Source organism: Canis lupus, chromosome X (assembly GCF_011100685.1).
Source record: "Canis lupus familiaris isolate Mischka breed German Shepherd chromosome X, alternate assembly UU_Cfam_GSD_1.0, whole genome shotgun sequence".
NCBI lineage: Eukaryota > Metazoa > Chordata > Mammalia > Carnivora > Canidae > Canis > Canis lupus.
Genome location: NC_049260.1, coordinates 34,578,259 through 34,634,759, shown reverse-complemented (window position 1 = coordinate 34,634,759; position 56,501 = coordinate 34,578,259). Strand labels below are relative to the sequence as shown.

The 56,501-nt window shown below is 50.5% G+C and overlaps 1 long non-coding RNA gene across 1 annotated transcript; it reads left to right on the top strand.

Annotated features, from left to right (window-relative positions):
• Positions 1 to 44,680: 44,680 nt before the first annotated feature.
• LOC119868189 lies at positions 44,681 to 54,938 on the top strand. Its single transcript, XR_005385944.1, has 3 exons — positions 44,681 to 45,010; positions 52,297 to 52,424; positions 52,560 to 54,938. It is a non-coding gene; the product is annotated as an uncharacterized LOC119868189 (long non-coding RNA).
• The last annotated feature ends 1,563 nt before the right edge of the window (positions 54,939 to 56,501 follow it).

The following is a 56,501-nucleotide window of genomic DNA, read 5'->3' as shown; positions in this document are numbered from 1 at the left end:
AAAGAAGGGGACCCTCAGGCTGGCGGAGCCCACACTGGAGGCTCCATGGGTGCAGCAGGACTAGCCCAAGAGCTCCCTCCTTGGTTAGGCCGGGGGCTGAGCCTAGGCTTTCGTTGCTACGCATCTTTCTTCTCTAGGTGATTATCTGTGGGACACACACACACACACACACACACACACAAGCTTGAGAACCACTGCTTTAGAGGGAAGGAAGCTCATTTATTGAACATCAGTGCTCTGCCTGGCATTTCATAGGCGCTCAATGCAGATTTGTTGGAAGGAAGGAAAGTAAGAGGAAGGAAGGTCACTATAGTAGTCCAAAGCCTTGGATCTCAACCCTGACTGACCACACACTGGAATCACCTTGGGGGCTTTAAAAAGTGCTGATGCCTCCATCCCAGCCCCAGAAATTCAGACTTGTTGGGTCCAGAGCGTGGCATGGACATGAGGGTTTCTGGAAGCTCTTGGAGATTCTGGTGTGCGGCCCAGGGTAAGGACCACCGATCTAAAGGGTCTGGCTTCAGCGTCAGAAAGAACAGGCCTCCATTGACTCTTGGAGCTTCCTCGGCTCTATGCCTTTGAGCAGATGGCCAGGGTCTCAGTCTCCCTATCTGCCGAGTGGGCAGAGGTCCCGCCCGGCTCCTGGTGTCTGCTCCCTGGAGGACCGAGTGGAACGGTGTCTGTGAAGCTGGAGCGCAGAGCAAGGTGCTCTGGAACAACGGGTAACAACCCGTGATTCCTGGCAATCCTGTGCTGGAAAACAGCCCATGGAAAGATCTAAAATCACCTTCCCATCCTCCGGGTCTTGAGGTTGGCTGTTTCCTATCCTCGTTAGCTCCAACTCTGTTGCTCGCATGTGGTCGAGGTTCTCGAAATATTGGCGGGTTGACAGAGAACCTGCAAGGAGAGCCCGGCAGAGTTCGGCAGACCCCAGGAGTTTGGTTTTTCCTTTTAAACCTTGCGGAGGAAGGATGGAAAAGAAATTCCAGATGCAGGTTTTATGATGCCCTTAGTGAGTGCTGTGAAAACAGCTGAGCGGTGGAGACTCCCGCTGCCTGCCCTGGGCCATCCCGGGGCACGTATGGTGACAGGGCACCCCAGCCGAGCGCTCTTGACTTGCGGCCACCCCACCCCGCCCGCCCCCCAGCCTTTGATGAGAGACACGGAGCTAGCGAGTGGCTCGCAGGGAAAGAGAACGCTCTTTCCTCAGCCCTGGGGACTTGTTCAGCTGTTCGGCATTTAGCAAAATCTGGCATGCATTCTGCACAGCCCTGCACCCCTTCCCTTCCAGCTCAGCCTCAGCAGCATTTCCCAGTCGAGCTTCAACTGCCACTGACTGCAAACCCTCTCTGGACAGGGGAGCTGCCCCCCGGGGCTCTGGCCACCCAGCCCGGCTTCGGGTGACCTCTACCCATGCTCTGGTCTAGCGATGGGGAGTGAGCTCCCCCCAGCTGGAACCCAAGCTGGCAGGCGCACCAGGGGGCTCTCTGGATCGGGGGTGCTGCTGTGCCTGGGCTCCAATGTTCCGGTGATGATAATGACTACCGTGCTTCGCCTGTAATTACGCAGTCTCTAAGTCCCCGGGGCTGGGATGGTGTATTTGCCTGTGCTGTTTGGGGGTTGATCCTGCTGTCAGCGCTTAGCAAGAATTAACAGTGACGCTCTGCGCACCCCAGTCATAACACTAAATCTGATCTGCATGTTTATGATTCATTAAAAAAAAAAAAACCCACCGTCGCTGAAACCCCTCCAAGCCCATCATTGAAAGAAATTATGCTCAGTTGAAAGAGCGATTTGACGTCACGGAAGACCTACGTGCCTTTTCATGAGCGGCTGGAATTAGAAGCCCGCGCTTCGGTAAGTGTAAACGGGATCCAGACTTGGAAACCTCTGTGCAGCCAGCAACCTGTTTTCCAGGTGCGGGTTGCTCACTTTCCGGATCCTCTGAAGCAGAGTACTTTGAGAACCCATGGCAGGCTCGCTTATCATGTCCTTCTGGGCCACGCCAAGCTCCTTCAAGGCAGGTAGCTTCTGGGAAGGCCAGCCGGTCTTTCTTTTTCTTTTCTGCCTCTTTTCCTCTTCTCCTTCTCCTCCTCCTCCTCCTTCTTCTCTCTCTCACTTGCTTGCTTTTTTTTTTTTTTTTTTTTTTGGATTGTAGGAGAGGCCCACACTTCAAGCGGGAAGGACAACCTGTTCCTATAACACAGCTTCCAGTAATTCTTTGACATGAGGTCAGAAGCCGTGAGGATAGCCTTTCCCTTTGAGGTCCTGGCAGCTCTGTCCTGTGGAGGAGCAGGAGTCTGGGCAGTAGGACTCCCGTTCAAGCCTTACATTGTACCACGGACGCTTGGGCAGTTTGTACTTCCGTATCCACAAAGATGGGTCATAAGAAATTCCACCTCACCCTGTCTCTTAGAGTCAGATAGGGATAAGGAAACAAAGCAAGAGTCAGGGAGGATGTGATCTCTTGGGAGAACTTACTACTGCTGTGTAAAATATGACCTCAAACTTAATGTTATAAAATCACAAACATTTTATTATGCTTGCCGATCTGTGGGTCAGAATTTAGGCTGGGCTCAGCTGGCCGATTCTTTCACTCTTTGTGGAGTCCAGTGATGCATGGGCTGGGTCTAGATGCTTCTATCACGTGTTTGGTGACTTGAAGGGCATGAGCTGTGGCCTGGAGCATCTGTGCATGCCCCTACAGGGCAGCCTTAGGTTGGACTTCCTATGGGTTCCCCTGCAGTGAGTACCTCAAGATACCTAGGTGGGAGGCTTTTTCTGACTTAGCCCAGAAGTCACACAGTATCCCACATGCCATGCTCTATTGATTGAAGCAGTCACAATCCCACTGGGATTCAGTGGGAAGGGAAAAGGAACCCAATTCTTTTTTTAGGGCCTGATTCTTTATGGGGAGAGAATCAGAGGACTTGGAGACTAGGACTTGGCTAGACTTTACAACAGCTCCAGTTTCCACTCTTTTTTTTCTTTTTAAGATTTTATTTATTTATATGAGAGAGAGAGAGAGAAAGAGAGAGAGAGAGAGAATGAATGAGCAGGAGGAGGGGCAGAGGGAGAGGGAGAAGCAGCCTCCCTGCTGAGCAGAGAGCTCAATGCGGGGCTCTATCCCAGGACCCTGGGATCAAGACTTGAGCCAAAGGCAGATGCTTAACCATCTGAACCACCCAGGCACCCCACCAGTTTTCACTCTTACACAACTTTTCATTTAGGGCCTCATATTTTACAGTGTTGTCACTGCCAGTATTTCTTTTGGCTTTTGCAAAAACCTTCTGATGGGGGTAATGTTATCATCCCCATTGTGCTGATAAGGAAACTGAGGTTTGGAGAGATGACCTGATTTGCTCAAGTTTGTAATGGCAAATAAACAATGAAATGAGGGGTGCCTGGCTGGCTCAGTGGGTGAAGTGTGTGACTCTTGATCTCAGCATCACAATTTTGAGCCTCAGTAGAGATTACTTTAAAAAACGGGAAATTAAAAACAAATAAGATGAATTTTATTTGTTATTTTTTAAAATTTTTATTTATTTATGATAGTCACACAGAGAGAGAGAGAGAGAGAGAGGCAGAGACACAGGCAGAGGGAGAAGCAGGCTCCATGCACCGGGAGCCCGACGTGGGATTCGATCCCAGGTCTCCAGGATTGTGCCCTGGGCCAAAGGCAGGAGCTAAACCGCTGCGCCACCCAGGGTTCCCTATTTTGTTATTTTTTATTTTGTTATTTTTTATTGGAGTTCAATTTGCCAACATATAGCATAACACCCAGTGCTCATCCCGCTAAATGCCCCCTCATTGCCCATCACCCAGTCACCCCAACCCCCTGCCCGCTTCCCCTTCCACTACCCCTTGTTCATTTCCCAGAGTTACGTGTCTCATGTTTTGTCACCCTCACTGATATTTTCACTCATTTTCTCTCCTTTCCCTTTATTCCCTTTCACTAATTTTTATATTCCCCAAATGAATGAGACCATATAATGTTTGTCCTTTTCTGATTGACTTATTTCACTCAGCATAATACCCTCCAGTTCCATCCACGTTGAAGCAAATGGCGGGTATTTGTCGTTTCTAATGGCTGAGGAATATTCCATTGTATACATAGACCACATCTTCTTTATCCATTCCAAGATGAACTTTAAAAAAATATTTATTTAAATAAATAAAATAAAATAAAATAAAATAAAATAAAATAAAATAAATTCATGAGAGACACACAGAGAGAGACAGAGACATAGGCAGAGGGGGAGAAGTGGGCTCCCCACTGGGAGCCCGATTAGAGACTTGATCCCAGGACCCTGGGATCATGACCCAAAGGAAGATGTTCAACCACTGAGCCACCCAGACATCCTAACGAGATGAACCTTGAATGCACTTTCCCAGGTAACAAATTTTAAAGAGGTATGTCGTACAGATGAGAAGTACAGAAAGATGTTCTTTAGAAACTGCATCTCTATCTTCCCAAACAAGATTTTTAAACATCTGAGGAGTTGTCTGGGAGATGTGACTTCCTCTAAGACACAGATGGAATTGAACCCGTTCTCTGTGGAGAATCTTCTGGGCTGCTACCTCTTGTCTTCCTCCTCTCACCTTTGAGTCAGAAATCAGTGGCCCAACAATAAAATGTGAATTCATCTAAAATGAAATGTGGAGAATTAAAAAAAAATTGGGGAGAATTGTAGAAGTCAAGCCCAGCAGACGGGCAGCTCACAGGGTAAATATTTGATCAGTGAGTAAAAATTCAAATTTGCACTATTTGCTGAAGATGAAAAGTATATTAGGGAATGAATGTAATGGAGGTTAAGTGGGTCTAGAGAGGGCCTCCTCCAGGAATCCTCCTGCCAGGATTCCGCCTCCAGAAGCCCCCTGCCTCTTGGTGACCCAAGTTATAAGCAAGAGGAGGCTGGGTGCCTCCAACCAAGGCCACCCTCCTGGCAGGAGCATGGGGGACCATGGGGGTAGAGCTGGAGTTGGCTGGATCCGTTCGTGTGCTTGTATGTGCTTGTGTGCACTACACCCTCCCCTTCTGTTGTCCCAGCTCCTATTAGAGTGCACCTTTCTTCCCACTACCAGGTAAGCTGGAAGCTGCTCCTGGCTTTGCCTGTCAACCCCCAGTACTCTCATCTTCTGCCATCATTTGTGTCACCTTGGCTGGGCTTTAGACCTGCTAAACAGAGGGGTTAGGACAAAGGTCAGGAAGGGAAATGAGGGCTAGGGTTTGCCCAGAATGTTTAGCTCCGTTCCCACGTCCCCAGATCTATCCTGTATCTCTTCCAGGCCCTTTGCATTTCATCCGGAGAAAGCAACGATACTTTGGAACAGCCTAGGCCAGTGTGGAAGCTGGCAGGTCTCTGGAGAATGTGTCAGTCACTCCAATAACAAGGCTCAAAAGCAGGGCCGGGGCTCCGGATTCTTGAGAGGCCAAGCTCCATGGCTGAGTGACAGCTGGTTACTGGCAAGCCGTGGAAAGCAGGGGACAGAGCTGGAGGCCGGTGAGGACCACGCTTGCCATGGCTGATGAGCTGAGCCGTGGAAGGCTTGTGGTCCCGGTTGGCTTGTCCTATTTAACGGAGGTTGACTTCCTCCGAGGCTTGTCCTGGGCCGCCCAGTGCCCGGTGGGCGGCACAACGGAGCCTAATGACCAGCCCTGGAGAACCAACGCTAAAGCCCAGACAAGCCGTGGCCTTGGGTCCCCTGCGGTGGCCAGCTGTGAGGCCGCTGGTTACCAGGAGCAGAGCCTGAACGTAGCAGGAAACCGCCGTGAAGGAATAAGACCAGAATTTTCATCCATAGGCCCCGGGAGAAGTGAGCAAATCAAAAACACCCAGCTGGGCTAGAGTCAGACTGGCTTCCAGACACGCATCAGCCTCTGGAGGAACAGTGAGGGGGGCAACGGGCCCAGGGGAAACGAAAGCGATTTATGCATCCAGATGTGTCAGGAGCTTGGAAATTAAGGCAGGGGCGAGGATGCAGCACACACAGAGACCCCTTTGAGGAGGGTCTCTCTGTTCTGGCTGGGGGCTGAGGGGTCCCCCGGACAGCCTCCAGCTGTCGGCTCCTTTGGGGTTGGCCTCAGCCACCTAGAGCACTGTACCCCAAGCCACGCCTTCCTGGGCAGCCTGTATCTGGTGGGGGGTCCGTCCTTATAAAGGCCTGGCCACTCTGGCTGCAGGCCAGACACAGTGCGGGACGCCCCGACACCAGAGCTCTCTCCGTCAGGTTCCTTGAAACTCTGCATTTCAACTTGTCTCCCCACTCTCCCCCCACCCCCAGTCCTGCTTTCCCCTCCTTCCTCTGAGGAATTGATCTCTCCCCAACATCCTGCCCCCTAAACTCCATCTCAGAGTGTTCTCAGGGAGCCCTGTGTGCAACAGAGGGTCACCTCCACCTTTGGGTCATGGATTCCATGCCAGGGACCGTCAAGCCCCCAGATGCCATTCTCTTATAGTCCCTGGGGGGTTTTGTCCCATTTCCTTTAAATTGTTTTGGAAATTCCCTCCACCGATTGTACTTTATCTCTTCTTGCGTTGAGAGATTACCCTGAATGTAATAGAGTTCTTCATTAGGGGCAACCCGCCCCCTCCACCCTGGCCCTCAGTGTGAATTTTATTCTACCCCATTTTATCCGGCCCTCTGCCCTCCCTCTCTCCGCAGACACCCCCAACCCAGGGTCCAGCCCGTGCTCCTGTAAAGGGCTCCTGTGGCCCCTCAGGTCTGCTCTCCTCCCGAGCTCCTTCCTGATGATCGTGGCTCTCTGCCAGGGTCATTCGGAAGGTGTCTCTCCGCACGCAAAAACCTCGTCTCCTGCCAGACACCGGGCCTTTATTATTGGCGTGGGGACAAGCCAAATAGCTTGGCAAGCCACACGCCTGCTCTTAGTCACTGTCTCGTCACTGTGGACATTGTTGCTGCCTTAGTGCCCCCCCTTGGGATCTCAGTCATCATGGTATTCGTTGGCTTCTCCTGCGGGCCTGGAAGGGACCAGCCTGGGAACCCTGGGATGTCACCTCCCATGGGCCCCAGGGAGGTCCAGCTTAAGGCTCAGATCCTTGACTCATCAGCCGGGAACTTCTCTGACCTGCTTGGCAGCCACCTCTCCCCTAACACCAGATGCCTAATTAGTAGCTCAGGATCTCCTCTTCCTCCTTCCTCCTTCCTCCTTTCTCGTCCCCCCCCCCCCCCCCCCGCCTTGGGCCCCACCTTTACCCTTATGGGATGATCCTTGAAATCAGGGGTATATTTTCAGGTATTGCACGGCAAGGGTGTGAGAAGAGATGTTTCCAGACTGTGCCCTTGGTTTCAGCCAGTTCAATTCAACACTCCATCTATTATGCGCGGTGGCAGCGGGTCCCTGTCCCTGGCTGGTGTGAGGCCTGCCAGGGGGCAGCTGGCTAGCAGGGAGTGCCTCTTATGGCCCACCGAGCTGAGGGCACTGCTAAAGGACAGAGCGACCTGTTTTGAGGCTCCCCCTTCATCAGCAAGATAAGAACCTGCTCTGGCAGACCTGAAGGCAAGGGGCAGGCCACCCCTGAGCCAGCTGCACATCCCTGGGGGGCACCCGAGGGGGTTGCTCCCCCCACCCAGGCCTCAGACAGGCTCCCGGGAATCCTCCTCTCGGCTTCATTTACACAAACAATCCAAAAAGCCAACCCAACCCAAATGAAATGCCCACATTTTATTGCTTGCAGTGTTTTAGTTCTAATTTGGCTTCATTTGGAAAAGAGGTTTTACTAAGTGGCATAAATTGAGCCTAACAAATTTTAAAACTAAAACAGCAACACCCTAAATGTTTAAAACTGTAATTGGAGAGAGAGAAAAAGTGAGTCGTCTGGGAGGGGCGGCGCGGGAGGCAGAGGAAGGGGGAGGGGAAGAAATCCAATTTCCGTCCTACTTGGCAGGAGGGTCATTTCCTGCTCCCCCTCCCCTGCACCCCAGCCCTGTCCCCTCCCTCCCTCAGAGAATGCACCCAGAAGCCTCCAGAACTGGTGCCTGTGCCCTGCAAGGTGACTTGTACATGGTAGGCACTTACGAGAGACTGGGTGAGCGAATTCTTTTCCTCCATGTGGCCATGGACAGACGGACAAAGTGGATTCCTTTCAGGGGATCCATTTGCCCCCACAGGGGAGGTCTGCAATTTCTTGGCTGGGGGGTTGGGGGGGGATACAGGGAAGTCCTCCTTGCAGGAGGCTGTTCCAGCCTCCCTGTGGCCTCTCCCCACCGACCTACTAGCCTAGCCCCCTCCCCATCAAGTCAGGATCCTACCAGGGAGGGAAATATCTTGAGACCTCTGGGCCCCTCTGCTGATCTGAGAGAAAGAAGGTACAGGTGGGAGAGGGCAGTGGCCAACCAGGTGGCTCAGTGTCCCACTTTCCCCACTTCTACTGTGAAATATCATCAGGGATGATGGGTAGGTGGGGAGAGCCATCCCTGCGTGCAGTGCATGGCCACATGCATCCCTGCAGAGGTGGCCTTCCTCCGTAGGGGCCTGGCAGGAGGCCCTGCAGGCCAAGCATATGTCTTTAGGGAACCAGTTCCCTGATTTGCCTTTAGTGAGCTGGCTGTCCCCTCAGGAAGGGCAGCATATACATAAATAAGCATAGGTGACCTTGGGAAGTATCCTCAAATGCTGGACAGGAAGAGTAGGGAGGGAGCCAAAGAGGTGGTCTGGGGCTGGGCCACAGTCCCTGGCTATGCTAGCCTGTACCCTCTCCAGGGAACCGTTCAGCACTTAGAGCCTTAGCCCGGTGCCTTAGCCTGTGTTTATAGAATGCTTCAACCAGGAGGCAGCAAGATGGGGGTGGAGTGGGGTGGGGCAAGCCCATTGGCAGGAGACTCCTCCTGCTCATGGCCGGCCTCCATCCTTCGTGGTCGAGGTGAACTTGGCCAAGCCCCTGGGTTGTCCAGTTCTACTTTCTCTAGCTATAAAGTGAGAAGTGATGGCAACCGCAAAACTCTTTAAAGCAGGAATATGCCATGTGCGACGAATCTGCTTTCTTCTTTTTTGCAGCTGATAGGAAAATTCTTTGTCTTAGGACGTTTGTAATACCAAGAATAAGAACATTGCTTAACTTAGTTCCAGGAAATAGGAGATTTAGTAACAGGATACCAAGGTCTCCTATAGAACCCGACTACGGGAAAACTGTTGGGGCCCTGGAGACTGGAGCAGAGCTCCTGGAAATGGGGCTGCGGTCCATTTCTCCCTCAGATGGGGTCTGTGGCTGCTCCTCCCTGCAGGTCTCTGGGTGATTGCTGTGTTCTGTCTCTGTATCCTGGTTCTTCTTGGTTTGTTCGTCTGATTGTACGTGGTTCCATGTGGCCACCCTAAATGGCAGCCTCCAGCTCGGCAAAGTGGTCTAATGGCTCCAGAGTCCACCATTCTCTGATTGATTTTGTGTCTCCGAGTTCGAGATCTCAAAAGAGAACCTAACTGGTTTAGTTCAGGTTATTAATTGGGTCAACCTTAGCTCAGGCAGATTGCCTTGTCCAATCAGCAGTGACCAGGGAGGTTGGGCCACGAGGAATATATCTGGTCCCCTAAGCTACCCCTTAGGCAGAGACCATGGGTAGAAAAATGTGGAGATTTAACCCTAGTCATTCCTAGGACATTCCCTGAGTACCATGTCATATATTTTTTTTTCTGAATATAATGAGTCTTTCTGACTCAGAGCCCTGAAAGCAAGAAAGTGCCCAAGACATAGTTGCTGATTGTTTGAGGGAAGGTTATCTTCTGCTCAGTCTCTGCTGTCTGTGTTTCCTTCCTTTGTCATTAGGCTTCTCATCTGGAGTGTATGGTTTCAAGGAAGGGTGATCACAGGCAGAAAGCTAATCATCTCACCAGTATATAAAAAGTTCCTAGAAGTCAATAAGAAAGCTATCAGTGATCCAATAGGAAATACATACAAAAGATATCAACACACAAGTTACTGAAAAGGAGGTACAAATGGTTTTTAAACACATGAAGTGTTGCTCACTGTCACTCAAAATAGGGAAACACAAATAAAAGTACACCAAGAGGGCAGCCCGGGGGGCTCAGCGGTTTAGCGCCGCCTTCAGCCCACGGTGTGATCCTGGAGACCCGGGATCGAGTCCCATGTCGGGCTCCCTGCATGGAGTCTGCTTCTCCCTCTGCCTGTGTCTCTGCCTCCCTCTCTCCCTCTCTGTGTCTCTTATGAATAAATAAAAATAAAATCTTTTAAAAAATAAATAAAAGTACACCAAGATATTCTTTTTCACCTAGTGGATTGATAAAAATCTAAAAACGTGATAACATACTATGACAGTAGAGCTGTGTATAAACAGGTGTTCTCATGCATTGCTTGCAGGAGGATAAGCTAGTCCAACATTTATGCAGAGAAAATTGGCAATATCCATCAAAATGTCAAATGCCCATACCCTTTGATCCGGCACTTCCTTGTCTGGGAGTTTGTCTTACTTGCACAAATATTCCATAGTGTATCAGTTAGCTAGCGCTGTGTAACAAACCGTTCCAAATTTTAGAGCCTTAAAACCACAGCTCCTTATTATTTCTCACCACTTGATTGGCTGGGTAGTTCTGCTGATTAGACTCTGCTCATCTTGGTTAAGTTCTTTCATGTATCTGTGATCAGCTGGTGAACTGGCTAGGGGATGGCCTGTCCAGGACAGTCTCAGCTGGGCCATTTGCCCCTGCTTCATGCAGGCTCTCAGCCTGTAGCAAGCTAGTCTGAGCTTGTTCTCAGGCTGGCCTGGTCATGTTTTATGTCAATTGCAGAGAAGCAAAAGAGGAAGTGGAAATCTCTATTGCATTTTTAAAGTTTCTGTTTGCATCAAGTCTGCTAAGCGAGTTAGGTGGTGAAGTCCAGATTAAGCGTCAAGGAAGCACACTGTGCCTCTTTAGCAAGAGAAGCAATAGAGTCAAGGGCCAAATGGCAGGGCTACAAGAAGAGGTAAAGGCTTGGAGCCATCAATGCAATCAGTCTTCCGTGTGTGCGTTGACATTTGTGCACGGGTACTTACTGCAGCATTGATTGTGATAGAGACAACCGAAATGGCCATCAGTACGGGATGGGCTAAATAAACTGTGGCATCCACGTGCCGGAATAATCTGCAGCTGAACAAAGGATGAAGAATCCCCCTGTGTACGGTTGGAGAAAATCCTGAAGGTAGATTAAGTGAAAAAAGCCAGGTGCAGGATGGTGTGGATAGTACGTTACCTTTTATGTAAAAAGGGGAGAGAAATAAGAATATATGTATTTGTATTTGCTTGCATTTGCATATATTAGCTCGAGAAAGAGAAACAAGAAATGAATAGTGTGGGGGTGGGGGAGCACTAGGGAGACAGGGGGCAGAGCTGGGTGGAGATGCTGCACTGTATAAATAAAAATAAGTCCCATGCCAATAGGATAATACAGATTCAAAAAAATTAACATAAAATAGCCACACATGTGTAATAGTGATATAAAAAATGAGAGAGGAATAAACAAAGAAAGGGAAAGTCACAGGTCTGCTTGGCTTTTAGAAGCCTAGACAGAAGGCTTTGTGGATCTAAATTAGACCTTGGTACCTAACCTGCTTTGCCCTTTGCAGATCCCTTTTGGGAAACACCCGTGGTCCAAAGGCTGGTGTTTCTACTCCTGGGCTGTGCCGTCCCCGAGGAATGTCAGAACACTCCCCATCCTTGCTTATGACCAGGAGCTGACATTTCTAAAAGATGCCATGTGCATTTTCCAGACACATTTGTGGGTTGATTTGAGCTGGGATATATTCCGTGGCTCTTCAAATGTCAGCATGCTGGTCTGGGGGAATAGGAGCCCATTTCTCTATCAGTGCCCAGAGCCACGTGATAATGGGTTTCCTTCCCTGTGGTACGTCCTCATCAGTAGGCTCTGGAAAAGAAAGAGCCTCTGCAGAGCAGCAGATGCACACCTGAGCCTATGGTGATAGTCAGCCAGACCCCTGCTGGGGCATAACCCAACGTGTCCCTACACTGGGCCCAAAGCAACCTAGGAATGTCACTCAAGCTGTTGGATGCCCTTTCTAGGCTCCTAAGGCACCAAACTGGACAGAGTCACAGTGCCCGTGCCCCAGCATCCCCCTCTGCCTGCCTGTAGGACACAAGAAGGGATGCAGGAGAGGCCGAGTTTGGCAGCACCTGGAGAGATGAAATGACCAATCTGTCCCTGTGCCCGATCTGCAGCAACGAGGAGCCACCAGGCTCACTGTCACCACCAGCACCACCACCACTGCGCCTGCACAAGCCAAGCACCTACACGTGCCAGGCATTGCCCTGAGTACCCCGATTCCTCAGGAAGAGAAGCTAGGGACCGAAGCTTGTTGGCTTGAGGGAGGCCAATCAATAGGGTCTGATGTTTGCTTCATAGTTGAATAAATCTCTTCTGTTGCAAGGACAAAACTCAATTCAAATTAGCCTAAAGGAAAATGGACTTAAAGTTTTGCCATCATATATGTGGAAAGGAATGTCTCATAGATCTCAAGGCAGTCATGTGTCCAGGCTCGGGACACTAGGAACTCAGGAACCTCTTCTCTCCATCTCCTTTCTGCTCGTCAGGATCTCTCTTCTCTCTCATGCAGACTAGTTTCTTCATATATAATGCCTGATGCTTTGGGGACATGATATCTCACAGCTTCGACCACCTAGTCAGAGATTCATTTACTGCTCTCCATTCCAGGTGTAAATGTTCCGGAGAAGGGTCTCACAGGCGCTGCGTGGTCAGGTGTCCAGCTCTGGAAGGGTGCGAGGTCTCAGGGTAGGAGTGGCCCTGCAACCACGTGGAAGACCAGATTTCAGGGACGCCTGGGTGGCTCAGTGGTCGGGTGTCTGCCTTCGGCCCAGGGTGTGATCCCTGGGTCCTGGGATCGAGTCCCACATCAGGCTCCCTGCATGGAGCCTGCTTCTCCCTCTGCCTGTGTCTCTGCCTCTCTCTCTCTCTCTCTCTCTCTCTCTCTGTCTCTCATGAATAAATAAATAAAATCTTTAAAAAACACTAGATTTCAGCTTAAGGAAGCAGGGAGAACCCCCCCACACATACACCGCAAGCCTATAGCAGCAGGACCCTCAGGATCTCCTAGGGAAGGGATGGAGGGGTCAAGACAGGAAGCGATGAGCCTCGGTAGGAGGTGTTTCAGTAATCCAGGCAGAACGTGACAGAGAGAGAGAGAGAGAGAGAGAGAGAGAAGATTCCAGAGACATGGAGGGGATAGAGCAAGGGGAATTTGGTGGATGGGATGTGGGGGAGAGAGAGAGAATGGGGTCCAGGTCTAGGTGGCTTCTAAGGTTTCCAGCATGGGCAGCGGGAGAAATGGCAGTGTCATTCACTGAGAAGGCTTGCTTTGGGTCTTACGTTGGATAACCCTGAAGCAAGATCCTGAGCCCAGGACATATTTGAAAGTGATTCATTAGGACCTGCTTTCAAGGATACCAAACAGGGGTGTGGGGAACTGGGATGAGGAAGGGAAGGGGCCCGAGCCAGGGTGTGTTCCCACACCAAGTCCGATGGAGGGTACCTGAGCTCAGTCCTGTAGAGGCCTTTTGGCGACAGGGCAGGTCACTTCTCAGAGTTGACCCTTGTCTGGGACCAAGGGGGCCACAATGTCTACTGCCTCCCCAGAGCTCCAATTATTAGTTAAGGGCTCATTTCAAATTGCCAGACACTCCTAACTGTGTGCATGGGCAAAGTGGGTCTGGCAGCCTGAGGATAGTCCCCGGCCACAGGACACTGTGTCAGCCTCTGGGCAGGCGCAAAAATGATAAAAGGATTCGAGGGATACGGGGCATGTGTGGTCCCGGATGGTGTCAGAACAGGGGCACCCCCTTGGTCTCTAATTGTGCCTGTGTCCTGGTATTTATGCCAACAAGTGGGCTCCTTTCACCTTTCCCCTTTCTCCCTAAATTTCCACTTGGTATTTGATTCCTATGATCCTGTATTCTTTTTTTTTTTAAATTTTAAAAAAGATTCATTTATTTGTTCATGAGAGACACACAGAGAGAGGCAGAGACATAGGCAGAGGGGAGGCTGGCTCCCTGTGGGGAGTCCGATGTGGGACTCGATCCCAGGACCCCAAGATCACGCCCTGAGCCAAAGACAGACTCTCAATCACTGAGCCACGAGGCGTCCCTGATCCTATATTCTTGTCCGAGGTCATTCCTGTCATCTGTTCGCTCCTTCAGTATATTCCTCGGCCTTTGCGCGCTTGTGCCTTCCGCCCCATCCTGTACACGCACAGCTGTACATCGCCGCAGCTGGTCCCGATGTCTGCTTCATGGCCTTTCTCTGCGGCCAGGCCTTCTCCTCGGGGGCCTCAGCGGCCTCAAGGGCCTCAAGGGCTTCCTCGTTCCACCCCCTGAGGTCCCCAAGGTCAGGCCCCAGGCAGCAGCCCTGGGGAGTTTCAGGACAGTCCCTGGCACCACAGCACCAGTGTTGGTCGCTCCAGTTTGCTGCCCTGTCGCTGAGCAGATCCTGTGGATGAGGATTTTGCTTTCAGCCCTCGGGCCTCTGCCATAGGGGGGATGGCTTTGCTGGAGTCTAGCCCAGTGGCGCCCGGGGGCCAGGAGGGGAGCCTGGGAGCTACTGCTCTGTCCAGTGCCTCTTTTATACCAGCTCCTCGCCCAGTGGGCTTGTGCTGCCCCATCGTACCCCACACCCCCAGGAACGTGGGCTCTTGCCCTGATTTCTGCCATGGAGAGGCAGGACATGATGGCCCCGGGCCTCAGGTGGATGGGTAGACGCAAGAGCCACATTTGGAAAGCTTCTCTTTCCCTTTTTGTTTCATTTCTGCTTCTAGCCACCCCCCATCCGACAGACACTTCAAAGGCACCTTTGGTTATCCTTGGGGTTTCTCATGGCTCTTTGGTTGTCTTCTGGAATATGTGCTGCCCTTTCATTTCTTGGGCATTTCCAGGCTTGGGAGAGGGAGCCACTGGTTCAGAAAAGGCTGCCTCTTGCCTGGCTGGCCTTGGCCTCACACTTAGCCTAGAACCTGGTCCCTTCCAGGCGGCCTGCTCAGGTCTGGCTCCCGCTGAATCCAGTCCAGCCCCATCCTGGCTTTCAGTGGCTTCACAGACCGGGCTTTGGCCTCATGTCTCCTCTCTAGGCATCTGGTCCCCAACTGCCCCTGGTGAGTGGCTTCACCTCTCCTCTCATCATGGTCAGCTCATAGCACCCATTCCCAGTCTGGTTGGCACGGGACCTACACATCTGCTAAAGGCTGCAGCCATTGGATCCGCATCGATGCCCGAGGGGAGGGACAGGCTGCTGGAGTCACTGCTCTGCAGCTCGGAGAAGAGAAGGGTGGGGGTGCCATGACTGGGCACCCACCATTCAGAGCTGTGTCGGAGATCTGGGCTTCTGGAGGATCTCTGTGCTTTGGGAGTCCCAGGGGAGCAGCCGAGAGTGGGCAGGGTGGCAGGTGGGGCCATGCAGGGGGCCTGGAGCAGTGGCTATTTACTATATGGTACGGAAGCATTTCAATATTTTAACAACCAGTACAGCTGTTGCAGCCATGCCTTTCAGCTGAATGCCGGTCCAGGTTGTAGGTGGTGGTGAGCAGCTGGGCTGTCACGCAGACGATAAGAGCAGATGGAGTGGTTATAAACTGCGACAGGAGAAATTTAGGCTAGTCACTGAAGAATCTGTATCACTACTTTTTGCCGAGGAGGGCTTGGCGGAAGTTCTGTCTGAAACTTTGGGGGCGATAAGAGGCGGGTCTTCGGAACAGGCTAGAGGCAGCTTTTTGTGAGGCTGGCCTGGCGTTAGAGGGTTGGCACAAGTGATTTCTTTGGGCCTCCTCCTTCTCCTTTTCAAGCTAAGGTCCCCAGATTATATGCAGTAACGATGAATCAGAAACCTTTTTTGAGCATTTGCTGTATGCCAGGCATGGTGCTATGTCATGGGCTTACCAAGGTGAGTAAGTCAGACTTTCCGCTCTTCTGGAATTCATGTTGGGGTCATGGGGGAGCCTGGGGTAGATGGGACACTTACCCAAAAGATGACCACAGAAGCAGGCAGTAGGTGTGATGTGCTGGATGAATCATAAGAGGAAATGACGTTGAAGCTTGTATGGGGTGCGAGGCTGGCAAGGCTGAGGAGAGACCTTCATTTCAGGTCTGGAACAGGGATGGAACCAGCCTCTGAAAGGGTTTCCTTCACCTCTAGAAACAGTGAGGTGGTACTACTTGGTTCTGATTTTCACCTCCAGATAGCAGGACACATTTCGTCCTTGAAAGCACTCAAATCGGCTCGCCTCGCCAATGTGAAGTCACTGCTTGTTAGCTATGCACAACTGAGATCAGAATCTGTCCTCCTGCCAGCCAGCCAGCCAATACTGAGGCCAAGTGTCTCACAAGCTGCTCTGAAGGGCTGCTCGGGCACCTTCCTTCTAAGATTTCTCCAGCCTGAGGAGGGGGCAGAGGGCTGTGTGGATCTCACCTTCTCCCTCCTATAAAAAACAATGCCTAGGAGACTGGGGATGTCCCTCTGTGAGATCACCATCCCCAGAGAGAAGGCTAGTCTCTCTAGTGGATCTCACAGCGTGCCCTGGTGGGTATCTAGGCCAGTCGTTTCGTCTCTGGGGATGGTGTCTGGGAAGACGTGTTTTGGCCGCAGTCCAGAGCTGGAATGAGTGCTGTGCTCCATGAAATCCTTGGGGGCCTGGGATCCTTCAAGCTCCATGCTTTGCCTTTAGCCCTGTGGTCCAAGATGGCGGCCATGATGGCCACGCTTAAGGATAGGATAGAGGAAGCGACTAAAAAGAAAGGGATGAAAAGGCACGGACCAGCTGTCTTTTAAGGAAAATTCCTGGAAGCTGGAACGTCATGTATTCATTTATGCCCTATTGGCCAGGACTTAGTCACATGACCACACCTCATTGGGAAATGAATCTTTCTCCTGGGCAGTCGGGACTCAGGAGATATTTGGGTTAGCTTGAAAGGATTCTGAAAAATGGCTCAACCTCATCCAAATATTGGGGTACTTCAATGTAAATGCTCTGTAAAGATCTATTAGGAAAAGAAAGCTATAAGTGAAACAGAGCCTTGATTTTAATTTTAGCTATTGAGTGTTTTGGCCCTTCTATGGCTGATCCTTTCAACTCTGAAAGCAAAGCATTTTTACAAATGTTTTTCCTCTCTTGTTCTCTAAGGACTTCTTTTTTTACATCTTTGATTTAAAAAAATCTTGTTGGGCAGCCCCGGTGGCGCAGTGGTTTAGCGCCGCCTGCAGCCCGGGGCGTGATCCTGGAGACCCTGGATCGAGTCCCGTGTCAGGCTCCCTGCATGGAGCCTGCTTCTCCCTCTGCCTCTCTCTCTCTCTGTGTCTCTATGAATGAATAAATAAAATCTTAAAAAAAATAAAAAAATAAAAAAATCTTGTTACTTGCAGCCCAAAGCATTTCTGACTGATACAGGTCCTTTCTTCCATGGCCAAACTCTCTCTCTCTCTCTCTCTCTCTTTTTTAAAAGTAAACCCTAGGGCAGCCCAGGTGGCTCAGCGGTTTAAGCACCGCCTTCTGTCCAGGGCCTGATCCTGGAGACCTGGGATCAAGTCCCACGTCGGGCTCCCTACATGGAGCCTGCTTCTCCCTCTGCCTCTCTCTCTCTCTCTTTCTGTGTCTCGAATGAATAAATTAAATTTTTTTTTTAAAATAAAGTAAACGCTATGCCCAACATGGGGCTCAAACTCATGACCATGAGATCAAGAGTCACATGCTCTACCAACTGAGCCAGTCAGGACCCCTAATGTAGCCAAACTCTTTATGGGGGAGGTCTAAACTGGTTGGGTCCCACCTCTCAGATGCCTCATTCCTCTTAATCTCTTGCCACTAACTTGCTTCTACTATGACCAGGTCATAGTCATTTTATTCTTGTAAATTCTAATGGCTGTTTATATCACCTGTGTCCACTTCGAGCTTAAGCCTTCTTACAGAAACTCTTTTTCCCTTTGGTTTCTAGGATCCTGGATTTCATAGTCTACATTCTATCTTCTGAGTATGACTTCTACATTTTACATAGTGGGATCCTATTCTTTCTTTTGCCCCCTAATTCTAGATATTTTATTCCCCAAAGTTTTCATCTCAGTCCCTTTATGGTTTACCAGCACCATTACTCCTCTACAATTTCTGCTATCATCACCATCTCCTGTCAACTACAAACATGATCATTAGTCTTCCAATCTTCACAATAGCTATATAAAATTAAGTGATATTATTATCTCATGTTGCAGATAAGAACACTGAAGCTCTAAGATTTTCTGTCTTTTGTCCAAGTTCAAAAAGCTAGTAAGTGTCAGAGGTGGAATTTGAATCTTGGTATGTCTGATGTCAAAGCATGGGCTCCCAATATACCATACTTTGTCTTCCTTAAGATGTCACAGGATTTGCTCCTCATGTCTCCTGACAACAATGGGTGTGAAGCCCTTATCACCACAAGCCTAGGTTAATACAACAATCTCCCAGCAAACCTCCTTGAGTATAGGCATCCAGTCCTCACCCCACCTTCATTGGCCCCTGTATACCCATATGTCCAGCATTGGACTGCTGATCTAATTATGCTTAAGTCAACCTTTTTCATGTCCTGTCCTGCTTATATGCCTACAGTGACTCCCTGATATTTCATGGGCCATATTCTGGCTCTCCAAAGCCTTTCTCCTCTGTGCCGCCCACCCATACTCTCCATACCTCCAACTGCCCACAGCTTATCAGCATTCTGAAGCCAAATGTGGAGGTTATCATTAGTGTTTACCAACAGCCGATTCTTCTCTTCTTCCTGGGCATGGGGGAGCTCACACTTCCTAGTCCCTTTGCAGTTAAGCAGAGCTGGTCACCAGTACAGGTAAATAAAATATATGTGGAAGTGATGTATAATATACTTTTACATTGAGGCAATGGGAAGGCCCTGTAGGAACCTCTAGCTCCTCTCAATCCTTGCTTGGTGAATAATGGCAATGTTCCAGATGGTGGAACCTCTATTGGCCTGAGTCCCTGAGTGACTATGTGGAGCAGAGCACCTTTCCTCCTTCATCCATTGCCTTGCAGTGAACCTTGCAAGGATGTGAAATTTATTTGTTGAGCCACTGAGATCTGAAGGTTGTTTGTTACAGCAACATAACATAGCATGTTGGTAGGCTGGGTATGCTGTAGTAACAGTTCTAAAGTCTCAGTACATCACAATACAACAATACAGGTTTGTTTCTTGCTCACGCTACATGTTTTATGTAGGTTGGCAGGGAGAGAGGCTTTTGTCATAGTCATTCAGGTATCCAAGTGGATGGACAGTCCATCTTTTTTATGTATATTTTTAATGTATATTTTTAAATTGGAGTTCGACTTGCCAACATATAATATAACACCCAGTGCTCATCCTGTCAACATCCCATCCCCCTACCCACCTCCCCTTCCACCACCCCTTGTTCATTTCCCAGAGTTAGGAGTCTCTCATGTTCTGTCACCCTCTCTGATTTTTCCCACTCATTTTCTCTCCTCTCTCCTATAATCCCTTTCACTATTTTTTATATTCCCCGTATGAGTCAAACCATATAATGATTGTCCTTCTCCAATTGACTTACTTCACTCAACATAATACCCTCCAGTTCCATCCATGTCAAAGCAAATGGTGGGTATTCATTGTTTCTAATGGCTGAGGAATATTCCATTGTATACATAGACCACAGCTTCTTTATCCATTCATCTTTCAATGGACACCGAGGCTCCTTCCACAGTTTGGCTATTGTGGACATTGCTGCTATAAACATTGGGGGGCAGGTGTCTCGGCTTTTCACTGCATCTGTATCTTTGGGGTGAATCCCCAGCAGTGCAATTGTTGGGTCATAGGGTAGCTCTATTTTTAACTCTTTGAGGAACCTCCACACAGTTTTCCAGAGTGGCTGCACCAGTTCACATTCCCACCAACAGGGCAAGAGGGTTCCCCTTTCTCCACATCCTCTCCAACATGTGTTGTTTCCTGTCTTGTTACTTTTCCCCATTCTCACTGGTGTGAGGTGGTATCTCATTGTGGTTTTGATTTGTATTTCCCTGATGACAAGTGATGCGGAGCATTTTCTCATGTGCTTGTTGGCCATGTCTATGTCTTCTTTGGTGAAATTTCTGTTCATGTCTTTTGCCCATTTCATGATTGGATTGTTTCTTTGCTGTTGAGTTTAATAGGTTCTTTATAGATCTTGGATACTAGCCCTTTATCTGATAGGTCATTTGCAAATATCTTCTCCCATTCTGTAGGTTGTCTTTTAGTTTTGTTGACTGTTTTTTTTTGCTGTGCAGAAGCTTTTTATCTTGATGAAGTCCCAATAGTTCATTTTTGCTTTTGTTTCTCTTGCCTTCATTGATGTATCTTGCAAGAAGTTGCTGTGGACAAGTTCAAAAAGGGGGTTGCCTGTGTTCTCCTTTAGGACTTTGATGGAATCTTGTCTCACATTTAGATCTTTCATCCATTTTGAGTTTATCTTTGTATGTGGTGTAAGAGAATGGTCTAGTTTCATTCTTCTGCACGTGACTGTGCAATTTTCCCAGCACGGTTTATTGAAGACACTGTCCCTTTTCCAGTGGATAGTCGTTCTTGCTTTGTCGAATATTAGTTGAACATAGAGTTGGCCCATTTCTGGGTTCTCTATTCTGTTCCATTGATCTATGTGTCTGTTTTTGTGCCAGTACCACACTGTCTTGATGGTCACAGCTTTGTAGTACAACTTGAAATCCGGCATTGTGATGCCCCCGGCTCTGGTTTTCTTTTTCAATATTCCCCTGGCCATTTGGGGTCTTGAGAGTCCATCTTAAATTTGTGCTCTGTGATCACCTCCAAGGGAGGGGAGAACATGGTGAATCATGCCCTACTCTGAAATTTTCCACTTAGAAGGGACACAAGTAACTTCTGCAAACATCTCATTGGTCAAATCAAGTCAAATAGCCACATATAAGTTAAAAGGAGAGTAAGACGATATAATTCTACCATATGTCATGGTATCAGAAAGGTGGAAATACTTGGTGAATGGTACTATGGACATCTTAACAGATATGTCAGGTGAACTGAGCCCTCCATGCCCTACTCCATCCTGCCTCTAGGACTTATTTCATGCTGGCTCCTGACCTTTCAGCTATAGCTCTGGGCCCATCTTTCCCAAAAAACCTTCCTCAGAATTTCCAGTACATGCTTTCCCTGCTTCTAAAACTCTATGGCCTTTAGGTTGATCAAAATTTAGTTGGTTATTCACTGATTCGTGCAGACACGATGAGACTATTTTTGCTTTTAATGAACACACCCAAGTGCATTTGCATATACATCTATTTATATATATACATATTAATGTACCTTATTTACTTCAGACTATCACCTGTTTATTTCAATGATGGGTTCACTGCTCCAAGACGTCTGTGGAATTGCCTTGAAGTTTGTGGCAGTCCATTTCCTTATCTGTCAAGTGAGATACTAATGGTGCCCATTTTATATAGATGTGTGAGAAAGAGAAGGGTTGGTGCATATAGAGTGCTTAGAACGGCAGCTGGCACGCAACGGGCACCAAATACACTTTCGCCATTATTATTACTCCCCTAAAGATCTCTGCTGATAGCAATCTTACCTTCTGAAGGTGGATTTGATCTCTTGCTGACGGTTCAAAAGTCATCCCGATCTGTAGCAGGTGCCCTCCCCAGAGGCCCCTGCTGACAGTTCTTGTACCTGCAGATGGCTTCCTGCATGTCTCTGCCAGAAGGGGCTGTCTGGCCTTGGAAGGGATGAAGACCCTTCCATGTGGCTTGCAGGCAGGATACCAGCAGTGTGAGTGTTGGGGAATGAATATCCTCCCAGGCAGGGGAGGCAGTCGATCAATGTCTCTGTTTCATTGCTATTTGGTGGGCCAATCCCGAGATGTGTTCTGCATAGTCTCTGGGAGGCTCCCAAATGGGTCAGTTGCCCACAGTAGAAATCAGCTTGGTAATGGATTCTCCTCCACCTACTTCTTCTTTAAAAGATTTTATTTTATTTATTATTGAGTGTGAGTGAGGGAAGGGCAGAGGGAGAGGGAGATAAGCCGACTCCATGCTGAGTGTAGAGCCCCATGTGGGGCTCAATCCCATGACCCCGATGTCACGACCTGAGCCAAAACTAAGAGTTGAACACTTAACCAACTGAGCCACCCAGATTCGGCAACCTTCCTCCCCATCTTCCCCTCTTCTTTTCTCACTTTCTCCACTCTCTCCATTGCATTTCTTGGGATTGCCTCCCAGATATGTTTGCTGCCTGTACTCTGGGGCTAATACTTGAAGGGAGGAGGGCAAACATGAGACTAAGTTTAAGGCAATGAAATGGAGTTTGTCATGAGTCTGTCCATTACCTTTGGCAGTGGTTTTTAAAATGGAGTTTCTAAAGGGTTGAGTGATGACTGCATCATCAAAGTAAGTTTGTGGCCTCATAAGGTATCAAGAGTGAGGGAGATGAGACACCTGTGGGGTATTGGTTAGGAGACTGATTAGTCCCCTAGCTCTGTAACTCTACTCTTTTAATGACTTCACCTAGAAAGGCTCTGCTCTGGGGCATCTGGGTGGCTCAGTTGGTTAGGAATCTGATTTTTGGTTTCGGCTTGGGTCGTGATCTCAGGCTTGTAGGATGGAGCCCTGCATCAGGCTCCATGCTCTGTGCAGAATCTGGCTGGGATTCTCTCTCCCTCCGACTCTCCAAAAAAGAGGCTCTGCTCTGCTTGGTGAGGACAGCACACTGTTGCCTGCTGGGGTGGTGGGGTTTGTGAGTTCTGTGGAGTCCAGTGCAGAGATGTTCAACGAATGCCTTGCTTTTTTTTTTTTTTTAAGATTTATTTTTATTTATTTATGAGAGAGAGGGAGAGAGAGAGAGAGAGAGAGAGAGAGAGAGAGAGAGAGGCAGAGACACAGGCAGAGGGAGAAACAGGCTCCATGCCGGGAGCCTGACGCGGGACTCGATCCCGGGACTCCAGGATCGCGCCCTGGGCCAAAGGCAGGCGCGAAACCGCTGAGCCACCCAGGGATCCCCCCGAATGCCTTGCTTGATTGCCATTCTGTCCCCTGTGGTGGGCAGTGGACATCAGCTTCTCCAGGCTCCATGACAACCTCCTCCCCAATTTCTGAAAACCTACAGGATGAGTGCCAGGAAATATTCAGGACAGTCTGGCTGTTGATAATGTTTTGCAACCAAGGAGAAAGATATTAACCAACTTGTGTGTGTGTACAGTGGTGTCAGGAAGCAACTTCCAATGAGGGACAGATAGCCAAAAGAAAGAAAGGAAGGAAAAAAGGAAGGAAGGAAGGAAGGAAGGAAGGAAGGAAGGAAGGAAGGAAGGAAGGAAGGAAGGAAGGAAGAGAGAAGAAAAGACAAAACAGTGCTTCCCTGATCGGTGAGGAGGTGAGTACGGACAGCTGCGAGGGGCCCCTGGGGGACAGCTCTCTGCCCAAGTTCACCCCAGAAGGCAGCCTTCTATCTCGTCCACCCCTTCCCATCAGGTAGGCATCTGGGAAGATGGACCTCTTCCTGCACCGTTTTCTGAAGACCATGATCAAAATTGTAAGGATTATTATTTAGGATTGCATGTGTTTTAGAAACACGTAGGCCTAGAGAAGGGAGCATCTGCAATTGCAGAAAAAAATTAACTCACCGAAGGATTTTTCCAGATCTCTGAAATGAAACTGGTGATTGTAATATCTGCATTACTTGTTGTGAGGATTAGCTGAGGTAATGTATGCAAAAGCACCTGGCATTGCTCCCATGCCTAGCAGGCACTCAGAATTTGAGAGTTATTATTCTAATAAATGTAGTTCTATATAATACATTGGTTAACTTTCTCCGATGCCATTTTGATTTTTTTTTTTCCTAGCCCGATAGGAGCCTTATTATATATTGGATATCTTGAGAGCTACCTGGAGTTAAGTACAGTCCAGTGAATTGTGCCCATTTCTTTGGGCTCTGTTGCACAACGATGGCTAGCGTTGAATGACCTCTGTCCTCTCTCTGCTCTTGCAGATGTTTATGGCCTTGCCCACAACCCCGTTGCACATGCCTGGCATGAAGTAACAAGCCACAAGGGGAAGCCCCATAGTCAGCTCACCCCATGGGGGCCCCGAGGCCTGCGGACGGCCAACAGGAATGAACAGAACCCAGGACAGCCAGTTCCTATTGTCAGCAAGGACACTGGCCAGGCATTCTGGTGCTCCAGCTAGACGCAGCAGTGGGGCCTCTGCTCCAGCCAGTCAATGGGAAAAGACGGTTGGACCTAGAACCAGATTCTGGGCTGGTTATATTTTGGGTCGGGAAATATATCCAGACCCCTTCTTCCTAGTATGTGTGAACTTTGGGGAGCAATAATTATGCTTCTGCAGGAGCCAGTAGAGAGCCTAACGTCTCCACACAACCAAGGCAGCTGTCTCAAACATACACGTTATTAGGCTGATTGAAATAATCAGAAAACAGCTCCAGAATGCTGGCTTGGAGGAAGGCAGGCAATTTCTGCTTGGCAGACAGTGGTGTCAGCTGCCAGCGGGGGGAAATGGAATGTTGTCTTTCTTGCTCTCTTTCTTCTTCTCCCTTCTAAAAACTTCCCCGCATCATTTCATTTCCCATCAGTTTGGCCAGAAGGGTTGTTGGCGGATCTCCCGTGATGCGCTCTGCAGCCTTCCAGCGTGTTAGGGCACCAGGTGACAGGAGAGATGCATAAGGACACCCCTAGACACGTGTTGCTTTCGGACTGTGGGAAACTGCCTTATACCCAGAGCCCATGTCTTCTCCGACTCTCCCTCCTGGCCTCTCCTCACTCAGGTTGTCATTGAGTAAGAAAAGGCCAAAAAGCCTGAGAATCTGACCTCATGAGGCAGAACCAACCATCCCCATCCAAGCAGATAGAAAGGGCTAGAGAAAAATCATTCTTGTCTGCCTGTGACGAAATTGAGTTAGTGCTGGTCACATCTGTGCCCACTTACAGTGCAGAAGGGGCCAACGCTGTTTGGGGCTGAGGGGGGTGGGGGGTGGGGCTGGGGTGGCCCCACCCTTACCCTGGGGTCCCCCTTCCTGGGGTCCCCCTTCCAGGTGCTCGATGTTTTGCAAGTGTTGGGGCAGGCACCTGGACCAGGTGAGTGCCAGCATTTCATCACTCACAGCCTCCTCCCCAGGGACTCTCTGTGTGCCACCCCCTTCCCCTCCCCCTCCCCTCTTCCCTCCTCCTTCCCCCAGAGTGAGTCTGCTTGGAGAAAACTGGGTTGAGGGGGGAGATGGAGGGGAACGTGGTGTGCTCTGGACAGTCTGCCCAGCGCGGAAAGCTTCAGCTGTAGGCATTAGTGGTGCAGACAGCCTTGGGAGAGGAGGGAGAGGTGGCAGGGGGATGGAGTGGGGGGAGGACCTTTCTGTGTGGTATTTGCACGCTGGTAGAGAGCGTGCCGCTTCCAGGTTTCCAGCAATAACAAGGCACATTTGCTACTGCAGGTTCATTAACGAGGCCTGCGGGAATGAGGATTGGCTTGTCCACCGTGCTAACTGGACTGGAGGAAAAAAAGAAAAGTCAGAAAAGAAAGAGCAATGTTCAGGTTTGGGTTCACCTTTCACTACTCCTCTGGACTGGGAACGACTCCCCCCCATGACTGCCTTGGCCTTGGGGAGCAGGGAGAGGGGCCAAGGAGGAGAGAGGATGGAGAGGTAGGGTGGAGGGTGTTGCTAGTTCTCTGGCTCTTCTCCTTTTTTCCTTTTTTAATTCATACGGGGCACAATTTTTGGTGCCCTTGGGTCACAATTGAACATTTTCCCCAAAGTAATGGCCACAGGACATTCTTTTGTAGCAGAACAGGCAGCTTTCCCAGCTTCTGCTGGCCCAGGTCTAGGGCCTGAGGGGTACACCCTGCCTACCCCCTCAAGAAGAAGAGCACTTAAGAATCCTTGATTGTGGGAGTGCCTGGGTGGCACAGGTGGTTAGGTGCTCGATTCTTGGTTTTGGCTCAGGTCGTGGTTTCAGGGTCATGAGATGGAGCCCCTGCATCGGGCTCTGTGCTCAGCATGGAGCCTGCTTGAGATTCCCTCTCTCCCTCTCCCTCTGCCCCTCCTGTTTGTGCTCTCTTTCTCTCTCTCAGATAAATCAATAAATCTTTAAAAACAAAAATAATCCTTGATTGTGGAAAAGTCAGGAAACGAGGAGCCCCCCAACCCCACCTCAGTGTTCCATATTTCCTCTACTTCTACTCACTCTGCAGGCTCTAACCTGCCTTCTGTCCCCCCACCCCCCACCAGCTGTCCATCCTGCCTCAGGTGTGGACAGGGAGGCCCTCGGATTTTCGGCCACGTGGTGGCCCACAGTAGCCCTTGTGGTCCCAGAAGCCCTCGCCCTGGAACCTGTTGTCTTCCCTTCCTGTCCTCCAAGGTGGCTTGAATTCGCAGCCAGCACTCCTGTTTGTTGGGCAAACAGTGAACAGTCCAGCGCCAGGAGGTTTAGAGCCTGGCAGCCATCTCCCAGGGATGAGGAAAGAGTATCCAGTCGAGCACCATTTAGGGCCCACTGGCATCTCCCCCTGCATCAACTGGGGGAGGGGGGCAGGGGGTAGTGGCAAGGGCAGGGATGAGGCAAAGACTGGGCATTGGGAATCTTTGTATCCTGCAACATGGGCCATCAGGAGTCCTGGCAAGAGGTTACTTGGGGAAGCTGGATGATGTTATCGACCAAATTGGGGTTTGGGGATTATCTATGGATTTCATTTATCTGTGTTTTCCCTCGTCTCTCTTGTTGTAGGTAATTAAGAGCTGATTGCTGGTAATTAAGAGTTGCCGAGAGAGGCAGCCGGATCCAAAAAGGAGACTCACACGGTTTGTCTTCTTTTGGATGGACTCCTGACATCCTGCCCCTCCTCCTCTGCTGCCCCCTCCTGCGGGGACGTGGACCCGGGAAAGCACGGCAGGGCTTGTCAGCAGGAGTCTATGTGTCCCCTCTGCTCTGACTTGGTGCCCTCCTGTTTTCCTCCAGGCTCGAGTAAAGCCTTGCGGAGCAAGGTGAAGTCCTCAGCTCCTGACACTCAGGTGTGCTAAGATGTAGCTTTTCTTTATTTCTCCCCAACTGCAGTCTTAACTGGGCCCCTGAGTCCCCGTTTGTGCTGATGGTGGACAACTTGAACTTGCCAAGTCAAAGTAACGGTTGCTTTGGTCTTAAATCATGGTCACTTGGAGGCCAATGCTGTTTCTTCAGGATTTTCTCTTGCCCTTTCTGCCCTGCTGTGAGTTGCAGGGTGGGGGGCAGGGGGGGCGGGGGGGGCGGGTGGGAGGGAGCCCTATGCCTGCCTGTTGTCCAGCCATTTAGCAAGGGATCCGGTCTGCTGCCCTGTGGCCTGGCCCCACCCACTGGGCTCGCTGGCCTTGGATGAGTCGTGCTCATCCCTCCTGGACTAGAACATGAACCCTGATGTCTCAGATGGCCGTGACCTTGGGCCCAGAGGCCCTGCGTGCTGCTTCCCTACAGGCCCCCTGTGGGCCTCTCCTGTCAGCACTTCTGGGTGCTGCGGGGGCTTGGGTGCTCTTGGCTGTTCTCTCTGCTGTGCTGGGGTGTGCAGGATCTGGGCCACCCTGGGGACCACCACCGAGGCCCCTTACTTACCATGGCTACTTTATCTCTGCAGTTGTGTGCTAAATGTGGGCTTCTCCCTCCGGTATGAAGATTTCCCTTGCTAGTTGCTATGGAGCAAGGCCCCTGGCCTCTCTCTTCTCCACCCTATAAACCTCTCTGGGGTTTCTGTGCCTCTCCCTTCCCTATACCATAAGAGCTTCAGGCCTGTCTGGGGCCCTCAGTTGGCAGAGACCTTTCCACTGGTCAGCTAAGCTCTCAAACTGGGGGAACCTTTATTCTCTTTCCATGTGGTGGGCAAACGGCCCTCATTCTCCCCCGTTTTATATATTATGGTGTAGAATCAATGTTCCAAGTCCAAGGCATCTAAAAAACCAAGTCTGTAGAATTCCAGAACACCCTGTTGGTCTCAGGCACCTGGAGCTTGCATTTGGACATCGTGGCTCTCAAGAGCAGTGAACTCGCTATAGATTTATGAGAGTCTCCTAGGGACTTTGGAAATGTTTTTGCTCCTAGTAGACTAACGTTTATTGTGCACTCCTCACGTGGCCCACGCTTTGTGTGGGTTATTGCATTAATTTCTCACAACTGCCCTGTTATGATCACCATTTTGCATATGAGGAGACTGAGCCAGAGGAGTTAAAAAATCTTGCTGGATCATTTGCTGCCTCTGGTGCCCTGGCTCAGTTTCCCACGGCCCGACCTCTACTTCCAGCTGTGGCTGTGGCAGACAGTTTGCTGAGAATGTCTATTCAACTTGCCCTGACAGCCTCTCACCCAAAGTGCAAACCGTGCGTCTGTGCCTTTCGTTTTCTTCTCAGGAGTCCTCTGCTGCTGCAGACACTGGGGGAGCCTGCTTGTCAGGAAGGAGGCTCACTCACTCAGATGTCTGGCAGTTGATGCTGGCTGTCAGCTAAGCCTTTAGCTGGGGCAGTTGGCCAAACACCTACATGTGACCTCTCCATGGGCTTGGGCTTCCTCACAGCATGGCAGCCAGATTCCAAGGGTGAGTGTCCCAAAAGAGAGAGAGAGCACACACTAGGTGGGAGCTGTTTGCATTTTATGACTTAGCATCGAGTCACATAGCATCACTTCCACTGTATTTTATTGGTCAGAACAGTCACTAACCCATTAAGATTCAAGGGGAGAGGGAAAAGATGCTCCCTCTTGATGGGAGTGGCAAGATTCTGGAAGAGCATATGGGACTGCAAAAACTGCTGTGGCCGTATTTGAAAAATATAATCTGTCATAACAGAAGTGTCCAGGGAAAGAGTGCAAAAGGCACTAGTCAAACAAAAACTCAAAATCCAAGGAACCAGCCCAAGGAACACCTAAGGCTCCTTGAACCCCAAACACAATATAGGGGCTACCCACTTGCCTTGATCTGAGAGATGCTAGGAAGAGACTCACCCCAGGTATTGCAACACAGGAGACACCCTCTTCTGGGTTAGTCTTTGCTGTAATCTAGGGAAGACTAAGCCTTTAGAGCCACTGCCACAGAGGTTCTGAAAGGCCTACCCTCAGTGGTTCTGCAATGGTTGATAGCACGCCATCCCTACAACTCTGCATGTCTCAGTGGAGACCAAGGCAGACTGTTCCAATCTGGTGGGATGAGCATCCTGACAAAGGTAAGCATGGGTTTCTTGAAGCACATGGGAAGGGCACCTTCCCCACTGGGCCTGCTGTATAGGCTTGCATAGGGACATTTCCTAGAGGAGACGTGCCATCTGAACTGGGTGGTGAGTGACCAGTAGGAGTTGACTGGAACAGGTAGGGGAGATGGGTATCTCTGTGGAAGGAACAGCATGTGCAAAGTCAAGGAGGGAACAGGAATGTGGTGAGGTGACAGGAGCAGGGGTTGAAGTGGTGAGGGGGAAGAAGGGTGGATGGAGCACTGGCCCCACATCTCTCAGACCTGCCAAGGAGTAGGGATGGATGGATTTTCACTTTCCTCTGTCTGGGGCATCAGAAAATTCCTGGTTTCCTTGGGGAGGGTGCAAAAATATGTGCTAGGTGGCTGTGGAAGGAGAGAGAAGTGAGGGGGATGGGGGATGGAGGAGGAGGAGGAAACAAAAAGAGAAGGATCCTAGGGCAAAGGACTTTTTCATGACATGGCCTAGAGCCATGCTGGGCACCTTGGCCATGTCTGAGAGCTTTTGCTTTGGGGAGCTTCTCTTGTCTCTTCGTGCCTGGAACTTATTCATTGATAGGTACTTACTGTTTGTACTCCACTTGCTTGTACTTATGTTGCCTTTGCATGTTTCCTCATTTTAACAAATAAATATTGGGACACAGCCTAACACACATAGGTGAACTTATGGGACAACGGAGTAGCGCATTTAAGATCTGAAGTCCAGCTTATCCCTGCCTCACACCCCTTTACCTCCCTCCCTCCCTCAGCCCATTCACTCTTACTTAGCCAGTCTTGGTTTGAGAACTTGCTCTGTGCCAGGAACGGGATATGGCAGTTAGAGATCTCTGTGTTAATTAGGATTAGGTTGGGCTGAGAGTAACTGAAAAACCCCAAATGACAGTGGCATGTCCACGACAGAATTTGATTTCTTCTTCTTCTTTTTTTTAAGATTTTATTTATTCATTCATGAGAGACAGAGAGTGGCAGACACATGGGCAGAGGGAGAAGCAGGCTTCCTGCAGGGAGCCTGATGTGGGACTCCATCCCAGAACCCCGGGATCACGACCTGAACTGAAGGCAGATGCTGATCACTGAGCCACCCAGGCATCCCAGAATTTGATTTCTCATATTTAGGAAATCCAGATTTGGGTGGTCCTGGACAGCTCTGGCATTGCTCAGGGTCGGAGACCTGGGCTCCTTGACTTTATTGCTCTGCCAAGCACGGCTGCTATGGTGGTTTAAAATCATGTTTGAACATTCTTCAATGGTCCTTCCAACCAGGTGGAGTCTAAGTCCCCTTTCCTTGATATGGGCCAGATTCTTCCAAAGAATAGAATGAGGCAGAGGTGACACTGTGACTTCCAAGGCTAGGTCACATATGGCTTCTGTCTGGTTCTTTCTCTCTTTCTCTCCACAGGTGTTTGGAGCCTCGAGCTGCCATGTAAGAAGGTTGGCTACCCTGAAGCTGCCATACTGGAGAGAGGTGCCTGGGGTCACCCAGGTATTCTGAGCCCCCTTCTCCCACACATTAGAGTCTTCCCAGTCCAGGCACCAGACCTGCAAGTAAGGAAGCCTTCCGATGATTCCAGCCCCAGCCACTGCCTGACCGCACACAAAAAAGCAAGAACCGCTGAGCTGAGCCCAGGCAAGCCCCAGGACCACAAGAAAACAAACACTTAAATGCTGTTGTTTTAAGCCACCAAGTTTTGGGGTGATTTGTTCCACAGCAGCGAATTACTGATTCAGCAACTGTTCCCAAAGTCATTTCATCGCCCACCATGGCTTCTGGAGCTTGAAGCTCATTTGCCCCCTCTGGGGACAGCAGCACAGAGGACTGATACGCCAACTGGTCTGGAAAATCCAAGGCATCTGACTGCTATGCAGGTGGCAGTAAGCACTTGTCCATGACTCTTCTGCTCCATGGGTCACATATTTCTGCCCCTATTAGAGGGCAAGCCCACCATTCCACTTGGGGACCGTCTTCCTGAGGGCAGAGGTCTCTTTGGAACATGTTCCTCTGAGGTCCTGGGGACACTGACATGCCTGCTGCTTGGGTTGGCAGCTGCTCCTCATCTCTGCACTAGTTTCTTGCTCACAGTCCCCAGGTGACTTGGCACATGTGGTTGACATGGAGCCACTCAATTTCCTGCCTTACCTCCTCTCTGGTCTCCTGGCTTGCAACTAAGTCTTCCTGTTTGGGGGGCTGAGGGCTCTGTGGCTTCTCACGGGCTTTCTCTGTCCCCCCTCCCCCAAGGACAAGGTTTGAGGCGGGCAGGACAGGAGGAACAATGGCCCTTCTGATTCAGTGGGGACAGCACTAGACTGCAGACCTGGGCTTTCATCCAGGCTCTGCTGCTAATTGGCCATGAGACTTGGTGAATCCCTTTTCCTCTGGTCCCAGTCTCCTCACCTACAAAGCCTTCACAGGTTGTGACTTTGTGATTCTGTAGTATTTATTGAGTGTCGTCTTTTCATGGGGCTAAGCTGTTTGGAACATCTCAAGGAAATCACATCAAATTAGTGATCTTTACATTGTAAACCCAACCCAAACTGATGTCAGCAAAAGGAGAAATCCATTGGTTTATGTTACTGAATGGTCCAGGGACAACCTACTTCAGGTATGGCTTGATCTAGGACCTAAATATGACACCAGCACCCATTATTTGCTTTGTTTCCTCTGAATGGGCTTTAGTAGCTGCACAAAGTGGTTGTTCCCTGCCCCCCATCCCTGGGGCTTCCGGGGCTCTCCTCCCTATCCTGCCTTAGTTGCAAGTGTTATACTCTAAGCCTTGCATTCTCCCATGACCACAGCCAGCCCAGAAGAAAGACTGTGTCCCAGCCATCCCAGCAAAAGTCTTGACGTTCATATTGTCTGAACTGATTTTGTCGTGTGTGTTGTTTGATTGAGCCAATCAGGCTGATCCCTGGAGCTGGGGGTGCAGCCAACCCCAATTCCCCAAACCGTGTGCCTGGGAAAAGAAGGAAATTGATGCTGGCAGTATGTGTATGTGGCGTGTATGTGTGTGTGTGTGTGTGTGTGTGTGTGTTGTCTATCCTCAAAGACCTCACTCAGAAAGCAGATTTAGGGGATCCTAAATCTGGGTGGCTCAGCAGTTTAGCTCCTGTCTTCAGCCCAGGGCGTGATCCTGGGGTCCCAGGATCAAGTCCCACGTCGGGCTCCCTGCAGGGAGCTTGCTTCTCCCTCTGTCTATGTCTCTGCCTCTCTCTGTGTCTCTCATGGATGAATGAATAGAATCTTTTTAAAAAAGCAAGCAAGCAAGCAAGCAGATTTATACTCAGGATGCAGAGAGCTGGACCCCAACAATTCTTCCTATAGTGTAGCAGTTTGACAATAGAAAGCTTCGTGTGAGCTCAGCTGTCTGGGAGGGCTTCTTGGAAGAGGCAGGACTGGGAAACAGGAGAATTTGCACTGGAAAAAGCCTGGGAGGAAAGGCAGACAAGGACTGTCTTATGTATGGTCTGCAGCCTGGCAGCCTCTCATAGTCCAGGAACCACACTGACTGGCATTTGAACAGGTTGTGATTGCAGAGATACAAGAGAAACCTTGTACTGGTGTTATGGGTAAATTGTGTCCCCCCGCCCCATTCATATGTTGAAGCCCTTGACCCTGCAGGACCTCAGAATGTGACTGGATTTGGAGTAGGGTCTTTAAATAGGTAATTAGGTTAAAATGAGGTCACGGGTTGGACCCTCATGCAACCTATGTCCCTATAAGGAGAGGAGGTTAGGGACACAGACACACCTGGAGGGAAGACCATGTGGGACACGGCCGCGAGAAGGCAGCCAGCTGCAAGCCACACAGAGAGGCCTTGGGAGAAGCTGACCTTAGAGACCCCTTGATGTGGGACTTCCAGCCTCCAGAAGTGTGAGACCATAAAGCTCTGTTATTTAAGCCCCTCCAAGTGTGGGTCTTTGTTATGGCGGCCCTGGAAAAACCAATACAACTGGTTTCAAAAATACCAGGAACCCCACCTCTCCTTGCCCCTTCCCGGGGGTGGGGGGTAGTGGTGGAGGTGGCTGGCTCCCCTGCTTGGAGCCTGGCTGGGCTCTCAGCTGCGACGCCATCCCAGGGACTCTCCGCTATCCACCCTTACCCCATAGCTGATAACTGAAGTGCAGGGGCTTCACCAGAAAGCCCTCCTAGACGCTGCCAAGTCCTCTTCGTCCTTACCTTCTTTCTGGCCACTTGTTCTGGACTGCCTTTTTTTAAAAATATTTTATTTATTTATTCATGAGAGACACAGGCAGAGGGAGAAGCAGGCTCCATGCAGGGAGCCTGATGTGGGACTCGATCCCAGGACCCCGGGATCACAGCCTGAGCGGAAGGCAGCTGCTCAACTGCTGAGCCACCCAGGCGCTCCCTGAACTGTCTTTAAGAGCAAAACCCTGGGCCTCTACCCAACAGTGTACACTTTTGCTGAAGATGAAGCCAGATTCAGCTGTGTTTGACCCAGGAGATGGAATTTTCCCCCAAGTGAAAATAATGGTGTCCAACTCTTGTGGGAGGTGGACAGGGCTGGAGCAGGCACCGCCAGCCTTTCGTTCCCTCAGAAATAGCCCCACAATGGCCTCATTTTCTAAAACCTGCAACTCAGCGAGTACTTAGCCTTTAGTAAGAAGAATCTACTTTGCTGGAGTTGAAAAGGGAGAGAAATCCATTTGTCAATGTGGGCAGCCACTCAAGTGGGGAGGGGACCGGGGAGCTCCCCGAATCAGCTTGCTCACCAGTCTTGGGTTTAAGGACTTGGGTGCCTGCAACCGACTCACAGTGGGAGACAGAGACGGATGAGTAGGTTTGGACTTTCCACACACACCTGATGAGTACGTCGGGGGAACAGAGTGGAGCACGGGGTTGGTGAGGGTAGGCGGTGTTGGCAGGCAGTGGGCTGGGAGCCTGGGCCCCCGTGAGAAGCTGGGGACAGCTGGCTGGGAACTGGGACACACAGGGTAGGGCGTGATGGGAAGGGGAGCTTTTTTCTCACTGGCCATGTACGAGGTCGTTGAAAGACACTAGTGTGAGCAGGTCTTAATGGACTTGACCTTCGCATGTGAGCCCTGATCCCCTGCCCCTGGAGATCTTGCACTGAAAGCCAGCGGAGGAGGCCCACAGTGCCTTTTGCCCCACTCCCCGAGGAAGCTGGAGGGATCCCTGAACACTTGTTTTTTAATGGAGTGATAAAAGCTCTACAAGTCTGGCCTGTTCAGGCAGAGTGGGGGGTGGGGAGAAAAAGGGAGGTGAGCATTTATGGGGGGGCCTATTGTTCCTTGTTCTCTGTACAAGGGGAACCAGAAAGATAATCTTTCTAGAGCATTTGGGCCTCCAGTTAGAATCTTCCTCCTCTGACAAAGCTTTTCCTTGCATTGTGTGGTTGTGCCGCCCTCCCCACGCAACCTGGGCTCCCGGGAAGAAGACTGTGTGGGTGGCGGCTTTGTGCCAAGGGTCCAAATGTCCAAGAGTCCAAGGGGCCACCCTGGCGGTGGCTACTTGGGCTTGGCAGCCATTTTGGGGGGCGGTGGAGGCTGTACGGCCTCTGAGAGGTATCCTTGAGGTTGGGGGTCTCCTACCCTTCCTGGTGGGGTGCGGGGCCCATGACTGAGCCCAGTAACCACGTCCAGCCCACAGCCACTCCCCAGGTAACTGGGCCTCCCTGCCTCTCCTCCCTTCCCCCTCCCCACCCCCCAGCTGGCTGGCTTGGCCCTGGTGCTTCCTGGTTTACTTAGCAGTCTGAGGAGGGGAGAGCTCGAGAAGGGCTGCCTGCTGCAGAAATAAGTCTCCTGGCAAATTAGCTGCAGGATTTAAAATCCATTTTTATTCTGCCCATTATTAATTATTGTTATTTCTGCTGTTCATTACCAGCTCGTTTCCTTGATCAACTCCCGGAACAAAGGCTTGTCAAAGCGCTCCCCTCCCCACGGAGGAGCCCACGGGACCACCATCACCACCAGGCCCCAGCCCCTAGTACCCCTCCTGGGCCCGGAGATGGGGACCCCTTCGGGGTTCAGCAAGCCCTTCTCCCTGCTGGCTTCAGAGATGGAGCTACCAGCCCCCTCCCTGGACCCCGCCTGGGCCTGCCGCCCTGTCCAGAGCAGCTGAACTAGGAAACCCGTGCTTCTCATTTTATACTTTGAAAACGGTGAAGATTTCACATATATGCGGGAAAGTCCACCAATCTTAAGCATATAGATCTATGGCTTTTTACGCAAGTAGGCATCCATGATACACCTGAATACAGGACGTTGCCAGTACCTATCCCGGGGGCTCGTGATAGCTCCTTCCAATTGACATTCTGCCAAAAGGTAACCATGATTCTGGCAGTATAGACTTGTTTTGTCTGGTTTTGAACCTCCACAAATAGCATCCTACAATATGTACTCTGGTGTGTCTGGCTCCTTTCGCTCAGCATGGCCCGGGATAGCCATCTGTGTTGTCGCATGGAGCGGTTGTTTTGTTCTTTTACCAATGCTCCATGGTGTCCCTCTGTATGAGTGCATGATGGTCAGTGATCTGGTCTACTCTTGGTGGGCATTTCGGCTCTTTCCAGTTAGGGGCAGTCAGGAAGAAAACTGCTACATGCATTTGTGCGCGTGGCTGTTATTGAACATCAGCACTCATTTCTCCTGATTGTCTATTACCTCGAAATGAAATTGCTGGATTACAGGATATGTAATAAAAACCACGCCTCGTTTTTAAAAGAGTGAGCTGGAAGAGGGCAATGCTTCAGCCAAAGGTCTAAAAGGTAGATGAGATGATGACCTTTCAGGCTTCATGTGGTGGAGAGAGGTTTTGCACATGTGTGCAGTGGGTTGTTAAAACGTGGCCCCCAGTGGATCGCACCTTGGAGTATCCACATCCATATGCAGTCCCCTTTCCACATTGACTTTGGGTTTAGATACATGACTTGCTTGCACCAATGGGACATGGCAAGCACCCTGCAAGCACAGTGTGATAATTGCTTGGGCATTGAGACAAAAAGACCACATGGAGAGAATGATCTAGATTTGGGGCACTGGGGAGTGAGATTTTCGGGGATTGCTAGGATAACCTAGCCTATAAGGAAACTGCTACCTGAAGGTGGGTTTGGCCATAACAAGAAACCTAAAATATACAGTCCTTGCTTAGGGTTGAGTGGCAGGTGCATGGAGGATGGAAAGACAGTGACCCATGCTAGGCAGTCACTTTCTTTCTTTTTTTTTTTTTAAGGTTTTATTTATTTATTTGAGAGAGAGAGAGCACGAGCATGGAGAGGGATAGGGGAAGAAGCAAGCTCCCCACTGAGCAGGGAGCCCAATGTGGGGCTCAATCCCAGGACCCCGGGACCATGACCTGAGCTGAAGACAGATGCTTAACCTACTGAGCCACTCAGGCACCCCAATTCCATCGGTTTCTTACCAGCATCAGTACGAGACTCCCTTCTACAGTTTTTCTTTGTCTTTTCTTCCTTTCTCTCCTCCTTTTCTGGCTGTCCTAACTCCAACACCCTGTATCTCCAGTTTGAAAGAGAGGAGACGGGGAAATACTTGGAGGCAGAGGAACAAGTTTAAATCTCAGGCTCCTGAGCATCAGTTCCAGAAGAGAATCTTTAGAGTTAATTCCTTTCATGACCTAACTGGGCTGCCGAAGCATGGGGAGCAGAACTTCAGGAATCTGGTTACCGAATCCGATTGTGGTGATAACACTTCTTGTTAGTTGATTATCCCATGATGGTGTAATGCCCCCCACCAGTTCCTATAAAATATTGGACTTGGGGGTCGGCTGACTCCAAGTTCTCCGTCTAGCCCTACCACTACCAACCAACTTGTCCTTTCAGGTATCACTTTAGCTGTTTGAACCCTCCTTTTCTGTTGTAATCTCAAAAAAGGGGCAATCACACCTGTTCTGCCTTCCTCACGGAGTGCTTGCAAAAGCTGATGGAGTAGTGCCCTTGAAAGCAGGGGGAGCTGTGCAGCAGTGTGCAAGGGGAAGGCATGCAGGGCTCTTAGCCTCAGGAATTGCCATCAGCATGAATTGTTACACTTTTGGGGCAATGGATTTTGAGTTTTTCTTTTCTTTTTTTTTTTTTTTAAATTTTTATTTATTTATGATAGTCACACAGAGAGAGAGAGAGAGAGGCAGAGACATAGGCAGAGGGAGAAGCAGGCTCCATGCACCGGGAGCCCGACGTGGGATTTGATCCCGGGTCTCCAGGATCGCGCCCTGGGCCAAAGGCAGGCGCTAAACCACTGCGCCACCCAGGGATCCCGATTTTGAGTTTTTCAAGGTCATTTTATTTTATGGCCTTCTTCCTTAGCAGTCCACATAAATTTGGTGTGTTCACGAGTGACAGTGGGCTCCAGAAGCTTTCTCTCATTATGACTGGCTGTATTTGCAAACCAGTGGAGCTAGCTATGGTGGCCATTGTCTTTATGAGGCTCTTGGCTCATTTCAGGAAGAACTGCTGGACAGTTGGTCTCCTTATTGGCGAGAACCAAATCATAGCTGTATGGGCCACCAGAGCTGCTTTTGCATCAGATTCCTTCTTGGGGTAAACCAGGGCTGTGTTCTCAACCCATGCCCTGTGGATGGGCTTTAGGAGGCTTCATGAGGAGGCATGCAAAATTCTGTGTGAGTGGGTGCACGCGTGTGGGCACACGCTACACGTTGGGTACATATTTTGTTCTGGGAAGAGAGGCTGTAGACTACAACAGCTCCACAAAAGTGCCTCCCCCGCCCCGAGACTAAAACTCCTTAAACTTTTAGGCCTATGCTGTCACCATGAGATTGAGATTCTAAGACTTTAGCAAGGAGCTACTGTATTAAGAACTGTTGTCCCAAGAAAGAAAACTGCTCAGGGTATCTGGACCTACTTCAGTGAAACCCACAGACGTGCCACTCTGTTGACGGGTATGTCAAAGCTATGTCCTTGTCAGATTGGATGTTTCCTCTCCTGCATGATCCAGGTGTTGGTACTTCATGCCAGGCTGGCAATGGGTTTTGGCAAAGAGGTAGCTCGAGAGTCAGGTGGAAGGTGCTAGCACTGCAATGTTATATTGAAAAGTAGATGTAGCCAGTAGACACTGTAGAGAGAGGATTATTTTATTTCTCTTTCTTTTTCTTTTTTTTAAGATTTATTTATTTGAGGTGGGGGGGGCAGAAGGAGAGAAAGAATCTCCAGCAGACTCCACGCTGAGTGTGAGAGTGCGGAGCCTGACGCTGGGCTCAATCTCACATCCCTGAGATCATGATCTGAGCTGAAATCAAGAGTTGGATGCCCAACTGACAGCCACTCAGGCACCCCTATTCCTCTTTCTTTAAAAGACTGTATTTCCCCTCCCTTTTTGAGGTGTGGACACCAAACTCACAGTAGAAACAGAGGAGCTGAGCATTCAGGGTTAAACTGGGAATTTTGATTCAATAGACCTTGAAGAACAAATAGTTCCAATGGAACTCTCCCGAGAGCATGGTTGCATTTTTATTTTTATTTTGTTAAGGTAATGCCAACAATGGAAGGGGAGGCACGGAATCATGCAAATGATTTGTCAGGAAGTGCTTTGCTGCAAATGATCTATCAGAAGCAACCCACACCTAAGCCTTGGTAAAGAGGAATGGAGTTAGGGATCCAGGATCTCCACCGCCTGTTTGGGGGCCCTCTTCCAAGTGTGTGCGTGTGAGGGCCCGACAGGGCAAGCAGTGGGTGTGCTGTGGGGGCAGTTCTGGCTGGAGTAACATGCAGGACTTTGTGCTGATCAAGTGTGCACAACGGATCCTTCGGAGAGATGCTGCTTGGTGATTGTCATGGAATAGAAAGAATCTTGTCCAGAGATGAACAGTGCTTTCCTATTCAGGGACCATCCTGGCTCCACTCCCTTTGGGGGAGGATTTGTAAATGGAGGTGCATTCTGAGTTGTCACAGTGACTAGGTGCTGCTACTGGCGTTTAGTGGGCAGGAGGCCAATGACAATATCCTACAATGGGGGGACACCTCAGTGGCTCAGTGGTTGAGCATCTGCCTTCAGCTCAGGGCGTGATCCTGGGGTCCTGGGATGGAGTAGCATTGGGTTCCCCGCGGGGAGCCTACTTCTCCCTTTGCCTATGTCTCTGTCTCTCTGTGTCTCTCATGAATAAATCAATAAAATATTTTAAAAAATATCCTACAATGAGGAGGACCGTCCCATACAATGCAGATATGTCCAGGATCAGATACCAATACTGCTCCCATTGGCAAAGCTAGTAGCTGCGAAGAAAGTTCTTTCTAAAGAATCCGCTGGTTCATTGGAAACTGAGGATCATTTTTCAAGGCGATCGAAGGATTAGGGCAAGGACTCTTCTAAGAGAGGTGGTGAACTCACCAAAGCCTGTGGTCATGCCCTGCAGCCCCAGGAGGCTGGGGGAGGGGATGCCTAAGGATCCACTGAAGTCCATCTGTGGCCACTAGGAGGGAGGAGCTTGGGGGGGGGCGTGTTGCTGGGTAGGGAAGCCAGTTACCATCAGGGAAGAGGGGGAAAGAAGACCTGTGGGTGTTTCACTCTGAGGTTGGGCCCCCCTGGAATAAGACACATGGAAAGTCAGAGAAGGATGGGTGCCCCAGACAGGGGATTTAGGGTGGGGTGGAATTGAGAGGTTGTCCCAGAGAAAAAGGCAGAGGGGACCCTTTGAGAGGCCAGGCAGGCCTTAGCTGGATAGAGAGGGTCCCTACTGCTGCCTTTATATGCCCTGCTCCCCTCCAGTTCTTAAGGGGAGTGGCCTGGCCTCTGCCTTTGCTGGTACCCACAGGGGACCCCCAGCTACACTGGACCCACCCTGGCATGGCCTGGTCTGCTGCATGCTACAAGACCCCCTCAGTGAGTGAGGTGGGTGCAGGAGGAGGCAGGTGCCCCAGGGCTTAACATTCACCCACCCCTCAAGAGGGTCTTGTAAGCCCAGCGAACTGTCGTCATCACTGTCTGCTCATCCTGTGCCCCACAGCTCTGTGGCTAGACCAGACCAGGGGACTTTAAAAACGGGTATCGAGGTCTGCTCTTAGCCAACGTTTTGTCTTCTGGTAATCAAAGGTTTGCAAGGCAAAGGAGCTAGATGGCAGTGGCAGAGAACAGAGCTCAAACACCGCAGGGGGAGGGGTGCCGACTCCCCACAAGGGCTGGGGGAAGGGCCTGGGACCCAGCTGCTGACATTTTGACAAAACAAATAAGTGTAGGGCAGAGCCAGTGACCTCAGTGTGATGGAAAAAGATGGTCAGCAGAGTGTCTGCCAGAAATGGCATGTTTCTCAGCCCACCTGTTAGGAAGCCGAAGGGGAGATGTTGACTAATATCACGGCAAGCAGTTATTGAGCATTTACTGCATGCCTGGCACGGTTCTGAGCACTTGATGTGGGTTATCACATTTCATCCTCAAAACCATCCCGTGGGGAGGGCTCGAGTACGGTTCCGTGTTCACAGATGAGGCGCCCGAGACTGGGGTGTTAATGTACTCCTCCAGGTCGTACGGCTAAGAAGTGCTGGTAAAGGAATTTAAAGCCCAGCAGCCTGGCCCCGGAGCCGGAGCCTGCGTAGTGAGCATCCATCCCTGCTGCCTGGAGCCTCCGAATGGACCCTGTGAAGTGGGACTTTGTGCATTTGCGTGTGTGTGTGTGTGTGTGTGTGTGTGTGTGTGTGTTGGCCTGTGTTCTGATTATCCATTGCTGCATAATGAATCACTCCAAAACATAGTGACTTAAAAATAACAGCTCTCATTTTATTATTAGCTCCTGCTGTTCTGGGGGTTGACTGCCCTCAGCTAGGCAATTCGTGTGCGCGCGCTCTCTCTTTGTCTGTCTTGTGCCATTGCCATCAGACAGCGCCTGGGGCTGAAGTCATATCGAAGGATCCCTTCCTTACTCACCTGTCTGGCCATTGATGCTGACTGCTAGCTGGGATCTTAGCTGAGGCTGTCAGCCAGAACATTCCACCAGGTCTCTCTGTGGTAGTCTGGGCTTCCCCACAGCATGGTGGCCTGCTCCTAAGAGTAAGGATCCTGAGGAGAAAGCCTTGGAAGTCACATCGTGACACTTGCACCGCTATCACAAAGCCATCCATATTCAAGGGAAGGGGCCATAGACTCTGGCTCTTGATGGAAGAGTGACATCGTTTTGTAAGAAGGGCATGTGGCATAGGACATGTTGTGGCCAGCTTGGAAAATACAATCTGCTGTAGTCCTCTTTTTCTTTATTTTTAATTAATTAATTATCATTATTATTTTTTTACCTTGAAAGAGCCTCTGTGAGTTAAGCCCAAATTCACTCTGGAGTCACTTCCATCAGTGACAAGATGCTAAATGAGTAGGGACTCAGAGCCTCTCCCCAACGCCTCTGTTCTGCTTCCCTCGTAGCTTCCCAGCTAGGAGCCAGGTTTTGAACTGGAAATGGGATTATAAAATCCCTGGTCCCTGGAAGGCAGCCACTATCAGCCGCCAGGAGAAGATCCCCCCAAACCCTTGTCCCAAAGAACTGTCGCCTTCGGTTTTTATAAACATACTTGGAGGCAGCCCTAAGCAGGAAGACAGAGGTGTTTGTGGGGTGCTGAGAACCTCATCCATCCTGAACTCCCCATCCCTACCCCTACCCCCACTGGCAGGACCTTGTGTAGGCTTGGCCTCGACTTTTCTCTGTTCTTTGTTCTTACGGGCTGAACTGTGCTCCCCCAGAACTCCTATCTTAAAGTCTCAACTCCTAAGTACTGAGAAAGTGACTGCATTGGGAAGCAGGACCGTTAAAGAAGGTGAATAAGGTCAAATCGGGCACCCTAATCCCCTCTGACTGATGTCCTTATAAGAAGAGGAGATGTTGGCACATGGAGAGATCCCAGGGATGCTCACCCAGGAAAGAAAGGCCCTGGGAGGACACATCTTTGTTGCTTAAGCCACCCAGTCTTAAATATCGTGTGGTGTGCTGTTATGCCAGCCTGTGTAGACCAATACATTCGTCCTGCAGCCCCCTTAGGGAAGACTTCTTCCGGTGACATTCTCAAGGTAGGCACAGGCTTCTAGAAGGCCTCTGCCAGGATATTACTAACTGGCAGGCATGGGAGCCCTGGGGTGGGGGCAGCTGTTTGTCCCCAGCCTGTCCTGGTTGCACATAAAGCTGCTTTGATTGGATTAGCTGGTGGCCGCCCGGGGACACTGCTCTTGCCAGTGAGGGGTCAGCTCGGGGTAGGCGGGAGGCTGAGGCACCCAGTCTGGAGGTGGGAGGGAGGAAGCAGCAGGTAGCAGGGCAGCCCCTACCTGGCCCGAGAGGGGTGGTGGGCTGCCGGTGCCCAACAGGCCTCTCCTGATGGGAGAACCTGGCTCCTCACATAGCTCCCTACGTAGCCTGGCCTGGCCCCTGGGGGTGTACGGATCAGCCCTGGCTGTGCCAGCCCTGGAAGTCTGGAATTAGCAGAAACGCGCCCCTCTTCCCCAAAGCCACCTGAAGCCCATCCCACTCCTGGGCACAGGGCAGGCAGCCCTTCTTCCTCCCAGGGCTGTTTCCACCACACATGAAGCCAGGGTGCGCCTGGCCCCGATGCATTTTTTATTTTGCTATATTCTTTCCATTGTCCCGACATGAATAATTTAAAGTGACACAGAAAGAAAGGGCAGCCCTTGCTACACGAGGGAGGCTGTCCCTCCCCTCCCTTACACACACACACACACACACACACACACACACACACACGCTCGGCTCCTGTACCTCTGTTTGGTTTTCCCTCCCGTATGTCTCTGCCTCGTGTTTCTGTCTGTTCCGTTCTTGAACCTTCCTCTAGGGTTCCCTCTCATGCTCAGCCTGGACGGGTAAGGTGTTCGAGCATGCCTACAAGCACACCCCCCACCCCGCCACCCCTGCCCGGGTCTCAGTGGGCAGAGTGTGTGACATTCGTCTGGGATACAGTTTCTCCCTCTTGGTGTGAATGGTCTCATCTGCATTTCTCTGTTTCTCATTGTTTCTCATTTCCCTTCTTTCCTTTGATTGACTCTGCTGTTTGCATATGTGAGGGAAAGGGCCGCTTAGTTTGTGAAGTTGTTCTCCCCAGCTCTTTTTTTTTTAAAGATTTTCTTTACTTATTCATCACACACACACACACACACACACACACACACACACACACACAGAAAGAGAGAGAGAGAGAGAGGCAGAGACATAGGCAGAGGGAGAAGCAGGCTCCCGGGGTGATGACCTGAGCCGAAGGCAGATGTGCAACCACTGAGCCACCCAGGTGCCCCTCTCCAGCTCTTTTTGCCATCGTGTAGCATTGAACACTCTTGGGGGGTAAGTGCAGGAAGGGAGAAGACAGGCCGAGATAGGCCGACTGCGTTCATCATTCTTCCTCTAAGAGGCTGTGAATTTTCCTAAGATGGGACGGGCAAGTTTGAGGTTCACAGACCCTCGGGGGGCTTTTATGTGTCACCTGGGCCTTCTGTGACCCATATGTGGAGCTGTGGCTGGCCACTGGCATTGTCTGGAGAGCAGCCTTGGCCTCCCTCAGCCTTGAACCAGGAAGCAGGCTTTATTTGTCAGGAGAGGGCATAGCCAGGATTTCCTGAAGCTTCTGGCCTCTAGCCTGTAACCCAGTGCTGTCCAATAGAAATATAATGCAAGCCACAAATGTGAGCCACATCTGTCATTTGGAATGTTCTAGTAGCCACATTAAAAAGGTAAAAAGGAACAGGTGAAATGAATGTTAACAATATATCCTATTTAACCCGGTTCATCCAAAATATTATCATTTCAACATGCCACCGAGAAAAAAAAATCAATGAGACACTCTACATTCTTTTTTTGGGAACGAAGTCTTTGAAATCCAGTGTGCATTTTATGTCATGCTTCCGGTACATCTCAGTTTGGGCCTGGCCACATTTCAGAGACTCAAGAGCCTCACGTGGTAGTGGCTACTGTGTTGGGGGGCGCCGGCCTGGCCAAACCAAGCCTGGGGTCTGGAGCCTTGGTTTGGGCTGCCTGAACCACCAGGATGGTAATTGGCCCTCTGGCCCGATACACAAGGGAAGAACGTGAGGTGGTGCCCAGGAAATTCTTGGAACAATTTTTCTTCTATGACCTTCACTAGCCGTCATCATCACCACTGTGCTGGCACAGCTTCCAGTTCAAGCGGCACTCTGTGTTGGAGCATCGCTGACCCACATTCCATTATTTGGATGAGCAGAGCATGCAGTCTCCAGGTGTTCTAGGCCCCCCCCCCAACCCAGTTGGGGCCTCACCTTCTAGATGCATGCTCCCCCTCCTTGCATTAGGTCCCAGGCACCCCTCTGGCCTTCCCCTTCTATATTTAGTGCGCTGTGGTGACAGCTGGTCATCTGATGACTCATCAGTCACTGTGGGCGTCTCCTGATTGGAACCCTGAACATTTATTCACAGGGCATTTTTGGCAGCCTCCGAGCTCCTCCTAGTAAGTGCGGGCTCTTGGAGGCTGTCTGAAAACACACACACACACACACACACACACACACAGGAAGATTGGGGAGTTCGATTAACCAGCGGGCCCCCAGCTGAAGACCTCTGGGTGCTGGGCAAATCCAGCAGGGCTTTGGGGAACTGGTTCCCCATGGGCCTGGGAATGCAGAGGCATCATCCCCTACAATGAGGCTTTAAACGGAGCTTTCGCTCTCTCCTGGGTCAACGTGCTAGGTAGCCAGCTGGCCCTAGATGCCTCCTGGCAGCGGGGCCCAGAGATCCCCACGGGAGAGCCTGCAGCCCCACCTCCGGGCGGGGGCTAAACGTTGGCTGCCGAGCCAGCGACAGTTGGGTTCCATCTAGGCTGCTCTGCTCGCTCGCCCTGCCACCCGGGTAAGTCCCTTCGAGCGCCGCGGGCTTCCGCTTCCTCCTGCGTGTGCTGCGCCCGGGCAGGGCCAGCTGAGAACCGTGTGTAACGTGCGTACCCACTCGAACTGCTCTTCTTGCTCAGCTGCGGCCCCGTGACTTACGTTTCCCCAGAAGCAGACCCTGAGATGAGGATTTCCAGGGGAGTGATTTCTTCGAGCCGGGCTCCCCGGAAATACCCGGAAGGGGGTGGAGGTGTCAATTTCAGGGCAAGTGTCACTGCTCAGTGGGGTGGCAGGGGGCGGGGGCGGGGGTGGGGGTGCTCTGGAAGCTCAGTCCGGCCTCAGAGGCTGTCCTGCCCTCTGCAAGGGAGCTGCACTGTCAGGCTCCCTGGCTGGAGCTACTCTGGAGCAGGGCTAGAAGCGCCCAGACCCTTCTGGTTCAATGCTGGTGAGGTGCTCCAGGGCGGACCTCCGACAGTCACAGGTGCCCACTGTCAGAAGGTGGGGGAGGGGCGCTCGTCATCAGTAAAAGGGACCTGAGGGCTCTGTCCCTCTCCTCCCATCAGCAGTCAGCACCCCTGCAACCCCTGCACAGCCGGGATGGGGTCAGGGAGGGGGAAGGTGGTTGGGGTCGGGAGGAGTTGTGGCGCCCAGCCTTTTCCCTGGGGCATCTGGAGGCAGGGCTGCTGCTGCTTCTGGCCAAGCCGGAGCTCTGGGGGCACCAGACAGCAGGCATGGGGGGAAGGCTCCGCCCCAGGACTCCAGCGTGTCCCTCCCAGGCTCCTCCTCCTCCGAACGTGCAGGATCTCTGCCTCAGGCCACGTGCACCCACCCGGGCCCTTGGGGTTCTGCGTCCAGCTCCCGCCCTCCCTGCCCCAGGCCGCCTGCTCCCTTCTCCGTCCTCCCACTTCTGGCTTCCTCCTCACATCCTCCTGCCTCCTTTTCTCTGCCTCTCAGGACTATGTAGCAGCTTGGCCTGGAGGCTTCCATGGGTGCCTCATCCTGCAGCCCCCAAGGCCCTCTCTCCCTCCTTTTCAACCCACCAAACCTTCCGTGCCCTATACCCAGGACAGGGGATGTGGAGTCTGGAGTCCGGGACACCACCTTCCTGAAGTTTCCATTCACCAGCAATGATGAGTTTATTTTCCATTGTCAGCAGTTCTGAGTTTGAATGATTTTACCACCGCTCTGTGCTCGGTGCAGCTGGGATTCTATTTATCCCTGGGTTAGGAATTTGACTTCCTGGCTTTTCCATCCCAATGGACTTCTGTCCCTTCCTCCCCTCCTCCCTCTCTTCCTCCTCTCCTCTCCCTTCTTCTCTCCCCTCTCCTATCCCTTCTCCTGGGTCTGTCCCTCCTCCCCTTTTCTCTCTCTCTCTCTCTTTCTCTCTCTCTCTCTCACATACACACACACACACACACACACACACACACACACACACGTGCACAGGGCTTGGCTGTCCTCAGGGTAGCAGTGACCCTGGCAAGACTGAAGGATGGGTCCCTGTGGGGGAGAGCACTCCAGAGCCCGCAGGTGAGCAGCACGGGTGGGGAGCACACAGCAGGCAGACAGCAGGCCCAGGGCATCGTTGTTCCTGGCTTCAGTTAACCACCCTGCCAAGCACTTCCATTACCATGATGGTCATTATTATTATTACTTTTTTTTCTTTTTTTTTTTTTTTTTACTTAAAAATGTTGCTTAACTCAAGGCTTGGCATATACTTGATATTTGGTAACAGTGGAATTGGAAAAGGGTCATTAAGACAAATGCTGCTTGAAAATTCTACAGAAATTCGATTTAGCTATTTAAAAATAAAAATACATTTTCTTTCAGTTGCTCCCTTATTTTCCCTCCTGTTGCTCTAGCTTATTAAACGGCAGTTTTGTAGCATTACCTCCAGTTTGCTGCAGCCCCTCAATTCAGTGGAGCCTGGAGTGGTAAAGCTTTGCAGAGGAGCCACATGTGTTCTTTTGGAATCTCACTAAGGGGTACAGAGCCCAAGAGTCACCTGCCAGTCTTAACAGCAATTGTGCCCATGTCAAGGGCATGGTCTCAGGCTAATGTAGCCATCATTTGACAAGGGTGACACTTAGCAATTTTCCCTAGGAGTAAGTGCTTCCCTCCCGGGGAGCTGGCAAGGCAGACCGAGCCCCCCATGAGTGATGTTTTGGTAACTTAGGGCAGACCAGCCTCTCTGCTGCTAAGCTCCACTAAGGTCAATTGTAGGGGTGTGGCACCCACTCTTCCTGGCAGTGAACCTCACACAAAGAGAAAATGCTCTCCTGGGCTCAAACAGCCCCACCTTGCCTGCCCACGGGCAATTTGGTCACTGTTTTCCATTAGTCACAAAGGGGAGGGGAGGTTGGGGACAGGGAATTCAGTGCTGACAGTCACCATCACAAACTCAGAGGCAGAAAACCCAAAATGCATTGCCAACTGAGGCCTCCAGCTCAATGCTGGCATCGGGGTGGTGTTTGCTGGCACCCTACATATCTTTCAGGTAGATGGACCATCTATAAATCCTATGTTCTTGAAACTTGACCTCCTTCGAGAATATTGCTTGCCTAAGGAGGGCCACCTTTACTCCTGGGGTAAGCACCTCCAGAGCCAAGGGAGAGCTCTTTCCCTCGGCATTTAGGGCCCTTTGGCGTCCAGAGCTTCTCCCTGGCTACCACAGTGGCCTGGCCCCACAAGGAGGACAGCCCGCACTGGCGCCCTGCACTGTGACTGTTAGGATTTTCATGGGTGGATGTCCCAGCTTTCTTGTCCTTCGGGTGGGCCAATCCGAAGTGTGTTCCACACTGTCAGCCAGAGAAGTGTCCCATAGCACTGGGTGTTATTTACCCCTTGTGGTGGCCTACTTGTTTTTATTTGTTTAAGATTTTATTTATTTGACAGAGAGAGAGAGAGAGAGAGAAAGAGCACAAGCATGGGAAAGAGAGGGAGAAGAAGAAGCAGTCACCCTGCTGAGCAGGGAGCCTGATGCGGGGCTCGATCCCAGGACCCGGAGATCATGTCCTGAGCTGAAGGCAGACGCTTCACCCACTGAGCCACCCCGGTGCCCCTGAGGTAGCCTACTTATTAACATATCCTCCAGCTTCCCTACCCGCACTCGCAGGTCCTCATGGCTATACTGGTGCCCCCAGGAATCCCCTCTGAAGCAACTGCTTGTGCTCAAAACCTTGCTCAGGGCAGCCCGGGTGGCTGAGCGGTTTAGCGCCGCCTTCGGCCGGGGACCTGATCCTGGAGACCCGGGATCGAGTCCCATGTCAGGCACCCTGCATGGAGCCTGCTTCTCCCTCTGCCTGTATCTCTGCCTCTCTGCATCTCTCATGAATAAATAAATAAAATCTTAACAAAATAAAAAATAAACCCTTGCATCAGATTTTGCTCCCAGAGAAGCAAGATATTTCCCATCTAGATCGAGTCTTCCTGGTCTTTCTCAGGGCATTCCCCCCACCCCCACAGTGCTTATCATGACTGTAACTGCATTTGTTTGCATGTCTAAATGTGTAATGCCTACCTCCTTGAGTGGAGTGCAGGCTACGTGAGGGCACACTCCATGTCTATTTTGTCTACCTGCTAAATCCTTACACATGACCCAACCTGGGGCTTGAGAGATCATGCGCAAGATGTGTAAGATAAATTCTGTGGAAGGAATGAATGCAAAATCCTTAAGGGAGGCAGGGGTGATTGCTTTTTAACCACCCTTAGGGGTGGTTTTAAAATATGACACTCCTTCTTTTTTAAAAATTAAAAAAATTTTATTTAAATTCAGTTTGCCAACATATAGTACAACACCCAGTGCTCATCGAATCACATGCTCTCCTTAATGCCCATCACCTAGTTGCCCCATCCCCCCACCTCCCCTTCTGCAATCCTTTGTTTCCCAGAGTTAGGAGTCTCTCATGGTTTGTCTTCCTTTCTAATTCTTCCCCACTCAGTTTTCCCCCTTCCCTTATAATCCCTTTCACTATTTCCTATATTCCACACATGCGTGAAACCATATAATGTTTGTCCTTCTCCCACTGACTTATTTCACTCAGCATAATAGCTTCCAGTTCCATCCACATCGAAGTAAATGGTGGTATTCGTCTTTTCTGATGGCTGAAGAATATTCCATTGTATACATATAGACCACATCTTCTTTATCCATTTATCTGTCGAAGGGCATCATGGCTCCTTCCACAGGTTGGCTCTTGTGGACATTGCTGCTATAAACATTGAGGCGCAGGTGTCCTGGCGTTTCCCTGCATCAGTATCTTTGGGGTAAATCCCCAGTAGTGCAATTGCTGGGTCTTAGGGCAGATCTATTTTTAACTTCTTGAGGAACCTACACACTGTTTTCCAGAGTGGCCGCACCAGCTTATATTCCCACCAACGGTGCAAGAGGGTTCCCCTTTCTCCACATTTGTTGTTTCCTGACATGTTAATTTTAACCATTCTCATCCGTGTAAGGTGGTATCTCATTGTGGTTTGACTTGTATTTCCCTGATGCCAAGTGATCTTAAACTCCTTCTAATGAGAGATGGGGTCTGTTTCTCCTCACCTTGAATCTGGATGGGCTGGTGACAGCTTCAAACAAAAGGATGACACGGCTGGGTCCTACAACTCTCACAGAGGCCACATGGGGTTGCTCAGATGGACGGTCTCAGCAAGCCCAGACTTCTAGTCACTTCCACGTGAGTGCCAGGCCCATGAGTTGAGGATGATGACTCTGGCCCCCCAAAGCCTTCACATCTTTTCCGCTGAGACCTCAGATATCGTGGAGCAGAGACACGTGGCATCCCGGCTCTGTCCAGTCCAAATTCCCAGCCCATGGAAACCAAGAGCATACTAAAATAACCATTATTAAGCTGCTATATTTGGGGACTATTTGTTATGCAGAAATAACTGGAGCACCTTTATTACAAACGTATTAATTCTTCATCTGTTCCACCTTCATCTCCCAAACTCCTACTGTGTGCCAGGTGATGGTTAGTAGACATCTCTATCTTTTAGGAACTTACAGTTTAGGGGCTGCTGTCGTAACTGTGTCTTGCAAAAGCCTACGTGTTGCTTTTTAACAATAATGAGTAGATTTTTCAAAAACCACTTCCAGATGGTGCGGGGGGTGGGGGAGGGGTGCTTCCTGAGTGAGTTGCCAAGGGAAGCTCCAGAGGTAGGTGGATTAGATAACAGAGACCCAGAGAGCTCTATTATTTGCTGGCTGTCAACCACGGCTGTCCTGCAAATCATCCCCAGGCTAGCTGCGTCCTCATACCGTGGAGAGGAGACCAAGAAGGACCTGGGAGGTGCCATCTCCGAGGCAGAAGGACGGGAAAGCAACTCCCTGCAGGCCCTGGGACAGAGGCAGTGGCCCTGGCTCCCTCGCAGGCCGGGAGTAAGGAGATCTTGGCCAAGCTGGCGCCACTGGCTGGCACTCCAGCTCCCTCGTCTGACTCCAGGGCGTAGCTTGGGACCCAGTGGTGCTCCTGTGTGTCCAGGCATACTTACCTCTGCGAGTCTGGACTTGGGAAATGAGTGTGATTTTATGCTGCAAATGTTTCTGTTCCTCTTTCAAAAATTTTGAAATGTCTACCTGTCTTGACTCTGCTGAAATGAAAACAAAAGAAAGGACTCTGTCCTTCGTGGGACCGGTCATAAAGAATGTTTTTCCTGGGGGTGGCCCATAGCTTCAAGATGCAAACTGCAGGAGGTGGGATGTTCCGGGAGGGAAGTTTGGGGGTCTGGCCTCCCCTGGTCTGCCTAGAGCTTGTCCTTCCTGGAAGCTTGCTTGTGATCACGCCTCGAAGTTTGGGGTCCTAAGGGCCCCATTGAGCATAAGGCCCAGCACCCCCCAGAAACTGGTAATGGAGGTCAAATCAGCACCAAGGGGCTGAGAAGGTGGCTGGACCTGGAACCCTCAGAGAAGTCGCCTTCCCCTTGGGCTTTTTGCGTCGCTCACCCCTGAAACTCTCGTGCCAGGCTCATAGCTTCGTGATTCTCTGCTGCATCCTGAGTTGGCCTTCGTAGATCGCAAATACCTTGCCTTCCCAATGGCTGAGTAGCTCAGCTAACTCAAGGCCTGTCAGGGCTTCTCTATTCAGCTGTTCAGTGAAGATCTAGTGAGCTCTGTGCCAGGTACATCTGTAGTCACTCATGCAGCTCTGAGCAAAGCAGATGATCCCCTGCCCTCTCAGAGCTTGCATTTTAGTAGATATTGTAAAGGCGGGTGAAGGGAAAGTATCAAGAAAAACCTGAACCTGGAGTATTTGGTGTACAATCTTCAGCTTGAAGTCCATCCGACAGTGATTTCCTGGCTGGCTAGCATCTCTTCTCCCTAAGCAGATGCCAACTTCAAGTCTTGCCGCTGCTGGGGTAAGAATGTTTCAGCCCTAAGATATCTAGGAGCGATAGAGCTAGATCTAATGTCCCTGTCTGGGTCAACTAAGGTCCACATTCTGAATATCAGAAAAGCCACTTCCCAGTTCTAGCCATTTCTTTCCTGAGCCACTGACAGAACACGTGATGCTATCTCCAGGGGATCCCTGATCCCCTACCCCTGTCCCACAACCCCCTGTGCCCTTGACCTGACTACAGGATAATGTTGTCAGAGACCTGCGTGGCCCACCAGAGACCACACACTACAGCAGCAGACATAGCATGCTTCATTCCCAGGAGTTTCCTTATGAATCTCAAAATAATAGTTTTTTTTTTTGTGGGGGGTGGGGAGGAGAAACATTTCCCCAAGGTAAAGTTCTAGAGGAGTATTGCAGTTAAAGAGGCCTTTAGAAACAGCACCAAACAAAAGAGCATGTTAACACACATATTCTTGGGGTGCTGGGTGGTTCAGTCAGGCGTCTGCCTTCAGCTCGGGTGGTGATCTCGGCGTCCTGGGATTGAGCTTTGCATTGAGGGGAGTCTCTGCTCAGTGGGGAGTCTGCTTCTCCCTCTGCCTCTCCCTCTACCCCTTGTTTGTGCTCTCTCTCTCAAATAAGTGAATAAATAAGATCTTTTTAAAAAAAGACACATACTGTTATTCAGATGGTGCGGTGCTTCTTCTGTCTTGCGGTTAATCCCAGGCTCTCCTTTCCTGCAGATTTTGGACTTCTCTGCTAAGCTCCTCTGGATTCACCTGTCACACCTTGTCAGTCCCAACACAGGCAGCTCTTTGTGTCCAGGTCCTGGTGGCATTATATCATCTCCAACTTCTGAGCTGCACTGTTTATTTTCTGTGGAAAATTTGACCAGCAGCTGCACTGAGGTGGGGGTTGGAGCTGACTTTGGTGTGTGTCCCATCCTCCAGTGTCTAATTTAGAATCTTTACAGGCCGTGGCTTCCAGAAGTTGGCAAGCGCTTGGTCAACCTGTTTCGAACTCCCCAGGTGGCAGCCCAGCAGCTCCTCTTGTCTTCTTCTCTCTCCTCATTGACATCACTGCTCCGCTCATAAAGAACAGGTTGCTTTCACGTTTCTCGTGGAGGGCTGTGTGTGCACGGGTGTGTTGGAAGTGGGGTGGGGCAGGGCTTGAGGGTTTCCCATAGAACACATTTTACCTGCTATTCTCATTTGTGATGCAAACTCTGTTCTCCAGGAATTGCCTTCTTGTCTGGGATTTCTCTCCCCATGGCACATCTCCCCTCCTACCAGCCAAGGAGTGGAAAGAGAAATGGAGGGGAGGGGAGGGAGAAACCTGCCACACCCCCACTGTGGAGGCTCCACAGGCCCACCCAGCTCCTGGACTCGGAGCTCACCAAGGCTGAGGGAGGAGGGCTCCAAGACCCCTCTCAATGCTCATGCTTTTGTTAGTAGCTGCCCGTTGAATCTGGCTCCGTTGGGTGGGAGGCCACCCAGCCACCCTGTCACCCCCTGGAACGGCTAAAATGACAAAGACAGATGATGTCACTTGGCGGGTGCGGGTATGGAGAAACTGGAAGTCTCATCCGTTGCTGGTGGGTGTGCGGAACAGCATGGTGTAGAATGGAAGAGTTCCTGATGATGCTAAACACATACCCCACTGTGATTCTGCACTTTCACTCCGGGGCATTCCGCCAAGAGAAATGGCAACCTCTGTCCACCCAGAGCTCTGTTCATGAATGTCCACAGCCACTTAGCACACACTAGCCCCAAAGCAGGAACAACCCAGAAGTTTATCAACAGACAAGGGGAAACACAAACTGCTACGTCCAGGCAGTGGAATACCACCCCGCAGTACAAAGGAACGAGGCACCCGTGTTCGCCGCGGTCTAGCTGGATCTCACAGACACTGTGTTGAACAAAAGAAGCTGCACACAGCCTTCCACCAAGTCCAAGGGAGGCTACAACGAGATTAGTCTGCCCCCTGGAAGAGAACCCTCACCCTCCCACACTGGCACCCTGATCCAGACTTTCAGCCTTCGGAAGTGTGAGCAATACATTCCTACTGTGTGTTGATCGATCTATCTATCTATCTATCTATCTATCTATCTATCTATCTATCATCTATCTATCTATCTGCATACGATGTACACCACAGTATGATTTTGTGTATTCGAAGTTTAAAAAGAGGCAGAACCAAATCTAGGGCAGTGGTTTTCAACCAGCGGTGCATCTCCACCCTACCAGCCGGGGACATTTGGCTCCGTCTATAGACATTTTTGGTTGTCACAATCGGGGGTGGGTGCTATGGCTTCTAGGAGGTGGAGGCCTGGGGATCTGCTAAATATCTTCTGGTGCACCGCTCCGTGCTCATAATGATCTGGCTCCAAATGTTAATCAGGCCGAGGTGGAGAAACCCCAATCGGCCGTGGTTCAAGTCAGCAAAGCTATCACGTCTTGGGAAGTGCTGATTGGAAGGAGCACCAGGGAACTTGCTGGAAATGTTCTCTCTCTGTGCTGTCTAATATAGTAGCCACTAGCCACATCCCGAGAGCCTCGGTAGCTGCGTGTGATGCACATAGAACATTTTCAACTTTGCAGGAAGCTGTACCGGACAGCGATGCTCTATTTCTTGAGCTGGGCGGTGCAAAAGGTATATGGACGCTTAAAATGTGCACGGGTTCTGGCAGGCAAGTTAGGCCTCAAAACACAGAACCCAGTGGGGTGAGGAAAGTCTTTGCTGCAGGTGAGGAGTGGAGATGCTGGTGAAGCCACAGAACCCCTGCCGCCCTCCAGGCTGCCCCCCACGTGGGGCCAGGCCTGCCCATGCATCCAGAAACTGGGCGGGCCTGTGAAGGGGAGGGGCTGCTGAGAGTCTCCAGGTGGGCCCCCCACCCCCACCCCGTGGCAGAAAGCACCAAGGCCATTTACCTTCCAGGGAATTCAAGGGCTGCCCTGGCCCTCAGTGGATTTACAAGTGGGTCAGGTGGACCTGAGCAAACGAAGGGTTCTGTTTCCCCCCCTATCACCACCACTTTTGCTACGTAGCCTCCCCCACCAGGTGTGCAGGCTCTCCCGGCAGAAATTGCTCTATTCTCGGGCACCGCTGCCTCTCTCACTCTTCTGGTGTGAGGGTTTTACAATAACAGCATTGTAACCACTTTGAGAAAACCAATAAAAAGGCGGTGACAAAAGAATAGCGAGCCGGCTGGAAATTGCACGCAGCAGCGAAGGCCTGAGCCTTTTGCCGCTGTGGGTTTAATAGTGCTCCCGGGCTGCAGGCTGCGAAGACGCGCGTGTTTATTTGGGGGATGTGCAGTCGCTTAAATAATGAATCTCACAGAAGCTTTAGGATGAATACAGGGAGCTCTGACTCCCACTGTCGCTCAAGCTTTCTCACCCAACTGGGCCCTGTAAACAGGTGCCCCACCCTGGTCAGACCTGTAGAGCCTGCTGCCCTGTAGTGTGTGATGTGGAAGGAGGAGCATATTCATTCATTCATGCATTCATTCATTCATTCATTCATTCACTGGAAACCATACCAACCGACCACCTACTCAATGCTGAGCCCCATCCTGGGCACTGGGCCATAAAGAACACTTTCCCAGTCTGCCTCAGCGTATATACATATTGTGGAAAGTTCTAGAAGCCACTTTCTGCTGAGGTCAGCACTAGTGCTGGGCTCTGTCCCATTTTCTCTCTATTGGGTCATGGCCACCCTGTCCACCGACCCTTGGGGGATCCTCATGTTCACCAGGTTTGGCTCCAGCCCATTCCCCATCTCCCTTGTTCCTTGCTGCTCCAAAGAGAAACCCGAAGTCCTTTATGTATGTATTCATCTTAAGCTTAAAATAAATTTCAGACTCACAGAAAAGTTTCAGAAATAGTACAAAGAATGCTGATATACCCTTCACCCAGATTCTCCAAAGGTTGGCATTTTACTAATTTCCTTTATTCTCTCTCTGTCGACAGATACACAGTACATAGCTAGCTGGCCAGCTAGCTATAGATATAGATATTTCTGGGCTATTTGAGAATAAGATGCAGACATGATGACCCTTCACCTCTGACATTTTGGTATAGATTTCTTAAGAAACAAGGATATTCTCTTATATAACCACAATGCATTATCAAAATCAGAAAATTAACATTGCTAGAATACAATTATCTGATCTACATTCACGTTTCTTCAATTGTCCCGCTACTGCCCTTCATAGCAAAAGAAAAAGAATTTTTTTTTCTGTTCCAAGAGCCAATCCAGAGTCATAGGTTGCATTCCATTGCCATGGGTTCCTAGTTTCCTTTAATCTGGGACAGTCCCTCAGTCTTTAGTTGAGTTTCCTGACCTTGATAATTTTTTTAAGACTATTTATTTGAGAGAGAGAGACAGAGAGACAGACAGGCAGAGAAAGCATGAGACATGGAGGAGCAGAGGGAGAGGGAGACAAGCAGACTCCCCGCTGAGTCGCAGAGCCCAACTCGGGTCTCCATCCTGGGACCCTGAGATCATGACCTGAGTGAGCCCAAGTCAGATGCTTAATGGACTGAGCCACCCCAGTGCCTGTGACCTTGACATTGACATTTTTAAAGCATCATAGGTTAGTTGTTTTGCAAAATAATCCTTCAACTTGGGTTTGTTGGATGTTTTTTCAAAATTTGATTCAGGTTCTGCATGTTTGGCAACAATACACAGAAGTGATGCTATGTCCTTCTCAGTGCTTTGTATCAAGAGGCACGTGATGGCAGTTCATCATTTGGACTGTCTGCTGGGTTTCTCCAATGTAAAGTGATGACTCTTCACTTTGTAATTAATAGGTATCTATGGCAAAGCCCTTTACTATTTTGAGGGTTTGGGTCACCAGGAGGAATGGCTGGCACAGTGCAGGCAAAATGACCCCTTGCCTGCATTTCCATTTCTTTCTAGAAGAGCTTGACCGGAAGCTTTTTCAAGACTTTGTGGTTTTATTAGTAACGACAGGGCTTTTGGAAACTTCCACCAGGACTCCTTCTCTACACTCCCACCCCAACAGCCTCTCTTCCCAACCCAGAGGTGGGAACAGTGAGCTGCAAAGCAGCAGGGGTTCTTGGTCTTCCAGGTGACCCCCTTCCCACCAGAACTGAGCTGTTGGTTACCCTGACTGGAAATAATCCCCTGTAGGCACATTTCCTTTAAATTCTA